This window comes from Rhinolophus sinicus, chromosome 15 (assembly GCF_057876585.1).
Source record: "Rhinolophus sinicus isolate RSI-liver-muscle chromosome 15, RSI-T2T, whole genome shotgun sequence".
Lineage (NCBI taxonomy): Eukaryota > Metazoa > Chordata > Mammalia > Chiroptera > Rhinolophidae > Rhinolophus > Rhinolophus sinicus.
This window is the reverse complement of record NC_142515.1, coordinates 7,365,790-7,437,644: the sequence shown is the minus strand read 5'-3', so window position 1 is coordinate 7,437,644 and position 71,855 is coordinate 7,365,790. Positions and strand designations below refer to the sequence as shown.

At 44.6% G+C, this 71,855-nt stretch overlaps 3 protein-coding genes across 3 annotated transcripts; all 3 read left to right on the top strand.

Moving 5' to 3' along the window:
• The first annotated feature begins 8,173 nt into the window (after nt 1–8,173).
• LOC148755154 (scavenger receptor cysteine-rich domain-containing protein DMBT1-like) lies at nt 8,174–23,404 on the top strand. Its single transcript, XM_088791979.1, has 5 exons — nt 8,174–8,178; nt 8,368–8,588; nt 15,707–15,769; nt 16,541–16,858; nt 23,310–23,404. The coding sequence occupies exons 1-5, from the start codon at nt 8,174–8,176 to the stop codon at nt 23,402–23,404; spliced, it is 702 nt and encodes a 233-aa protein (XP_088648105.1).
• A 6,367-nt stretch (nt 23,405–29,771) lies between these two features.
• LOC141572783 (scavenger receptor cysteine-rich domain-containing protein DMBT1-like) lies at nt 29,772–50,372 on the top strand. The gene is made up of 7 exons (XM_074338665.2): nt 29,772–30,114; nt 36,223–36,318; nt 37,051–37,383; nt 38,275–38,321; nt 41,418–41,427; nt 43,987–44,322; nt 50,062–50,372. Exons 1-7 carry the CDS (start codon nt 29,772–29,774, stop codon nt 50,370–50,372), a joined length of 1,476 nt encoding a protein of 491 aa, XP_074194766.2.
• A 1,758-nt stretch (nt 50,373–52,130) lies between these two features.
• LOC141572782 (scavenger receptor cysteine-rich domain-containing protein DMBT1) lies at nt 52,131–66,984 on the top strand. Its single transcript, XM_088791978.1, has 5 exons — nt 52,131–52,425; nt 57,965–58,276; nt 60,401–60,576; nt 63,371–63,753; nt 66,368–66,984. The coding sequence occupies exons 1-5, from the start codon at nt 52,131–52,133 to the stop codon at nt 66,657–66,659; spliced, it is 1,458 nt and encodes a 485-aa protein (XP_088648104.1). The 3' UTR covers nt 66,660–66,984.
• The last annotated feature ends 4,871 nt before the right edge of the window (nt 66,985–71,855 follow it).

The window sequence follows — 71,855 nt, the reverse complement described above, 5'->3', positions numbered from 1 at the left end:
GTGTCAATGGGAAATAAAGGAAATCATTCAGTGGGTCTAGAGCAGTGAACTTGGTCACTTGCTAAAAATTCCAATTGCATCCAACCGAAAAGATTCTATCCATATGACACCAATGTCATTAATACGTTTTTAAAGTCAATGCAAACAGTTCAAATACAAGAGGTGGGGGGATGGGGGGGAGGGTCCGGAAGGGGAGAGCTGGGTTTGTTTACATGTATTTTTTGTTTCACTATTTTTCCTTTGATTTGGATTCGTTTTGTTTTGTTGTGTTTGGGGTTTAGAATTCCATCAAAGCCGTCTATTCTGTAAAGCCACTGGGTTCCGCCTATGTGACATGTGTGATGAGTGTTTGCCTCTATCTGGAGGTGTCACAGAGTGTGCAGGGTGACACAGCACAGCCAGAATTGGGTAGAACACGCGTTATTAGGCACACTGTACTAATAAGCATTTCTATGTTTGATGGTTAATTGAAGTCATCTGAACTAAGGCAGGAGAGACATTTTTATTTCTCGGAGTCATATTCTTTCATTTTAAAATTGATTTTGAATTGAAGCATTTCTGGGGAGGGGGAAGGCCCTTTTCTGAAGTGATCTTTTCTTTTCCTACGTACTAACAGAGACTGAGTATTTAAAACCTGCATTGGGCAAGTTCATGGCTTTTGTTTTACTAACCTGACATTTTTCATTCTCTGAGCTACCTGGGCAGGTATTAGGTAGCACGTGAAGGAAAACATGGAATCAATAGTGGGAGGGATCAGACTGCCCCATTTCAACAATCATTATTTCCACATTCGTGGGCCATTAAGAGTCATCAAAATGCTCAGTGGTTCTCAAACCAAGTCAATAATTTCCTTCAGGAAGATGCTATTTGTCAGGCACTGAGAATTCCATTACGCACCATGATTTCCATCTCTCTTCAAATTCCAGGAAATTCAGAGCTTCATTGAACCATCAGTTTTAATAATTATTAAGGGTTGTGTTGGTTGGCTGGTTGTTTTTCTTCTTATTTCTCTTATATGGTCATTAATCTTGTATGTCTACATTTATGGTCTTGCTATGATGATATATTCTTTTACTGTCCATCATTTGAAACCTGTAGCAGGGTATATACAGATTAATAGAAATGTTCACAAAGGGTCCAGAAGAAATGTATGCTATGTATGATGCCACTGCGTCCTAAGGGAGGCATAAGCTGAGAAAGCTCAGATGTGGACCTGCTATAGTCACCCTGCTTTGGTCCCCGTTGGGGACCACTGCCCTAGACAGGCAGGTGGCCCTGAGTTCCAACGGTGACTGGCTTGCTCTCATTGTGTGGGCATTCTGAAGAGCTAGTCTCACATATTAAAGCTATTTCTATAGTTTCTTCAAAACAATCAAATCAGCAAATAATTCTGAGAGTCCCTTATGTCCAAGGGACTATGTATCACGGGGAGTTCATTATCGTTTACATTTCATTTTACATTTACATTTCAGTTTCGGTCTGTTACATTAAAGATTTGGTGAAAATCAATAAATAGGGAAAGTGAAGTTTATTTGATTTAATGAAATAAAAAACATTTCTATTTTTCTTGTACCAATAGGTGATGGAAGTGCAACAACCATATTATCAGGTAAGAGAACATTTTTGTGCTGTTTTCCCTGAGACATTTCTGATTACCCATCCAAATACAGAAAAGAAAGAAATAAAATAGTTGCTGTTGAGTTATTTTCCTGACTCATTATCACCTGCCTCTCACAGCTGAGTTTGTGTGGAGCTAATTTTCAGGATGTTGCCCCCAACAGATTCACTAACTTCTAAGAAACATTAGATAACAATGTGTCATTGTTTTTCATAAATAATGAAAACCATTTTGAGCATAGTGGTTTTGTAATTGTCTTTAAGTGTCATTTTGACCACCTGCATTGAGATTATTCAAACTCTTTCAACTTTTATAAATGATATGTTTCAGATTTTCTTTGGAAGAAATGTCATCTGATTGCAGGCAATATTTGCTTATTGTATGAATTTCCTATTGCATTTGTAACAAATTGCCACAAACTTAGTGGCTCAAACAACACAAATTTATTATCTTGCAGTTCTAGACGTCAGGGGTCCAAAATGGATCTCGCTGAGCTAAAATCAAGGTGCCAGCACAGCTATGTTCAGTCTGGAGGCTCTAGAGCAGGATCCATTTCCTTGCCTTCTCCAGTTTCTAGAGGCCACCTGCATTCCTTTGCTCACGGCCTCATTCCTCTATCTACGAAGCTGACAGTGTAGTGTCTTCAAATTTTTTTCAGACTTTCTTCTCCCATTTTCCATTTCTACTTTTAAGAATGTTTGTTGTAATTTTGATGCAGTTTTTTTCCTTCTTTGAAGTGTGTGCGCATTTTTGGGGCATCCTCTGTATTTTTATAATAATAGTAAGAAGATATTTAACTTTTTCACTTTCATTTGCTCACAATGAAAGTGAAAAAGTTACGTGAGGCTACATGACAAATTGAATGCAGAAGCAGATATTAGAATCCAGCTGTTTTTCTTCTATGCCAGTCATTAAAGAGATTTTCTAAAAATGTAAAACAATGTCATTCTTCTCACCAAACTTTTTTTTGTTTTAACAAATATGTTTTTAATTTAAAAATTTTATATTACCATGTTTAAAAAAAAAGGGTGCTTGTGATTACATTGGGCCCATGTGAATAATCCAGGACCACCGCCCTATCTTAAGGCAGCTGAGTAGCAATCTTAATTCCCTCTGTAGGTTTAATTCCCCTCTGCCTCGTAACCTACCATATTCACAGGTTCCAGGGATTAGGGTGCGAGCATCTTTGGGAGGCCAGTATTCTGCCGCCCACACCTATTTATCAAATATAATTCTGTAATTGCTATTGCTCAGTGGCACAGAAACAGACACATTGCTCAGGACATACCTTGAAATATGGTGACTGAAACAGCAAGCAGAGAGAAGAAAGGCCTGATAGGAGAGGGGTAGCAACTGTCCAAGTCAATACAGAGAAAGAAGCAATGGTCGTCCACCCACTGTCAATTCTTCTGTCAGTGTTCCTTGTGGATATTGTAAGTAATTCCCATGGTCAGCTATGGCACAGAGTCAGGTCTGGAGACAGAGAGAACGTGGGACCCTATGGATCCATGGAGAGGTTTCATGCCAGGGTAATACCTACGACACAGAGACATGTGAGCAATAAAGCAGGCTGAGGAATGAAATAAGCAGAACAAGTGAATAAAAGTACCAGGGGCTTGATGGTCCAGACCACCAAGACAACACTTAGGGAGAATATTAACACCCAAAACACATCATTCTTATCACAAAACACCAAATGCCTGCACTTAAACATCGAGTCTGGAAAAGAGAGGACGTGGATGATTCAGTTGAACAGGACTGAGGGTCAGTGGCTAACAGGTGATTTAGTGTTTCTATCCCTTAGTCAGTAGTCACTTCAGAGTTGAAGCAAAACCCCATCTTGTGACATCTCGGGGAGCCCTGGCTGGTACACCCTTCTCAGGTCGTGGAGAGCACTGACTTACTGTTAACCAGTGTTTCTTTACTACAGTTCTACCAGCCGCCATCTCAACCCAACTCGCTCCTGTAACAGTGGTGCGTTCAACATCAGCAGGTAGGACTGTCTCCCTTCCCACCCTCCCACCATTACCAAATGTATTATAGCTCCAAAGTTGCACTGTCCGTGATAGTCAGCGGTTTCGCTACCACTACTAGATACCTCTAATGTTCCATTTGAGGTTGAATGATTTGAAAGGAGACCCTGAGATATCTGGATTTCATCTTGTCTGGCTTCCCTTTATGTCTGAGTATCTAGAATTTTACTGTCAAAGAACATCATAACACAGACTCCTTGTTTCACACATTTTCGCAAATACAAAGAGTGAGAGAAAGAGGAAGGTGTGTGTGTATGTGTTTTACAGTGAGAGATTACGGTAAGGGTCACCTCATATCTTCTGAACTTAAGAAATAAACTAAAGCATCTGGCCTAATATCTGGGAGGTGTCCAACCTTGGAAGACTTCATTATATTCCTATATCAGTGAGTCACACTAAAAAGGGACGCCTCTTCCTAGTCGTGCTGAGCAGTGGTCACCATTATGGGCCATTTCATTTTGTCATCATGCTAGTTGATGCCATCTCCACCCTCCCATCATCTGTAACTGCTGACCTTTCAATGACACCATTACATAATTCATATTCTGACAATACTTATGATTATCTCTATAATCCCTTATCTCTGCACTGTCGGTGTGGCTACTGAGTGTTTGAAATGTGGCTCGGCAGGACTGAGACTTGCTGTGTGTGTCAAATACACACTTTCAAATACTCAGTACGATGAAAAGAATGTAAAATTTCTCTCATTCACATTTATTATGTTGATTATGTATTAAAACGGTAATATTTTGGATATATTGGCTTAAATAAGGTACATTTTTCAAATTAATTTCACATGTCCCTTTTTACTTTTTAAAATGTGGTACCGGAAAATCTAAAATTATATATGAGGCTTGTGCTTTATTTCTATTGGGCAAAATTGCCTTACGTGATGTCCATCTCTGTGTTGACTGCCTTATGTGGATTTTCTTATCTTCCTGGCAGATGGATGAGGGAGCTTCTATAGTCCCCATTTTCTCCATGGGGAAACTCATGCTCAAATAGCTTAAAGATTGTCCCCAAGGTTGATGGAATGATAATACAATCTGACTTCAGGGCCCCAGAACTTACTCTGCAAACTATTTTAACTCTCTAAACCACATTAAAATCCTAAAAACTACTAAAAAGACTGACTCGGCATGTTGCCTATTCAGAACTATGAGGATGCAGTTGAGAAGAGGGAAGCTAAGCATGAAAAGATGGGCTAACCTCTGAGTCAGGCTGGCATTTATGTTCTTACTCTTGCACTTACTTCTCCCAAACCCACATGTCCACTGCCTATAGGGAGCCCACTAACACAGCAGCCTCAGCCCCCAGAATGTCCATCCAACCCTCCCATCCCAAGATGGCAGCAGTGGTTTCCTCTTCTAGATCCTGCAGCTTCTTATCTGTCTTCACTTTTAGTGCTTATTCCTTTCCTGTGCAGCATGCGTGTAGCCACTTGTTTCTTTACTGACATTGTCAGCTTCTTGGAGCAGAATCCATAGCTTTCTCTTTTTTGGCATTGTCCCCAACCACATGCATCCGTGTGCACGCACGCGCGCGCGCGCGCACACACACACAGAGTCTCAAGAACAATGTCTGCTCTCTGGTAGGCATTCAATGCTTGTTAAATGAATAAATAAGTAAATGCTTGAATAAATGAATAGCACTCAAGCGGATCCCAGTTTGCGTACTTGAGTCTGCTTCCAAATATTAACAGAAGAGCGAGAAGCACATTAAATTCTTAGATCACATGTCTAAGTGACTAAGGATTCTTTTGAAACCCTGGTGGCGTATTCCATTTACTTGCCAGCACAGTGCTCAGAGCCAGCTGCTGGGCCACGGGATGTGGAGGCACTCTCTCCTACTGTCCAGCTGTGTGGCCCTCACCAAGTCTCTTTGCCTCTTTGGGCTTGTTTTCTTACCTGAAAAATGGGGATAATAACTACGCACTTCAAGGAGCTGTGGTGAGGAGTCAGTGAGTTATTGTGAAGCGCTGAGTGGAGAGCCAGGAGCACAGTTATGCAGTGGGGGTGGGGGTGGGGTTCTTCTCTGCCTTATGGTGTGTTCTGTGGAACAGTGCTGCTCAGGGAAGAGGGGATTCTGCTCCATGACTGCTGGGCTGGGTGAAGGGGGTACAGCATTTCTGCTCTTTGCCAATAGCCATGACCATTTTGTCACCATTCCTGCCCCCAGCACCTAGCAATCACCAGCTTGCTTTCTGTCTCTATGTATTTACTTGTTCTGGATATTTCATATACTATGCGGCCTTTTATGTGGCCTAATGTTTTTCAAGGCTGCTGGTTCCCTTAAAATTCTCTATGTTGAAGGAGTTTGCATCAAGCTCATTGAATTTTTCACCTAGAAACATGAAGCAGATGAAAAATAAAATCCTTCTCTTTCCATTCAATATTAAATATCAGGGGTCATGTTTCTGGTATTGTTGCTTTTCCAACAGCACCCTCAGCTTCCACCATCCCAGAAGATGTTAACCACCCAACCACATCATCAGGTACGTCGATGAGCTCTGAGTGAAAACAACAAAATACTGGGTGTGATACATCGTACACGCCACTCCCCACATTCTAAGCCCATAGGAAGGGTGAGTGGAGGCTCACACCCATGGAATATTCATGACCAAGGGCTCTCGGGACAATGGTGATGCCCAATGGCACCTTTAGCACCAATTTGAAGCTCCATGAGGACAAGGGTTTTATCTGCCTTGCTCATCGCTGCATCTCTAGCACCTATCACAGTGCTTAGCACATTATAGGCACCTAACAAAAGTTATTGAATCAATGAATTAATGTGCAGGCAGAGCGTGTGCGGACAGGCTGTTTGACGCTCTCTACCATCAACTTTGGTCTTGACTAAGGACAGTCCCTCTAGACAGTGCACAGTGCAGGAAAAATCTCTCTGCTCTAAGAGACATAGGCAGCACTCTGGAAAACGCCAGTAGTCCCTATTTGTACTTATCTCCCTCCTCAGAAAGAAGTATTAGCATCTTACGTAAGAGACAACTAATGAAGCCAGTCCTTCTAACAATGATATTTTTATTTTTCAGCCTCAGCAGATAATGAAAACTTACCAACTGTCTTACCAGGTAGAGCAATCTCCCATCGCTAGCCCTGTAGGTTCACGCCTTACCATCCAGGTGGGAGGTACAAGCAGATGGATCCTGTCATTAGGTTCGATACTGTCCTCCATGGGGTCATCCAAGCTAATCAGCGTCCTTATGATACAATGATTTTTAAAACTTTTGCCCAATTCTTCAATGACTTATTGTACTACTGCTCAGTACCCTGGTGTAGAACCTGGAGTTGATGTAGGGTTTAAAGGAAGCGAGGCATTTGGGGGCAACAGGATGACATTGAGGAGCTTTCTGTCAGCTCCGTGAACTTGACTCCAATCTGATTGGAGAGTGGGTCGTTCTTTACGAGCATGTGGCCAGATGTTGTTGAGGCCTTGGTAAAGTGTAGTAAGGTGTGGCATAGCTGGTGGCTCTTCACTAGTTGAGTCCTTTTCTGATGTGTTCTTGTCTCTGTCTCAAGAAGAGATGTCTTGGTCCTAACCAGTTTCCATGTTGTTTTAGAGCTACCTGTGGTCAGCTTGCCATCTCTGAGTCACAGAGCTGATGCTCCCTGGCCCAGCCCATCAGGTCAGCCACCGTCCTCAAGGACATGCCATTGTGCTCGTGAACCCCAGGGGGGACCATCACAATGGGGGAGGGAGCCTGGGGAGCTGCCCAGTCAGAGGCCTCGGAGGTGCACAGGGAAAGGCCATAGTAAGGGGGGAAGGATCACAGCCCCCAGGACCGGGCTAAGGAGCTGTGCCTCCCACGTGGCTTTACACCTGGTCATCCTGGTTGTGCCATCTTCCTGCTGTTCCAGAGAAATGTTTTCAAGTTCAGACAATACAGAGAATAAGAAAGCAAATAGCAATGTCCCCGTTACCGACACACGACTGGTGTGCACAGTTTGTTATATTGGTTTTCCAGTCTTATCAATAACTAAATATTACAAATACATTTGAAGTACCCCCAATCCCATTCTCTATTCTCTCCTTCCTCAGAGACACTCTCTTGAATTTTGTGTATATCTTTATAGTTCACTTTCAATATTTTTACAAATGTGAATTATGTTATCTATAGATAGGTTAGTTTGTGTTTTCCTTTCACACAAATGGTATTGGCTCCTATACATCATTCAATGCCTTTTGTTCTTTACTCAATGTTACATTTTTGAGATTCATCCATGTTGAGGTAGATATAGATATAGATTATATACATATAATTTCACTGCTTTTAAATGCTATAGTGTTATATTTTTTTGAATCAACCACTTAATTTATGCATTTCCCCACTGACAGAAATATATTTTCTTAATTTTTTCATATTTTCCCTGCTGATATCAAGTCCTAAATCACCAATTCATGAGAAATACATATTCTACAATCTAATCTGCCTTGTTGAGTGACTAGTAAAGGCACATCACAGTGGTATGATTATCAAGCAGATTTTTCCTAGAATACTCATACGCACATGGAGTAATTGAAAGATTCCCCCTAATTTGTAAGCTAGGCAAATAAGACAAGTTCAAGAGGTAAGTCTCAAAAATGTACTATTATATTCATTTCTACAGAATCCTGGCTCAGACTGAGGCTCGTAAATGGCAGCGGAAGTTGCTCTGGATGGGTGGAGGTTTTCTACCACGGCACCTGGGGCTCGGTGTGTAGTGACGGCTGGGGTCTGAAGGAGGCGCACGTCGTGTGCAGGCAGCTTGGGTGTGGCCAGGCAGTGTCTGCCCCACTGGGCGCCCACTTCGGCCCTGGCTCTGGGAAGATTCTCCTGGACAATGTGCACTGCAGCGGGGAGGAGAGCTACCTGGCCCTGTGTGCCCACGACACCTGGTTCACTCACAACTGTGACCAGCAGGACGTCGGAGCCATCTGCTCAGGTGAGGGGCCTTTTTTCACTCTAAATGACTTGTGGACAGAATGGGTTATTACAAAACATGAGAAATGAGCCAGCAGCCTCCTCCTGTGAGAGTTAATGGTTTCCTCTCTCTACACTTAACAGGTTCTCTAGTGGCAGCCTCCTCCTCTCCAGGTAAGACTGATTTGGGCTATTTCTATGTCCCATTCTACTTGCTTCTAGTTCTAATATTTATTCTGTGTGGTAGAAATGGAATGAAAATAACCCTGCTAAATCAAGCTTTAAGCAGTTTGCAGAGGCTGATTTGATTGGTCCAGATCACTTAAAGCCTAAAAGGCTTTCTCAGTCTGTATGTCAACCCACCACAACAGATGGAACTCAGAACACAGATGTCCGGTGCTGACCTTGCTGTCCTGCATTCTTGCTTTCCTGCTCCAGGAAACCTGTTAATCCTGCCCTGAATGGCCCCTCTTCTGGGCAGCTGCTGGAGGGCAGATCCCAGGCACCATTCAGGGTATGGCTTAGCCAAGGGTTCAACACTGAGGAGTAATATCCGCAGAGGGGAGTTTGGGAATTAGCTAGTTCTACACAATCACCTGGGTGCGGGAAACTTCCCAAATCAGAACTAAATAACCAGGCAGCTGCAGGCAGGACAGGATTCTTGTGGGACCATGGTAGGACTGTAATTAGTAGTCACTGACTTTAGGATATAGTTTTCCATGACTATGCCTATCAATCATCACGTATCACTTCTTTGAGACAAAAATTACTTTCCAGAGTGATTAGATCAGAAAGTCATCCTTCTGCAGTCTGTGAGGCCTGATCCTTCTTCCTAGAAGAAATGACATCAGTTGAAAAATTGTAGTTATGTGATTTTAGAGTAAGTCTGCCACTAGGAAAAACCATGGGGCCATGTAAATCCTTCCTCTTTTTTTATCCAAAGAAGTGTTTCTTAAAGTTAACTGTTCATCAGAATTACCCTGAGGGCTTATTTAAACACATACTGCTAGACCCAACCCAGAGTTTCTGTTTCAGTAGTCCTAGAGTGCGGTATGAGAATTTGTATTTCCAGCAAGTCCAGGATGCTTCTACTGTGATCTGATGACCACACTTTCACAATTGCTGTCTTAAAACAAAGAAGTAATATTTCTTATTCTAATAAACAGAAGCAGAATTATCATCACCTTCATCATCCTCATCATCGTCTTCATCATCGCTATCTTTGCTATTGTCAGCATTGCCATCATCGTCATTGTCATCATCATCACCATTGTCGTCATCACCATTGTCATCACCATCATCACCACCATTATCATCATCATCACCATTATCATCATCATCACCTTTGTCATCATCATCACCATTGTCATCATCATCACCACCATTATCATCACCACCATTGTCATCACCATCACCATTATCATCATCATCACCATTATCATCATCACCATTATCATCATCATCACCATTATCATCATCATCACCACTGTCATCATCATCACCATTGTCATTATCACTACCACCATTGTCATCATCATCACCATTATCATCATCATCACCATTGTCATCATCATCACTATTGTCATCATCACCATTGTCATCATCACCATTGTCATCATCATCATTATTGTCATCACCACCATTGTCATCACCATCACCATTATCATCATCATCACCATTGTCATCATCAGCACCATTATCATCCTCACCACCATTATCATCATCACCACCATTGTCATCATCATCACCATTATCATCATCATCACCATTATCATCATCATCACCACTGTCATCATCATCACCATTGTCATTATCACTACCACCATTATCATCATCACCACCATTATCATCATCACCATTGTCATCATCATCACCACCATTGTCATCATCATCACCATTATCATCATCATCACCATCACCATTATCATCATCACCACAATTATCATCACCATCATCACCACCATTATCATCATCATCACCACCATTATCACTACCACCATTATCATCATCACCACCATTGTCATCATCATCACCATTGTCATCATCACCACCATTATCATCACCACCATTGTCATCACCATTGTCATCATCTACACCATTATCATCATCACCACCATTATCATCATCACCACCATTGTCGTCATCATCATCATTGTCATCATCATCACCATTATCATCATCATCACCTTTGTCATCATCATCACCACCATTATCATCACCACCATTGTCATCACCATCACCATTATCATCATCATCACCATTGTCATCATCACCACCATTGTCATCATCATCACCATTATCATCATCATCACCATTGTCATCATCATCACCACCATTATCATCACCACCATTGTCATCACCATCACCATTATCATCATCACCACCATTGTCATCATCACCACCATTGTCATCATCATCACCATTATCATCATCATCACCATTGTCATCATCATCACCACCATTATCATCACCACCATTGTCATCACCATCACCATTATCATCATCATCACCATTGTCATCACCATCACCATTATCATCATCACCACCATTGTCATCATCATCACCATTGTCATCATCACAACCATTATCATCATCACCATTGTCATCATCATCACCATTGTCATCACCATCACCATTATCATCATCACCACCATTATCATCATCACCACCATTATCATCATCACCACCATTGTCATCATCATCACCATTGTCATCCTCACCACCATTATCATCCTCACCACCATTATCATCATCACCACCATTATCATCATCACCACCATTGTCGTCATCATCATCATTGTCATCATCATCACCACCACCACCATTATCATCATTACCATTATCATCATCACCACCATTATCATCATCACCACCATTGTCATCATCACCACCATTGTCATCATCATCACCATTATCATCATCACCACCATTGTCATCATCATCACCATTGTCATCATCATCACAACCATTATCATCATCACCACCACCATTATCATCATTACCATTATCATCATCACCACCATTATCATCATCACCACCATTGTCATCATCATCACCATTGTCATCATCATCACAACCATTATCATCATCACCATTGTCATCATCATCACCATTGTCATCATCACCACCATTATCATCCTCACCACCATTATCATCATCACCACCATTGTCATCATCATCATCATTATCATCCTCACCACCATTATCATCATCACCACCATTGTCATCATCATCACCATTGTCGTCATCACCACCATTATCATCCTCACCACCATTATCATCCTCACCACCATTGTCATCATCATCACCATTGTCATCATCACCACCGTTATCATCCTCACCACCATTGTCATTATCACCACCATTGTCATCATCATCACCATTGTCATCATCATCACCACCATTATCATCATCACCATTGTCATCATCACCATCATCATCATCATTATCATCCTCATCACCATTGTCATCATTACCACTATTATCATCACCACCATTATCATCAATGCCATCAGTATTGTCATCATCATTGTTACCAGCAACAGCATCAGCACCATTATCAGCAGAAACTAGTCCATATAGTAAGTTGAACTTTGTATTTGTGAATCATTTCCTTGGTTATTTTTAGTGTATGTGTTTTTATGGTTCTGTATATATAGAGCTAAACACCCAATCAAGGATATTTAAGTAAGTTTGGGGATGAATTAATTTTCCACTTACAGCTATATGCCTGGGGTTGCATTCGTAGTCTCCTCTTTACCTGACAACCATTGTTTTGACCCAAATACTCATCACCTCTTCCTGCCTGGATGACCACAAATTTCTCCTAACTGGATTCCCTGCCTGCAAGCTCCCAACATTCTAGTCCAATTTACATGCAGTCAGAGTTACCTTTAAAAAAAAAAAAAAGAATCAGGCTTATTGACATAGTTTACCTACAGTAAAAATCACTGTGTAGTTCACGGAATTTTGACAAATGGTTACAGTTGTGTAATCATCACAATATAGGACATTTCCATTATCTTAAAAGTTCTTTGTGCCCCTTTATAGTCAATCCCCTCTCCTGACCACCAGGCAACCATCAATATGATTTCTGTCTCTATAGGTTTGCGTTTTCCAGAACATTATGTAACATAATCAGACACTATGTAGCATTTTGTCTTGAGCTTCTTAGCATAATGCTTTTGAGACTCTTCCATGTAGTTCCATGTATCAAGCATTCTTTTTTCAGCCAAGTGGTATTCCACTGTATGGATGTACCAAAATTTGTTTATCTGTTCCCCACTTGATGGACATCGAGTATATTTCCAATTTTGATTATTATGAATAAAGCTGCTAAAAACATTCACACACAGGTTAAACTATTTTCCAAAGTGGCTGCACCATTTTGCATTCTCACCAGCAACATATGAGAGTTGTAGTTGCTCCACATCCTTCTCCACATTTTGGATTTTCTATTTTTTGTTTAGCCATGATAGCTTCTCTGCTATAATGAGATAGTGACATCTCTTCGTGTTTTTAATTAGCCTTTAATTAGCAAGTAAGCATCTCTTCTTAGGTGAAGTGTGCATTCAAACCTTTCATCCTTTTTTAAAAACTGGGGTGTCTTTTTATTATTGTTATAACAGTTTTTTATATATCTGTGTACTAATATTTTCTTTGATATGTGTTATGCAAATTTTTTCTCTCAGTCTATGTCTTTTCATTTTCTAAGCAGTGTTTTATAAAGAACAAATTTTTAAAATTTGAATGAAGTTATATTTTCCAAGTTTTTTTCCTTTAATGAATTGTGCTTTTGTGTTCTATCTAAACGATATTCACTTAACTAAAGGTCTCTCAGATTTTCTCCTAGAAGTTTTAGGTTTTTCGTTTATCTCTATTATACATTTTAGTTGATTTTTTACGTGGTTTAAAAGATATTTTTTTCCTTTGTATATGTCTAATCATCCCAATACCATTTGTTTAAAAGACTCTCCTATCTCCATTGAAATACCTTGGCACTTTATTAAAAATTAAATAACCATAAATAATACATGGGTCTATTTCTAAATTCCCTCTTTTGTTCCACTGATTTACATGATTATTTTCATGGCCATATGATGTTGCCTTGATTACTGTAACTTTAGAGTAAGTCTTGAAATCAGGTAGTGTGAGCACTCCAACTTTGTTCTTTTAAAATTATTTTTTTTAAATTGTTCTAAGCTAGAATTTTTGCCTTTTATGTAAAATTTTAGAATCAACTTGTCAATTTATATAAAAAAGTGTCTGTTAGGAATTTTAATTTAGATTGTATTGAGTCTATACATAAATTTAAGGAAAATTGACATCTTAACAATATTGACTTTTCTGATCCATCAATACAATATATGTCTTCATTTATTTAGGTCTTTAACTTATCTCATCAATATTTTGCATTTTTCTGCAAACAAATCTTGCAAGTACTTATTAGATTTAGTCATAAGAATTCCATGGATTTTGATGTGATTGTAAAGGTATTTTTTTAATTTTCTATTTCAATATTTATTTTTGTAGCTAGTGAGCTAATTTTCCCCTCCAAAATAATGAAGCATTTATTGAATTGGGCATATCATGATAAGTTTTTTGAACTTATGCACTTCTTAGTTTATAAACCTCGTTCCTATTCATTATTGGATCTGATTCCCAGTCCTGTAGATCAGGAAATTGACGTTCATTTGCATGTGGTAGAATAATAATTAGATCCTAGATTAGAAATATCGCGTCTTTAGTCTAGAAATTCACCAAACCCTTTAGAACTTTCTTATATTTCACAAAAGGACACTAGAAATTGGTTTGGAGTGCCAAATAGCTTTCCCTTTACTCAGCTTTGGTTTTGTCTCTTTGGGGTGCTATTTATTACTAATTGACGTTTTCTTTTTAATGCAGCTGTTGAAATAACTAACAATTGCACCCGTCACCCCTGGAGAAAAGCAAACACCAATAGGTCCATAAAAATGCAGCTTTTTTTGAGTTTACATTGAAATTTTATATCCTATATATTTATTCAAGTTTACAAGTTACTTCAGATTTCTAGAAATAAGAACAAAAAAATGGAAATTTATTAACAAACATTGCGAGGAGTCTCCAGCCTCTACCAGGATCTTTCACATAGTTAAATGAAGATGTTTCTGAGAACATGTTCCCAGAACCCCTAGTTCGCGATGTTAAGATGAATTGTGTACGCGCGTGCACACACACACAGAGTTTCTATGGTCCTATGAATTTAGAAACATTGCATTAAACAAATTAAACAGGTTTCTTTACTATAGTGTGTCTAGGAGCCTTTAACATATAATTCATCCTACAAATGCCCCACTAGAAGCTACAGGATGTCATACTTGGCCCAAATCCCCTTTACTTCATGTCCCAACTCTTAGGAAGTTTCTGTATAATGTGAGTAAGGAAAATGCTGAAAGCCAGGTATTTGGGATTAATACAAATGCTACCACAATAGTCTAATCAAATTAAAATACATGTCACATCCCCTTGAGCATTTAAATTCAAAGTTGCTGTCCCCCAATACCTGTGCTGCCTGAATGAGTTCCCTTCCCTTCTCTTCCACCTTTGAAGTCCTACATGGCTTCATAGCTTCATTTCTCCAGGTAGCGTCCCCTGGTCTCCACAGCGAGACATAGCCTCTATCCTTGTACTTTTTTTGTTGACATCTCTCACAGTCCACCTCATATTACAGTTATTCTAGCTTCTGACTGAGATAGAAGCCTTTTAAATGCACGTACCCTGCCTCACTTTCTTTGCATTCAATAAACATTTTTAAGGAATGATAGCACACAGTATTATTAATTTATAGAGGCTGCTTTTATTTCCTTTAGGTTTTCTTACATATGATGTTCTTAAATTTGTCTTCTATTCTGTAAAGATTTATTTTTACTGAGCCAAGGATTCAAGGATAAGTTTACCATGAACGTATAATAGATGAGTAAAAAGTTAAACAGTCTTGATGGTTTAAACAAATAGGATTGATGGTGATGATGGTGACTTACTCACATGAATCAAAAGAAAGCAAAACGCTTCAGAGGCTCTTAAAACGAGTCCTTCCAGCAGGATGTTTACTTTATTCCTTCCACCCTACTGACAGTGACCTCACTTTGTTGTTCCTTCTAGCTGACAGCTTCTCAGAGGCTTCACTGACCATGGCTCCTGAGGCCTGGACACCTCCACCTGCAGGTATGGGAAGCAGTCCCCGAGAAAGGAAGGGCTGATGGATGGATAGCATGGGGACAGGCGTTTCTCCAAGATGGAGGGAAACCACAGGCACAGTTAAAATGGGACGTAGCCCACTTACAAGTTCGGGGATTTAGAGCAATTCTCTTCACCTTCAGAGTCTCCGTTTCTTCATCTGTAAAATGGGAACCCATCCCCTACCACATGGGGTTGTTGTAAAGATTAAGAGAGAAACATTTACGTTAGTGATTCTCTGAGGCTCTAGCACTTAACTCACAAACAACAAGTGTTAGTTCCTGCCCTCAGTCTCTTTTACATAGTAAAGACATGAAGAAAGATCTATGGGGCCAAAGGGACCGAGTTGCTCTAAGATTAATGTAGTTTGGTGTGACAAGGTGTCTTTTAAGCTATGATCTGCCTGTGGATAGTCTAGTTTCCTGTTTCATTAGACATCTCCTATTTCTATCCCTGTCCATGGTAGGGGAATAACAGAATAACATATGGATAAAATGGTCTTGTTAGGAATACTTAGAAATTCTGGAAATTTCTTAAAGCAAGTTCCATATTTTGGAAGGGGGGCTATGATAAAGTCTCATGGAAGAGACTTGAAATTGAAGATTATTTTGGCTCTTTCTAAAGTGTGGGTGCATGAGCACTATGTGATCTTGCATGTTTGTAAGCGGGGATATGATCGCTTAGGGGTTCAAAGGATGAAGGAACCTTCCAGAGACAGGAAGGCCAGTGCACTGTGTACCCCTCCTTGTGCCTCCCCAGGAGCCCAGATGGCTGTGAGGCTGATGAATGGCACGGGGGCGTGCTCAGGCCGTGTGGAGGTTCTCATCCAGGGCTCATGGGGGACCGTGTGTGACGACCTCTGGGACCTGGCGGGGGCCAACGTCGTGTGCCAGCAGCTGCAGTGTGGTCAGGCTGTGGCAGCCCCCACGGGGGCCCACTTCGGGGCAGGCTCGGGGAAGATCTTGCTGGACGATGTGCAGTGCACAGGGAGTGAGAGCCACCTGGGGCAGTGCTTGCACAAGGACGAGGCCGGGCAGAACTGCGGGCACCTGGAAGACGCTGGTGTTGTCTGCACAGGTGAGGGGCTGACCGTCAGCGCCTATTTGGGACCCCTATTCCTTCACTGCTCACCCGTCCACACACCACAGCCCAGTCTAGGAATGTCAGTGGGTCGGGCAGGCAGCCAGTGTTGCCGACCTCCTTTCAAAGGTGTGCATCAGTCTGACTGTGCCCTTGACCGCAAAGATTGCTACGTGTGGTTCATAGGCTGGATCCAGGCTCAGAAGTGACCTGTTTGGTTTAAAAATTCAGGCTGAGCTTGAATTCAGCCAAATCAGAGTCTTTGGCATAAAAATTCAAATTCTTACATTTTGTGATAAAATAAAAGCAGAAGTTCAGGCTCAAATCAACAAATTCTTTTATTACGTTAACTGGCTGGATCTGAAAAAGAGCCGCCCCTTTGGACGCAGCTGTCCAGTTCACACAGACCCCACCACTCAAGTCACTTGTTTATCTCACCTGCATGGCCCTCGGAAAATGTTGAGTCTGTGACCTCTGGGTGACGGGCCAAATTTGTCAGCTGGTGTTCCGGGCCTTCCCTGTGTGGGCCTGGTGACCTTCCCAAACATGTGTCCTTCTGGTTGATTTGCCCCACTATACTTCCCAGTCTTTCCTGATTCTGTCCCACTGAGAGCTGGAATAACATCTCTGTGAGTGACGAGCTCTGCCAGGCTGTGCCCGGCCCCTCTGAACCACACCTCCTCAACGCCTAAGGTCCCTGGGGGGGCACTGACTTCTGAAGTTCTCCCGGGGCACTCGGGATTGGCTGCCTGGTCTCGTGTCTCAAATCCCCAGGAAACGCCATGATCCTCAAGGGCAGGGTCTCTGCTTCTCTGTCTACTTCCAACAGCTCCCTAAAGGTAGCACATTCCCAGTAAACATTCACCAACTAAGACATGGTAACAGGCACAATCTCTCTTCCCTTTGATAGGTGCCGAGCCCACAGATGCTTCGCTTACAGGTAGGACCGAGTTATGTTGGGCACCATCTATTAGACTCAGCATAATGTAAAGAAGATCGTGAGGTTTAGAGTCACATCCTGGTTGGCCTCCTAGCTTCATTCCTTCACTCATGCATTCATTCAATGGATATGGACTGAGTGTCCACCACGTGCCAAACTCTGTGCCAACAAGCACTGGGGCCTCAGCAGTGACCAAAGCCCCCTGGGTCTCTCCTTTCATGTGATTTGCACCCTAACAGGAGAGACAGACATGACCTATGATGAGCCTTAATTACGTGACCTCAGCCAAATTACATCATCTCTCAATCCAATTTCATCTCAATTCCTCTTCATTAAAGTAGGAATACTATAGAGAATTAGATAAGAACATGAATTTGACAATGCCTAAAGATACCTGACACCTTGCAGGCACTCTCACAGCAATGATTCCTCCCTTTGGTCACATGCCCTCCTAAGGGAGGCAGTGTGGGGGTGGAAAGGGCACTGAGCTGTAGGAATCTGATCCTGGCTGGTCTCTCTCCAGCTGAAGGACCTTGGCTCCGGTCTCCACATCATTAGAACATTGGATTTCATGCACCTTAAGATTCTATGCCGTTGACATTCTGTGACTAACAAGAATAGGCAGCCACAAGGACTGGGGGGTTAAGTGTGTGCCACTACACAAAGCAAGAGGTTGTCATGGAAAAACAGAGGCATGGGTCTTGTAGTAGAAACTGAGGGACACTTTTCCCCCCAACATTTTATTATGAAAATATTCAAACATACAGCCAAATTTGAAGAATTTAGCGATGAAATCCACCTAGATTCTATAATAACTTTATTAATCATCCATCTATCATGCCTCTATTCATCCATCAACTCATCTTATTTTTTATTAAGTTTTGGTTTATGTTCCATAAAATTCACCCATTTTAAGGTCCAGTCTGGTGAACTTTGGTAATTGTATATAACGGTGTAATCACCACCATAGTCAAGACACACAGCAGGTCCCTCGCCCTCATGCATTTCAGAGTTGATGCCCCCTCCTTGCCCACCCCTCTACCAAGGACCTGCTGTGTCACTCACCTCGCTTTGTTCAGGTGAAGTCACAACACACCTGGGGAGAGGGCAGCAAAGAGAGAGATGATAGCCAACTCATGGCCTCTCGTACAGCAGGCCACTTAGGGATGATTGCCCATGGGCTTTTCTTTTGCTAATGGCCACATGGCACATGCTAGTTTATCCACCGTCAGTAATGCCATGTTCTGTCCTCAATGGGGACGTGAGGTCACTAGCCTTTGTATGCGGTGTCACCATTATTCCTGTTCAATCCTGGGAGGAGGCAGGCGCCCCCCGGAAGCAGCTGTGTACCCCCATCTAATGTTATGACTGTTCCCTGGTGACAGTCTTTCCTTTTCACCCACCAACAGCCTATGAGAACTCACTTCCCACATCATCAGTGATGTCAGCGGCTCAGTACCCAACTTCTTCAATCCCTCCAGGTAAGGCTGTTTCTTTTTGTATTTTCTTCTGAAGAACTTTGTTCACTCGACAATGAATGAATGAGTGAATATGTGTCACTAAGAATATTTAGTATCACTGATGATTTATATAATGATACACAAAGCAGACCCCCATGGAGGCTGAGTTCACTGAAGGGAGGTGTGTTACATCAGAGTGTGGAGAATACTGTGATGGTTGAGCACAGGGTGCCAGGGGTGCCCAAATAGGGTCTCCGTCCAGATCTGGGGGTCAGGGCGGAGGAAACAATATCTAAGCCAAGAACTGAGGGGTGAGGGAAGAATGGCACTGTGCCAGGCAAGGGAGGAACCAGGTATTTAGACTCCCTGTGGGCTGCAGGATGGGAGACATTAATATGCTTTCTGAACTAGAATCCAGGTCTGGCCAGTAACCATATAGAATTAGCGAAGTGTGTGAGGTGGCTCTCTAAGACGGTTTTGCTGTGATCAGGGATGAGTAATATTTCAGGAGATTCATCCTTGAGTTAGGTTTTCGTGTTTCACAAGTTAGGTCCAATCTGAAGTCAGATAAGGCAGAAGTGAAACCCTGGACCTCACATTCCTTTAATCTAGCTGTACAACCAAAAGATTCAGGGAAGATGGAGAGGAGCCATTGTCACTGCCCCAGGATCTGAGAGTAGCCCTGGTGAAACGGCTCCTGGCCATTGGCCAGGGTCTTTGGTGGTCACCAAAGATGCCATTGTTGGCTGTGCGAGTTTCAACTGCCTGCACATGTCCATGGTCCACATCTTTCTTTTTCATGTTACTTTTTATGTTAACATTTTTTAGTATAACTTTCCAAGCTCTCTTCTTTGGATTCACTTTTTAAAACTCTTTTAATTGAGATACAACACTATATGCATTTCAGATGTAAACATAATGATTCACTATGTGTATATATTGTGAAATGACCACCACAATAAGGCCAGTTAACATCCATCGCCATACATAGTTACAGAATTTTTTTTCTTGTGATGAGAACTTTTAAACCTACTCTCTCCACATCTCTCTTTCCTTCATTTGCTTAATAACTTTTTATCTTGCGTACCTACCGTGTGCCCCATCTGCTGCTCACTGAACCAGGCTATGTGATGGGTACATAGGTCCCACCTCTCAGGGAGTTTGCAGTTTAGCATGGAGACCAGTGTTGCACACAGAAAGCCATAACGTAAGAAAAAAGTGATCTGTGCCGTAAAAGAGGCCCCACCGTGCTCTTGCTGCACCCCCAGACCATGGGAAGTGCTCAGTCAAGGGAGTACAAACAAGAAGGGAATCGAGCTGCTGTAGAGCCGTTCTCTCTCCCCCTGGCTCTCCTGTCTTCCTCTTGCTTTCCTTTCATGAGCCATTATTCTGAGTAGCTTCTCTAGTCGCTACCCACTCACTCACGACTCATCATGGCTGCCCCACATAGAAGCATCAAGCCCTGAGTCCAAATGATTTTCCAGTTCTCTTCCCAATTCCAAACAGTCAGCAGAGAAGTTGGCCCAGTTCAGTACATGGATTGGTTCCTCTGGAGTCAGATGTACACTCGAGTCCAGTCCAGCTGATCAGGCAGACTCAACCACGGGGGCATGGCACTGCCCCAAGCCCCCTCCTAGGTCAGGTTGTCTAAGAAGGGGGTACGGATAAAGTGTATGAGTTACCTACTACCATGCAAAAACACCCCAGAGCACAATAGCTGAAAACAACAACCCTTTACAGTTGCTCATGCGTCTGTGGGTCCTCCTGGTAGCTCTGCTGTTATGGGGTGGGCTTGGCTGGTCTCAGCTCATCTTGGCTGGGCTCGCTCCTGCATTTGTGATGAGAACTGTTAGCTGGCAGGTACACTGAAGACTGTGTGGCCTAGGACGCCTCCCTCACATGTTTTACAGTTCCACAGCTCTCTTCTGAGGCGACAGAAGTGACAAGGTTATGTGTTTTTCATTACCCAGTCCCAGAGTTTCCATGCAGCAAATTGAAACCTGTCACACCTCTTGAGGCCTCAGCTCTGCTTAGGTGCACCATTGATTCCTGCCACATTCTACTGGCCAAAGCAAGTCACAGGCCACCAGCCCAGAATCAAAGAGCAGGAAAATAAGCCCAGCCTCTGGACAGAAAGAGCTGCAACGTCACATTGTAGAGAGCGAGACTATGAGGAGAAGAACTGGGGCGATTTGTGTAAACAATCTACCACAGGCAAGCCATCTTAAAACTGGCTGTGGATAAGAAAGACGTTACAGGCTTCTCAGAGCAGGCACATCAGGGAGATCGTATGGGAATTGCTCACAGCAACGTGAAGGGTGTGAGTAGCAAAGTCGTGGAAAACAAGGAAAGCTATGTTGGGTAGAAGACAGCACAGCCATCAACAGGCAGAGGGAGCTGCTATCACCCTTGACCCCTATCCTTCCCCAGGAGTCTGGGCCCCCGTGACGCTGGTAGGAGTCATGTGAGGTGTGCAGGCCGTGTATAACTTTTCTACCAGGGAGTCTGGGGGACTGTGTGCAATGACCTCTGGGATCTGCCAGAAGCAAACATTGTCTGCAGGCAGCTGGGGTGCAGCTGGGCCGTGTCAGCCCTGACTGAGGCCCACTCGGGGAAGGCTCTGGGAAGACCCTTCTGGACTGTGCCCACTGTGGGGAGATGAGCACCTGTGCTCCCAGGTCATCTGCTTTTCCCACAACTGGGGGCACGGGGATGATGCCAGCGTAATCTGCTCCGGGAAACCCCAGCTCCCTGCCCAGGCAGAGCTCGGCCGTGGCTCTACCCGAGAGAGTACTTTTCAAAAGACAGTGTAAAAATAACTATTGAAAATGAAGCAGGGCATTAGTCACTCGCAGCAGGTGTTTTAACCTCTCACACTTACAGATGCTGAATACTCAACAGTCACACCACCAGGTAGGGAAGGTGACATGACAGGTACATTTTTTCAAAACCTTGGGGAAGAAGTTCTGCTGGAAATTAGATGCGTCTTGTTCTCCAAGCTGGTGGACTGACTGAGATGGGGAATCGTGTGATTGTCCAACGGAGAGATGGCTAGTACTTTAGATTTCATCTAGTCCAGACTCACTTCCTGCCTCCCCTCCTACTGCACTGTGTATTACACACACAGGAAGCAGGTTCTAAATTTCTCAAACTTTTGTATAGCATTTTGATTCGTCAGTTCTGATGGCTGTGAGTGGATGGCAGTGAGATATGGGTCGGGGTTGCTTAAGATATGAGAGGCAGTTAGAGACACTTCCTGCCCAGGGGCTGATGACTGGTGGGCCAGACCTGGCCGAAGTCAAGGTGACTCAATTCCATTCCCACCCTCTCCTTGCCTGTGCCTTGCTGTTGCTTTTCCCACATGCTCCCAACACCAACACCTGGCGTTTTCCATGTCAGGACCCTCTCTCCTTCATCAAAACCCCAGGTCCCTCAATGCCCCTGCCTTTAGCCAGCTCTTGGTCAGAGAGTGAGTCGTGAATAAAGCTGAGTAGACAGGTCTAGTAGAGCTCCAGTCTCATCCCCTCCTGGGTTGTCAACTCTAGCAGGTGGGAATGGCTTCGACCTGGCAGAGAATGTCCAGGGGAGGTTCTGGGCCAAGTGTCAGCGGTAGGAGAGATGTCGGAGACATGAAGGAGGATCCGTAGCTTCCTTAGGTCCTGACTCGACGTCTCTGAGCAGCACCAGGTCAGAGGAATCAGTGACTTGGTGCTTCTTTCTATTCTTACACCAAATCCTTGGAACCCCTGACCCTTGGGTCATTGGAACCATGTCTTTCATTTTCTAAAACCCCTCAATTTTAAAATATCTCATTTGTGTGTATGACAAGAGAATAATGCATCCATGTCTGGGACGGGTCTACATCAGTGCTTCTTCTCTCCCTCACATACACATCCCGACATGCTCTGGCCTCAGCCCCAGAGAATGGCTCAGTAGTTCTGGGAGGGGCCAGACAGTGGATCTGTTAAGCCCCTCAGAGTCTCATGTGAAAACGGGTGCGGTCCTCGGTGTCAGCTGACAATTCACATGTCCTTTGTGTGTTTGACAGGTCGCCCACTGGCTGTCATGGCAGGGACGATCGCTGAAGGTGAGACTTTGGTGTCCTTGGCTGTCCTGAGCATCATCTTGAAGCTCAAGCCCTGAAGTGATTCTTCCAGGAAATTGAGCAAAATAGCACTGCCCTGTCTGGGTCACCCTTCCGGACCTGTGTTCTGAGTGAAGAGTTCAATAATGAAAGCCAATGAATTTATGGTTCCAATTCCATTTCTGTTTAGTCAAAGAAGGAAGTCCAAATAATCAAGTGATGCCAGCCTTCTCGGTTTCCCAGCAGGGACACCACGTGTGAAGGACAGGGGGCCGTTACACAGCTCTGCTGCCAGGGCGCTACCAAAGGGCATCATTTCAGAAAAAGGGCTTCCACCGTGATGGACTTGTTACCCTTCTCTGCCTTCTCCCCTTCTCTGACATGCTCTGACTCCTTCTCCGGCCTTTCTTTTTCATCTTCTGTTTTTTCCCCTCTGCTCTTGCCTATATCTTGGGTTTCTAGAAGCTCCACTGAACTTTTCTTAGCAGCACTGGAGGTAAAGGGCTAAAGTAATACCGATGCCTGGAAAACCTGGCTGGTCCTTCTAGGGAATAGCCACACTGTCAGCATTAATTTTGGACTGAATATTGGACACATGGACAGACAGACAATCAGATGGAAAAACAAATGGACAGGCGGACACAGAACGATACCAGTGTTGGAAGGGGTGGATGACTCTAGCCAACTTCTATCCACTTCATAGTGGATTTTTAATAGTTAATTTTAATAAATTAAAACTGATGAGGTTTGAACACTGCCATATTCATATACGTGGAGGGTCCACATAGGCTCGATCTTAATTGGGAAAATGAAGGAGTTTGCTCATTACTACTGGTGACCTGACAAAAATCAAAGGGACAAAACCCATCACTAGGGAGTAACCAGAGAAAGAGAGAGAGAGATGTTGGCTGATGTGGGATGGCTGCTCTGCTCAACAAGCCTATGTCAAGGGTAGAATTCTCAAAAGAAGTGAGAGATATTTCAAAATTCAGACACTTTTATGACCTATTTCCTAAGTTTGCAAGAGTTTTTAGATTAGTTTATACCTCTGATACATCCTAAGATATACCCTCAAAGTAATGACCAATGACTCCTTTCAGGGGGAAAAGAAATGCAAGGTAAAAATGTGTGAATTATAAAATTAGTGAACTGAATAATGAAAACACTGAAATTCTAAAATATCTTTCTGCTTTTAGAAAAATCTCCCTGTGGCAGCATTATTACTAACTCATCTGGAGCGATTAGGAACCCCTCACAGAATGAAATGCGTGACAACATCACCTGCGTGTGGGAAATCAGGGCAAACGCGTCTGATCGTATACAGCTGGCATTTCCATATCTTAAGTAAGTCATCAATCAGTATTTAAGTACACGGTAGCTTAAAATTCCAAGCACTTATTTCCTCCGTTGATTCTTATAACTAAAAGAGTCCTTCATGTCTTTAAGTTTTTACTTTGAAATAATTATAGACACACAGGAAGTTACAAAAATAATACCTAGAGTTCCATGTACCCTTCCCCCAGCTCCCCCCATTAGTGGCATCTTAATATAATTGTAGAACAATATTAAAAGTACAAATTTGACATGAGTACAATACTGTTAGCTAGGCCACAGACTTTATTCAGTTTTCACCATTTTTTATATGTGCATATGTGTGCATGTGTGTGCACGTGTGTGTATGTGTATAGTTCTGTGCATTTCCCATGACAGACTCATATAATCACCACCACAATCTAGAAACAGAACTGTTCCAGTGTCACTGAGAAACCACTCCTTACTCTTTATATTCACAAACTATACCCCACCCTGTCCCCTGGCAGCCACTAACCTGTTCCCCATCTCTATAGTTTTGTCATTTTGAGAGTGTTACATCTTTCGAAGCATAGAGTATGTATGTATCCTTTTAAGATTGACTTTTTTCATTCGGCATGATGGCCTTGAGGTCCATCCAGCTGTTGTGTTACCAATAGTTTGTTCCTTTTTGTTGCTGAATAGTATTTCATTCTATGGACAGCAGAGTTTGTTAAATATCCCCCACTGAAGGACATTTGAGCTGTTTCCAGTCTTTTGCTCTTATAAGTAAAGCTTCTATGAATATTTGCATACAGGCTTTTGTGTGAACATAAGTTATCGTTTCTCTGGGTTAAATTATCAAGGGTGCAATTGCTAGATTGTACGGTAAGTATATATTTCGTTTTTTAAGAATATGCCACTCTATTTTCCAAAGTGACTATCATTTTACATTCCCACCAGCAAAATATGAGCGATCCAGTTTCTTCATATCCTAACATTTGATAGTATTTTTTGTAATAGTTGTTTGTAATTTTTAGCATACAAATATTGTACATGCAAATATTGTTAGATTTATGTGTAGGTATTTCTTTTTTGTTGGAGTAATTATAAATGATACTGTGCTATTTAATTTTTGGTTTCCAGTTATAGTCCCATCGCTGTTCTGGGACCTTGGGCAATATATAGAAATATGATTGATTTTTGTGTGCCTCCATGAATTTTTAATTAAAATGAAATTCTCTTTATATGCTTTGCATAGGTATGTGTGAGTGTGTGAGGGGTATGACAGAGAGAGAGAGAGAGAGAGAGAGAGAGAGAGAGAGAGAGAGAGAGAGAGAGAGATTGAGACTGACTCAGAGAATTTATGTATATTTCAGCCTGCTGTTTAAAAATGCAGACCCATAGAACCCCAGACCTAGTAAATCAGGAAATTTTAGGTTGTAATGTCATAAACTGTCAAGGTTAATGTCATTCACAGATGAATGTCATACGGAAATCAACCCCCAGGAACAACTTAAATTATGTATTACTCTTGAATTTTACTTAGTCAAAACATGGCTTAGAACAGATGGTTCTTTGGGCTGAGGCATGGAAGTGGGTTTCTGATTCTAGCACTAGTGGCTTCTGGACAAAACTTCACAATGGAGAACAACAGCTAGCAAAAGCAGATGACTTCCTCAAAGCCAGCTGGGCAGATTTGGTACTGCACTTCCTATAGGCAGGTTGACTGTCCAAAGCTTATAAATGGGTTGTTTGGAACCTGGAGCCATGTCCTATTGACAGACCAAGCAGCCTCAGCCCAGAAGATCCATTGCCTTGCTTTGCCTGGTCCGGCCCTTGGCCCTAGGTTTCAAGGTACCCTGCGGTCTCAGACCTCAGCAGGGGTGCACCTAGTGCCTCAGCTTCCTCTTTTCTCTTCCAGTTAAAATCCTATTTCCTCAAGGCAATGACTCTTGGAGAGAAAACTGTGAGATAAAAGGAATCCATACTTCATTTGAATGACTGACAAGCTTTTAATCCATCCCCATCCTCCTTAGAGTAACGAAATAAAGGGTCTGCCTCCCAGCATACCTCTAAGAGTTGCTGGTGAGGAGAGGCACCCATCCGTGTTTCCTTCCCCAGCCTGGATTGCACCAATGAATATTTTGAAATTCTGGATGGCCCTCCATCCTCGGCAAAGTCCCTGGGGAAGACCTGCTCTGGTTTCTACCTTACCTACGTGTCGTCCTCCAGCTCAATGACCCTCAAGTACTTCCGAAACTTCAACAACACAGGAAAAAACTTCATTGCTTATTATTATTCCTCAAGCAAAGGTAAGAGTGGTGGTTAAAAATGAGAGCCTGGAGCTGCACTGTCTGCCAGGGGACCAGTTATAGTCCCATCACCACTCTGGGACCTTGGGCAAGAGACTTGACCTTTCTGTGCCTCAATCCCTTCCCTGTACAATGGGGATAATAAGAGAACCTTACTTCCTAGGTTTGTTGTGTGGGTGACCTGAAATGACGCAAGTAAAGCACTTAGCATAATGATGGCGCGTCATAAATGCTCACCAATTGCCACCTCATCATGGGCTGTTTGGTTTTACATAAACATCTCATTACAGACAGCTCATTAGGAAGCCATTTCTGAAGTTACTCTGAATCTAGTCTTAGATGGGTGTTTTGGGACCATCAGAAGGATGTGAGGTCCCAGCCTAAGAGAGGCTCACGCACAACACGGAGAGAGTTGAGACAAACATGTGATGCAATTAGAGGACACATAGAATATAGTAAATTAAGACAAATAGAATATACTAAATTAATGCACGCATGTATGTCAGCAAAAGACATTACGAAAGAGGGAGAGACTAATGTGGGCTACCACAAATTCTTTAAACCTGGCTAGGCTGTGAGTAGAGAAATCGGGAGAGGACACAGCAGCTTAGAGAATGGTGTGGGCACAGAGATGGGATGTAGAAGGTGTGTGGCCGAAAGGCAGACAGGAGCTAAGCCAAGGGTTTCTGGTGAAGCACAATATACTCAAGGCAATAACGATAGCGATCAAAATAACAGCTGACGTTTCTGGAATGCCTACTTCATGCCAGGCAACATTTGAAGCGTGTGTTATCTCCTTTAATCCTCACACAATCCCGTGGTTCTTTCCCCTTTACAGAGGAGGAAACTAAGGCTTGAGAGGTTCAGTAATTGTCCCAAGGGCACCCAGTGATGGATTCTGCACTATTTGCCACTAAGAGAAAAGCGGCTGAACTCATGGACAGTTCTAGTGTCCACCTTGGCTGAGATGCTGTTCAGAACAGTCATTCTCATTTTCAGCAAGCACCAGGGTAATTCATTGAGCAAGCGTGGGAAACATGCTATAAAACGCAGCTGAGATGCTCCATGTCACAGAGTAGGTCACAGAAAGTCACCATGATTGACATTAAACAGTTATTGACAACAGTTTTCCTTGTATTTGCAGAGCTGGTTTCACAGACCCCACATCTAATCAGTGAGTCATGTGTATTGTTGTTACTTAATCTTCATTCCTGGTTCAGGTTCTTCCTCTGTCCCCATTCCTGATGTATTTCCTGTCATAGTTTGATTTCTCTCATGTACTTTTCCTAATTGACTGGACAAATCTGTAGCTGAGAGATTCTGTCGGCACACTTTTCACACAAGTATAATGCCCGTTCACAGTGGAACCAAGTTACACATACTAACAACTGGGTCACACTGTATGTGGACAATTGTTGATTTGATTTCCTAATTTCTTGTTTTTATCAACATCAATGAAACACACCAAATCAGACACTCCAAATTTAGGGGAAGTTGACAACAACAACAAAAAGAAGTACAAGCATGCCAAAGAAATGCGTGTTTTCACCAGAAGGACACTGATAGTGAATGCATTTTAGCACAGAATGGCACAATTGTCATATTTCCAGTGACTGGGCAGAGAAAGGGAATATTATTTTTGTTGGATCCCACACACCTGAGAAACATGAAGACCCACATGTAAAGAGAGTTTGATTTCAGAGGTCACTTCTTATAAAGATGTTAGGGAGAATGAATCTGCCAGAATCTTGGTGTTTAATGGACAGTTATCTCAGAATGCTGCCTTCTTGACTTGTTCAAGTTCACCCTTTTATCTAAGGATGTCTTCTTGTGTCCACAGCAATCCCGACTGCAACACCCACGATGGTAACTGCAAAACCAGGTAAGTGCTGGAATGCTTCCATTCATTACCAAGTGTCCTTCCTTCTGGGTACCTGCTTCATGGGCAGAAACTGGACCACCTGCAAGTGGTTCATCTGTTTGCAAATGCGCCAGTTGACTCCATCCAGACTTTTTAGGGCTATTCAAAACGATTGGGAACTTTGGCTGTAGCATCCCAGGGTGAGCAAAGTTTATTTTTTTCAGAGCCTTTCAGAATCCTCAAACCCTGGGCAGCTTACAGGTGCCTTCTAGTGTATTCTGTCTTTTCTTTCTATGGCCAGTCCTGATCATAGTAAACGCCACACCCATATCACTAATAGACTTTTTAAAAAGTGAGTAGAGTGTTAGAGCCATTCTAGAGACAGTGAGATAGAATAGCAGAGAAAAAAAGAAAAATAGTGAACTTTGGAATCAGGAGACCTGAGTTTAGATCTGCTTCTTACCCGATGTGGGATTTGGGGTGAATCTCTGCTTCTCCAACTATCAGTTTCCTCCTAGATAAACTTGGTGTACCAATACTCTTCTGCTCACCTTCCTGGGTTATTATAAAGGTAAACACACACACACACACACTCACACACACACACACACACACAAGCACATTACAAAAATCACAAATCACTGTGTAAATTACTTATAATGTTTTTCTGCATTTAGCCAAAACAGATTGGCATATCCCTCTGGCCCGATAGCTACTCAGTTAATGGACATTTTAGAATAAAAGTTATTTTGACAATTCTAGTGGCTTAGCAAACCTCCAGCTAGGAGTTTGACCTTTCACCAAGTTCTCCGTCTGTAAAATTAAGTTGGTGCAAATGTGATCATGGTTTAAAAGTTTAAAAATTGCAAAAACTGCAATTACTTTCCCACCAACCTAATAGTAGTGCAGGGGTGGGGACTCAACCATCTCATGGGAAATGTGCCGTGTCCCCAGAGGGCAATGGACACCAAATCTCTGTCTGCAGGGGATTGGCCAGAGCTGCGGCTGGTGGGCGGCTCAGGTCGGTGCTCAGGACGCGTGGAGGTCCTCCACCAGGGGGCCTGGGGCACTGTGTGCGACGACCTATGGGACCTGAATGAAGCCGAGGTCGTGTGCCGACAGCTGGGGTGCGGTCAGGCCATGTCTGCCCTTGGCAAGGCCCACTTTGGCCCAGGCTCTGGAGGCATCCTCCTGGACAACCTGCAGTGCGCTGGGGTGGAGCGCTACCTGGGCCAGTGTGCCCACTCAGGCTGGGCGGAGCACAACTGCGGCCACCACGAGGACGCCGGCGTCACCTGCTCAGGTATCCTCTCCCCTCTCAGGCAGTAATTTCAGATGCTGCAGATGAAGACATTTTGAAACTATACACCCCAGACGGAATTTCCATCCATCCATCCATCCATCCATACATCCATCCATCCATCCATCCATGCATGCATCCATCCACAGGCTCATTCTTTCATCAAACAGTCCTCGAGCTTCTATTCTGTAGCAGGCCCTGGACTCACACACATGTCCTGCCATGGGCAGCTCCAGGTTGTACACGAGAAGTCTCGAGTGTTCATGTGCACCAGTGCCACCTGGGGCGTTGCAGCAAGAAGTTAGGGCCCCATCCCAGAGATTACACTAACTGGGTTTGGGAGGGGTTCTGGAGTCTGCAGTTTAACAAGTATCCTAGGTGATTCAGCATTAGAGGGCCACGGGTAATCCAGCCCTGGTTACCAGGAAGCAGCATCAACCCAGCTGCTGCGCCAAGAACCTTGCCAAAGGAGGCCTGGGTTGACCCAGGGGACAGTTCTGGTGTTCTGCTCTCATACCCAGAAAGACCATGGTCCTCTCCACTTGATCCCCCACCCACACCTCTGTTACCCCACTTCCTCCACGCTTTGGATTCACCAAAGAGAGTGACCTATTGCCTTTCTTTATGCATCCAGATACAGAAGACCTGCCTTCTCCCACACCTCCAGGTATGTTCATATTTTTTTCTAGTCCAAGCAAAGTAATAATAATAATAATAATAATAATAATATCAAACACTTATAAATGCTGACAATCAGACACTGTTCTGAGCTCTTTTTTGCATATGTAAGTCATTTAATCCCATAACCCTTGAGGTAAATACTTTGATTATTCCCATTTCCCAGGTAGGTAAATTGAGACACAGAAAGTTAGTAATGTACTCAGGACTAGCCAGTGGATTTGAACCCAAGCAGTTGGTGCTTTTGGCCAACAATCTCATTTACTACACCTGTTCTTTGGCCCCAGCTACACAAAGACCAGGCAAAGCTAGTGCAAACAGGGGGGACATTTTGCTCAGATTTTTGGTAATCCTCAGGACAATCCTGCAAAAAGGTATTTTATATTATATTTTACAGAAGAGGAATTTGAGATGCAGAAAGGTTAAGTAACTTTCCTGAGATTGCTTTGGAAGTTCATGGTAGAGCCAAGTTTTCACACTGATCAATCTGACCCCTAAGTACATGCTCTCGAGGATCTTATAACTTTTGCCTGTTTTTGAAGATCTTATAACCTAATGATTGAATGATATTCATCAGTAACAAAAACCAAAGATTAGAAGAATCAGGCCAACACATGTGATGTAAATTCTGAAATGATGCTGGAGGTGAATGGAAAGGCATTTCGTGTCATTGCAACAGACGTCTCTGAGTGCCTGCGCGGCCGCAGGCGTGATGCTAGCGGTGTAGAATGTTCGTTCACATAGTCCTCACAGCTGAGGACTGGGGAGCTCAGGAAGCCTGCTCAGGATAACCCAATTAGAAAGTGGCAGGTCTGGGTTTTCAGGCCCCATCTCTTGCTCTTTGAATGCACCTGGCTGTCCTCACAGAGCCTCAGAGCACGCCCACGTCATGTCATTGGCAGAATCATCTCTCTCAGACACTTGTTTAGAGAAAACTTTGCTGTGTTCTAGGCATTGCTGGGGGACAGCCATCTTTATGTGTTGGGGTCATGAGTGAGAGGGGAGGGCTGTCTAAAGTTAAAGGGCCATGGTTAGGGTCAAGGGCAGTGGCTATTCAAATGAGCATTTATCTGTAGTTTTCTCATTTTATATAACTCACCTACCATGTTTCCCCAAGAATAAGACCCAGCTGGACCATTAGCTACAATGCATCTTTTAGAGCAAAAATTAATATAAGACCAGGTCTTATTTTAATATAAGACCGGGTCTTATTTTAATATAAGACCCGGTCTTATATAATATAAGACCAGGAATATAATATAACATAATATAATACCAGCTATAATATAATATAATACCAGGTCTTACATTAATTTTTGCTCCAAAAGACACATTAGAGCTGATGGTCCGGCTAGGACTTATTTTCGGGGAAACATGGTAATTTGAAAATTATATGGATGACTGGGAAATGAAGAAGGCCATGTCAAGTGAAAGGAGCCATTCTGGTTATCTATTGCTACTCCAAGACATAGTGGTTTAAAACAACAGCCATTCAGTTAAATGTCATGCTTTGTGTGTCAGGAATTTGGGAAGGGCTCAGCTGGAGCTACTTCTGCTCCACATGGCACTGAGCAGAGTCACTTGGTGGTGGTGTTCACCTGGTGACTGGTCTGGAGAGACTAGCTTCACTCACATGCCTGGTGCCGTGGTGGAGACAGCTGCACAGTTGGGCTTAGCCAGGGCGCTCTTCCTCTCCATGTGGTCTCAGGACCTCTTCACATGGTTTCTCCAACAGGGCAGTCTGATGTTTTATAAGGTGGTCAGGACGCCATGAGAAGCCAGTGTTCCCGGAGACAGGAGTGGAAGATGCCAGTCTTTTAAGGCATAGTGCCACTTCCACCATATTTTTTTGGTCAAAGCAGTCACGGAGCCCACCCAGGTTCAAGAAAGGGGACCTAGACCCCACCTCATGACAAGACACATGACCAAGAATTTTTGGCCGCCTTCATTCTGCCACAAGACTATAGAGAATATTTGCTCAGCACCTTCGGACTTTTCTCGGTTTGCATTAAGTACATTGACATTTCTAAGGAAACCCATACAATTTTACTAACATGTAGATGAGACTAAATATTTTTCCTCTGGATGGCATCATTATCTCCCTGTTTTTTCCTTGTAGGTCTTTCCACAGTTTCTCAGGATCACATACCAGCTAATCACTAGTTTTAAGATGAAATGGTAACTCCACGCCAAGGGAGCCATCATAGTAGATGCTAGGCAGTGTGCCCAGGACATGGCACGGAGGGACTGGCACGATGCAGTGAGAGGCTGCTTCTGCTCTGTCCATGCCAGTCCTGTCATGGCTCCTTCAGTGAGAGGCCAGACAGTCGGGACCTCAGCCAGAGGAGCCCTTCAGTTCTCACCACAGCTTTGCTGAGGGACACAGCATTAGGACTTCTAATACCTATAAATGTTGACATTTTTAACCAGTAGAACAGGCTGGGAAGAGGGTGTGTGGATCTGCCCAGGTCAGGTAGGCAGGAGGGTGACAAAAAGCCATCTGGCCACACTCAGCCTGCCTTCTTTGGGTACAGTCCTGTAGAGGGCACCCACAATGGACACCAGTCCATCATCCCTGGCCATGTGTAGAGGTTTCGGAAAGTTCATGTCCCAGGGGTTTCAATGTCAGTCTGACCTTGCCCCAGTTATTGTAACCTACAAATACACTCAACAATAGGCCTGGGAGCTTCACCACCTCCCGTCATTCATCACAGGGAAGACCAGGAATCTGTGGGATCCTGGGAGGATTACAAGTTGGTCAGGGGGGAACAGAGAGAAAAAAATTAACTGAATAATTTAGGGAAAAGGTCAATGAAGCATGTTGTGTTTTCAAATTTCCTCTAAAATAATTTGATGATTCTAAGCTTTCTGCTTTTTTTGTGTGCATACTGTTTTAAGTGTGTGTGTGTGTGTGTGTTTGTGTGTGTGTGTGTGTGTCTATATTAATAGAACAACTAGTATGGAAGAATTAGATCTCACTGTTATCTTGTTTAACCCTTATAAATTATAAATCCAAAAATCTGTAAGTCCCAGTCTCACTCGGTAGGCATTGAATTAAAAGAAACACAATCTACCCAGAAAAAAATGATGAAAATTACTTAAAAGGAGGTCCCAGTCATAACATCCCCAAACAGCCCACAGCGTTCCCTTTCCCCGTGTCTCCAGTTCATCATACCATGGAATTGTTCTAGAGCCACTTGTTCCCCAAACCCCCCAAACTCTCCCCTTACCAAGGCACGTTACAGCCTCTGTCTCTTCATCAATCCTTCCCAGTCGTTCATGTTGATCTACTCTGCCCTCCATTCTCCCAGCAAGCAAGAGTCCTCCCACCTCAGAAAGAGAGAAGAGACAGTAAACAGACAGGACAAATATAACATTTTCTTTATCAGATAGTAGGGGTAGAGGGTAAACCAGGGAACGCTCCCACATTAATATAATACTTATTGATTCATCAGAATTAGATTGAGTGGACTGTCCTTCCCAGGAGATGGTTAGGCTAAAGAGCTATCCAGAGAGTCTTGTGTGTCTACCCAGGCAGACACTGCCTGACTGCAGCAGGCCACTGGGTGGAAGCTGGTCATTACTGGGATCACGCAAATGATGCCATGTGGACACATCTTAACATCCTTTTTCCTGTTGTTTCAGGAGGAAGTAACTCTTGTGGAGGGGTCATCTCTAGTCTCCCTGGCTCATTTTCCAGTCCGCGGTATCCAGAAAACTACCCAACAGACATCCAGTGTGTGTGGGAGATCCATGTGAATAAAAAGTTCCGCATAAAACTCATGATTCCGAGTCTGAAGTAAGAAAACAACTTCTTAGGAGAAGTTGTATCTAAATAAGAATATTCATTTGTGAAATCATAATAAAGATATTTCTTTTAATGGGAAACCTTTAGGAGTGAAACCAGAAAAACACGAAATTCTTTCTCAGTTGAAGCTCAGGTAAATTTTGTAGTGCTGTCCAATGAGTCACTTCTAGCTTGAAAAATTCAATAAGTGATTTATTAACGTATTTGTCTTAATCATATTTTGATAGTTTTTCTTTTGATTTTTTTTTTCTAAAAGTACTACAAAAGTCCTCCTTGCCAGCTTTGCCATGGTTCTATATTGGGTACCAATATTTATCCTCTGAGACTTTCTTTTTCCTTTATTTAAATGTTTAAAAAACAGTAAGAGGCTTTCAACATACACATGTTAACCTACTACTCAAGCCATGGACCCTGCATCTTTTAAACGTTGCTGCAAAGTAAAAGAAGATAATAGAGTCATTGCCTCATCTCTGACATGAACAGAATAAATTTTCCAAAGTTACTGCCATTTTTCATCTCCATGACATAAGATACGAGCTGACATATTTTCAGAGTTGGCTGTGTGCCCAGGCTCTATATTATGTGCTTTGTCATCTTGGTCATAGTCCAGTATCACTATAGCCCTAAGATAGATGTCCTTGTTGTCCCCATTAGAGATGAGGGAACTGAGACTCGGAGAGGTTAACTAACTTGTCCAAGACTAACCCTCCAGGTCTGTCTGACATCAAAGCCCCAGCTTTCACCATTTCATGATTCTGTTAGCAGAGTGTGCACAAAGCTTTTCTTGTATGTGACACACATCATGCTACAAACACAGCAATACTATGAAATGCTGTGATAGTCCACATTTAGCACAGAATTGTTGCTCAGTCTACGGAGTCAGACATATCCTATGCCAAAGAATATCCTAGAAACATGTTATCTTTGTTGACTAAAGCCCTAAGGACATAGATAGCCTACAAGGAAGTGAAGACCTTGAACCCACAACTCCAAAGGCTATCATGCTATCAGTTGTCTATTCCTTTAAAAATCACCCCCCATCCACATTCCTTGTAAATAATCACCAAAGTACAAATACTCTTTGAGATGCTGACATTACTTTTATTTTAAAATCATATCTTTTCTCCCCAAGAATTTTGGTATGGAGAGTGTTGTGAAATATAAAGTAAGAAAATTTGGCTGTGATGTCAAGTACATGCTAATCATTTGGTAAGAATTTGTAGTGTACATTTGCATTTCCCAATGTTCCATGTAGGTTGTGATTGGCTGAAATTATGATTTTAAAAATTCTGTTAGTAAGTTGTAGCCATCAGTCTCACACATTCCTCAGACGAAGAAAAGTTCCTATAATATGGCATCTGAAAATGTTAATTGATATTTTACATATTAACATGCAATTTCAAACACAATCCAAATATTTAATCTCACGATCGTCATATTTTTTAAACTTTAAGCTCTACAAAGTTCTAACATGCTGCTAACTCTCCACTTTGATTCCCTCAGACTGGAAGATATCCTTGGGTGTCCCTATGACTCAGTTGAAATCTTCGATGGCCCCAGAATTCCCTCACTCTCTATTGGGAAGCTTTGTGCCCCAGAAGCTGTGATGTTTTTCTCCTCCTCAGACATCATGACAGTTGTGTTCCGAAGTGATGCTATGATCACCAACACTGGCTTTTATGCTCTGTTCAATGTGATTCCACAGAGTGAAGGAAAGTCAGGTATGAAGCTTAAAGTAGGTTTATGGTCTTTGAAAGACAGAACAGTTTTCTAATTTGAGGGACTCCCCTCTTAGCAGATGCCTGGGATTAAGTTTTAAAAGTTTTCAAAAACCCCTTCCCCCCTCCTGAGCATCTGTGGCCCCACAATCGGCAGGTAGCATGCTTGCTGGGTGCAAATTGGACTTGGCTCTGGAATAACAGCCTATAGGGCCATGGCTGAAAGAGTCCCAAGCCTCTCATTTGGATGAGTCTAAGGTCCCATGAATGCAGGGTATGAGGCGGGGCAGCTGGTGGAGGGAAGAGGATTCTTCAGGAAATTTGGCTTCTAGATTTCAGCACTCTGGACAGTTCCCACATGGCCGATGGACGCAGGCACAGGACACTTATGCCCTGTGCTTTCGCCTGTAGAGATGAGCAGAATACCCATTTACATATAGACTGCACACCACCGCCTTACTTCAATTGCTCATGTGGCACTCTTAGTGGGAAAATTTAGCAGCTATGAGACAGATGAAGTAACTTGTCAAAGGTTACACAACTAGGGAGAAGTAGAGCTGGTGTTTTACCCCCTCCTCAGTCTCACTTAAGTCCTTAAGCCCAATTTAGTACGGAATCAAGACAGCCTTAAGGCTTTGCTCTTGCATTTATTTGCCTTAGATATGAAGGTGAATGCTGAAAATCCTTCTTACTTAAAACTTCCCAAACTCAAAAATAAAATTCTGTTCTGTTTAGAAGATGGACCAGAGCTACGGCTGGTCGGTGGCTCAGGCCGATGCTCAGGACGCGTGGAGGTCCTTCACCAGGGGGCCTGGGGCACTGTGTGCGATGACCTGTGGGACCTGAACGAAGCCAAGGTCGTGTGCCGACAGCTGGGGTGCGGTTGGGCCATTGCTGCCCCTGGAAAGGCCCACTTTGGCCCGGGCTCTGGAGACATTCTCCTGGACAACCTGCAGTGCTCAGGAACTGAGAACCACCTTGGCCAGTGCCATAACTCCAGCTGGTCAGACCACAATTGTGGCCACCATGAGGATGCCGGCGTCATCTGCTCAGGTAGCCTCTCCTCCCATGGCAAGATCTTTCAACCAGTGGCTTCTTAGTGATGGATGGAGGGTGTACACAGAGCAGGGCCAGGGACTCTAAGGACAGTGGCCTGACAGGTGAATGTCACTCAGAGAATGCTGAAAGTGTGACTCTATTCTAAAGACACACACACCAGGGCCACACAACTGGCAGGCTGTGTTCTCTTCAACCTCACCCAGGTCTGGCACTGCTTTTGTGGAGTCAAAATATTCCCTTGTTTCTGCTTAAGACCTGCTCACACTAGAAAACCCCCACTTCTTTGTGTTCATAGATTTAGATTTCTTAAATGTACCTTTTTTCATACATGCAGATGCTGACAACTGGGTTCCAGATGTGACTCCTACACCCTCAGGTAGGTTGGACACTGTAATTTTCAATATCTCTACAAAGTAAATAAGAAGTCTAACCTCTCTCCTGATCTAGACACTGGTGGACAGTGATCTAGACACTAGAATCACCCAGGGAGCTTTTAAAATTTCTAATTCCCAGACATACCCCAGACCAGTCACATGAGAATCTCCAGGGTCATACCCAGTCAGAGGTTATATTTAAAACTTCCCATGTGATTCCAGCATGCAGCCAGGTTGAAAACCAATGGCTTAGACCATGAGCTAAGAGCTACATTTCCCAAATGAAATGACATCCAAAACTCTCCTCTCTGGACGTCAGAGCAAGGAAGGGCAGAAGGGGATGGAGGAAGAAGTTTCCATCATGGTGTCTGCAAAAAAGATCAATAGGGAGAAGAGAGAAGGTGCAAAGGTTTTCCTCTCAGGGACATGGGTTAGAAAACAAAAGCATGCAGGAAAACAAAGATGCACTGAAAGCCAAATTCTCTCCCCGATGGGTCAAGAGCAGACTGGTTGTGAGAAGTGAAACCATCTGGGGCTCCCCTGTGGCCTCCTGGCTTAGCCTACACAGCAGGAGTAAAGAAAGGATTGACCTTCTTCTGGTAACCTACTCAAAGTCAACGTGCAGCGGTGACCTCCCAGCCTCAAGATTCCAGCTCTATCAGAGCACGTGTGGTCCTGTCTCCTGCAGCCTCCTGCTGAGAAACAGGACAGGTTCTCAGCTGCCCACTACCCTACCCGATGGTGCTCCTGGCTTCCAAACCCAGCCTTCTCCCCAACCCTGCCCAATGACTGCTGCCACCCTCTGCTCTCAATGGAGGCGTGGATGTGGGGAAGGTCAAGGTCAGAGGTGCACCTTGCAGTTTTCTGCGGTTGAGCAACGTGGGTAGCACTGCCCCTTTCATGGGTTGGCACCACCATGATGCACTTGGAATGACACTTGGTGGGGGCTCTTACCTACCCCAATCCAGGTCTCAAAGGCAGTGGAGGTCACCATCCCTTGCCGGCTTACCTTTTGGCAAGGGTTGCAGAGATGGACCCATGGAAAGGGAAAATTAAAGTCTATACCTCTGCCTGAGGCCCCACATTTTCGTTTTGCACTGGGACCCACAAATTAGGCAGCAGCCCTAGAAGGGAGGCACGGCCCACAGAACCCTTTCTCAGGGACTGACAAGCAGCTAAGCTCCTTTTGATTCCCTCTGGTCTTTTCTCTTCATCGTCAGTGAGGAATCTCCCCTAGCCTGGGGCTGGGGCGGGGGAGGAAGGGACCCCAAGAGGGTGGCCATGGCTTTCAGGTCATCAGATAGCTCTGTGCCTAAGTCTTCTTGCAGTCTAGGGTTTCAAACTCAGAAGGCTTTTCTCTCTCTCTCTCTCTCTCTCTCTCTCTCTCTCTCTCTCTCTCTCTCTCTCTCTCTCTCTGCTATAACATCCAATTTCTGAGGCAGAGATGCATAGCTGACTAGAAAAGAGAATGGGTCATGAATAAAAAAAGTCATGGGGGAAATTGAACCATTTATGTCTGAATACTATTCAACTGGAAGCAAACCTCTTCTTGATGAAAGATTATATACCTGCCTCAACAGACACGCAAAATAAGGCTTTTGCCACTTAGTTCTCCGAGAGAAATATTGGATATCAAGCATTTTAGCAAAAGAAAAATGCTTCTGAGACACTTTAGGTTAAAAAAATGTGTTCTGCTGATATCCAACATTCTCCCCAGCTCAGGGCTAAGAAGGACTGGTCTTCAGCTGGCAGCCATGCTGCCTGAGGAGAAAGACAGCAGAGATAAAGAAATTCTCCAATGCGTCTCACCCACTCAAACTCCTTACCATAAAACCCTTAGTGAAAAATTCCAACAAGTACCAGCTTTCCAATGGTCAGGCTTTCAGAACTTGCTCAGCCCTTGGCCTGCCATGCAGTGGGGGTTAAGGATACATACAAAACATAGAAATATATGCCACACAAAAATAAAAGCCAAAAGGTCCCATAAAAGAAGCAAGAAAGGATAATGCCTGTTGGAGCTGAGGCATGTTGGAGACAGACTGGGGCCTGTCTCACTTCAGTGGAACCCTTGTCCAACCTACTTTTCCCATCATGCTCTCAGCTTCCTGGGTTTTGTCCTTCTGTATTTCGGCACTTGATAAATTTCAGCAGACACAGTGGCATGCTCATAAGCCTAGTGACACTACCGTGAGTGACTGGCCAATCTCAGGACAGTGTTTGTGTGGTGAACCCTAGGATGCAGAAAACACATGCCGTGTACCTGTGCGTTGTCTGTGATCTCCTGGCGAATCGACTGAAAGAAGGGAGAGGCTGCATCCAAGATCAGGGAGAATAGAGAAATAAGTGTATCCATACCACGTATGAAGACTCAAGAGTAGTAACAAGTTTGTTCATTTGTACTTAAATATAGGATGATTTTACAATGCTAAGCTCTTTCCTGGTTTTCTTTCATTTTGATTTTTGCAGTTGCTATCCCTCAAGCTCCTATACCGCAAGGTAAGTCTCTTTCAATGAAAGTACAACCTGTAAAGGATGGAATCACTTTGATAATTCATAAAAACAGAAGAGATGTGTCTGTCCAGGCTGCCATGAGGGGAAGGAATTGGCAGGATGAAGCCCTCACGAAGATGTGGGTTGTCTACATTTGGGCTGAGCTGGCTTGTATGACAGGCAGCTGGGGAAAGCATTAATGAAGTGTGGCCTGGACACCCCACACCTGCCACATACATGTCCAATCCCATTTCCCGTCTTACCTACAATCAACTTTAGGGTCCGGCCTACAGGTCATACATCTTTCCTCCTCCCTCATTCCCTCTCAGGGGTACAATCACGCCCCAGGCAAGCTACAACTATATCTACACCAGCATGCTCCCTTCCCATTTTGTGATTCACTGGTGAGCTTGGTGGAATTCTGGATTCTACACCTGGAAAAGGTGTGGGCCCAAAGAAGCCACCCATGGGTCCCTTGTCTGCTTTTACAGGAGGAAGTAACTCTTGTGGGGGAGTGATTTCAAGTCTCTCCGGCTCCTTTTCCAGTCCTTGGTATCCTACAAACTACCCCACCAACATGGAATGTGTCTGGGTGATACACCTGGCTGAGAAGTTCCACGTCGAACTGACGATCCCCAGCCTGAAGTAAGCAGTTTTACCTTTCTCAATTCAAATGCCAGATTCAGTTTGAATCCATGCTTTCCTGAAAGAGGTAGCCTTTCTGTGTGTCTGTTCAGCCTACTATAACAAAAAGGTCCTAAATTGGAAAGCTTCACAAACAATAGAAATTTCTTTCTCACAGTTCTGGAGGCTGGAAAGGCTGCAATCATTACACTAAAAGATTTGGTGTCTGGTGAGGGACTGTTTCCTCATAGATGGTTGTCCTTTCACTACAATCTCACTTAGAAAGGCTTTCTCAGGCCTTTCTATAAGGACGCTAATCCCATTCATGAGGGCTCTGCTCTCTTGACTTAATCAGCTCCCAAAGACCCCGCCACCTAATACCATCACATTAGGGGTTAGGTTTCAACATATGAATTGTGTGGGGATGCAGAGTACCATTTTATCACTTCTGGAAAACACATTGAGTCCATTCCTCACTCCACTGCCCACCCAGTTTATATGTGAAGGCAGCATTTTCCTATTCAAACCTTTGACTGCTGTGGCCAATGATCCCAGACGGAAAGCAGTGGCAGGGGTCTTCTGATGGGTGGAGGCCGGGGTGCTGCTACGTCCCCTACAACTCACAAGGCAGCCCCACAGCAAAGAATTGCCCAACCCCAAATGTCAATGGTGCTGAGACAGAAACCCTAACTTGCACTGAAGCTTGCTTCATTTTTTTCAATTTCAGCTTCTATGGAGGTTTGCTTCACCCTAGATTTGTAAAAATTATATCCATACTTAAAGCATGCCATTTCATTCTTGCTAAGTGAAGTATGCTCTATTTCCTAATGAAATAATTTCTCAGGTTGCAATGTCACCTATTACTGCCACACTGTTGTCACCTTACATACAAACACTATCACTTTTTCTTAAGAAATTAAAAATTGGTTATTTTGATGTACTTGGTTACATTGGAACAGATGTGTTCTGCAATGAGCAGGTTTTCAAATTCAGTAGTTTGTGTACAAGTGTAATTGTGTCCATTATGTATACATTATGCAGTGAGCACTTATCTGCATCAAAGCCTATTGTTATTTAAATGCAAATATTCAAATCTCACATTTTTATCATGTTAGTAAATGTTGATGTTCTTTAAATGGCTATGTATTGAGCCCACTCCCTGGGTAGGCCCTGGTCTAGGAATGGGCTGTCAGTACTGAACAAGACAGACAAGATCTCTACCCTCATGGAGTTTATATTCTAGACGGGGAGACAAATAGTACTCGAATGAACCAATATCTCAATGGACAATTTCAGTTAGTGATAAGTTGGTAAGTGCTATAAAGAAAAAAAAAGGTACATATATGGTAATAGGATAGAGAGTGACAGGGCGAAGATGGCATTAGGAGATCGGTCAGGGACAGCTTCTCTGATCTCCAGGTTAGATGAAACATGCCGTGAAAACCCTGGGCTTGAACCAGGCAGTTTGGGGCAGTAGAGGGAAGAGTCCTACCCAACAGACCCTTGGAGCTTTTACAGCCATCACCATTTTTTCCTGCTCTAGACGTTGTTAGGATTTTACTCAGTGAGACCTTAGTAGACACTTGTCACCTCCCTAGGGAGTAGCAGAGTTTGAATAGTCAGGGGACATTTGGGAGATACTCAGGGTAGAGAGGAAGATGGTGGGGAAGACTGAAAGCCAAGATTCCAGTTGGGGGGCGGGGCTCTGAATTAGACCAAGTGAGACACGATGAAAGGCTGATTGCCCTGGGCCAGTCCCAGTAGAGAAGGTCGGGGGGTGCAGATTCAGTCAATATTTGAGGGGTCGAGTCTACTAGTGGGGTGTGTAGTTGGAAGGAGATGGCAGCAGTGATTGCAGTTTCTGGCTGGATGCAATGCAAACAATGATTTTATTTAAGACATTTTTGCAGATTTCCTTGGGGAGATTAACGCTGCGTTACCTCCTCAGATTAGAGGACATCTATGGGTGCCCTTACGACTTCATCGAAGTGTTTGATGGACAGCAAGTTGCCTCACTCTCCATGGGCAGATTTTGTGCTGGAACAGAGCTCACGTTTCTCTCTTCTTCGAACATCATGACCATAGTGTTCAGAAGTGATGCCATGATCACCAACACAGGGTTTTATACTCTGTACAATGCCATTCAGCAAGATGGAAGGGAGACTGGTAGGTATCCTAATACATACTTGGAGGGAGTTTCGACTGAATTTGTGTCCTCCCCCTTTAAGAGAGGACATGCTTTCTAAATCTGACCTGCGGAAACCACCTTCATTAATGACATCCTGAGTGACATCCATTCTGACTCTAACAGCCCCCAGCCCACCCCTCACCCTGCTCTGTCACTCACTGTCATTTTCCTCCACCATAATATCCTGGCTGAAGAAATAGGCAGCTGAATCTCATATCTTCCCTTGGCTGTGTGTGTAGATGGAGGACACAAATGAGAGCCTCCCTCTTCTCCAAAGAAAGGGAAAGTGCAGTAGGCAAATCCTTCTAGAACAAAACTACCTCAAACTGCAACTACCAGCCCACCTGTTCCCAGCTGAATTCAATACAAAAACCACCCACAACACATATACAGCAGGATATGGGGACATTTCAGAGCTCTCAGTGGATTACGCTTAGATAAGGGCTTCCATGCTCCTTAGTTAACCCCCAAGATCTGCCTGGAGAAAGTAGTTGAACACCCAATACTGCCAGGGAACAACGCACTCAGCTACATCTTCTGATCCCAGAGCACATCACACTGGCTGATGCTGTCTTTGCACCTGTCGCATTCAGAACGCGTGTGGTTTCTTTCACCTGCCCAAAGAGCACTGTTCCTCACTCGGGGCAGTAACAACCAGTGTCTGTGTCCAGGGTGCTTCCCACTTCACAAGGGCTTCCAGGGGCCTCCTTTGGCCTCTGTCAAGTACACAATCTTGTCTGGGGCAAAAGCTTTAGAAAACATCACTCCAAAACTCATGGCCATGAGTGACCACACCAAAGTGCCTTTGCAGCCACTGTAACCCGCAGTAATTCCCTCCCCCGGTATGAGAGTGGTGTCCTCGAAATCTGGTCAGCTCAAAGGCAGTGGCAAAGGGGTAGTGCCCACAGCAGGGACCAGATGTGTCTGCATTTCCAGATGTGGTCCTAAGGCTGACCAACGGCAGCCACCGATGTGAGGGCCGCGTGGAGCTGCACTACAACGGCAGCTGGGGGACAGTGTGTGATGACAGCTGGGACCTGCGTGATGCCCAGGTGGTGTGCAGGCAGCTGGCCTGTGGCATGGCTGTGTCGGCCCCCCAGAGGGCGCATTTTGACCAAGGCCAGGGCCCCATTGCTTTGGACGATGTGGAGTGTGTGGGGACCGAAGGAAGATTGTGGCAATGCCTGCACAGCGGCTGGTTCTCCCACAACTGCGGTCATCATGAAGATGCCGGTGTCATCTGCTCAGGTGGGCCTGATTCTGAGGCCGGGGGTGGGCGACAGGACAGCCTCCACTGTACTTAGAGCAGTAGGGACATCCTGGGCGGTCCCTCGTCCCTTGGCCACTGCTTCCCAAGTTTCAGCTGTTCAGATGTCCCAGCACAATCCCTGCCACACCCACCTACCACCCACACTATAATTTTCTTAATACTTTCCTCTACATAAACTCTTCGTTTTTCAGTTAAATGAATTCATTTCCCAAGGAAACTTTATATCACCGCCATAAATAAATAGCCAGGGTCACTTGCCAGAAACAAATAATACGTAAAAATAAATGCAGCAGCAATAAAATAATGTTAACATGTTTAAAAATTAAAATATAGTGAACTATCTTATCTCATCAATTTATGCCAGGTATAGCTGAAAATATCCTTAACTAGGATGGAACGGAATGTAAATTTTTAAATTTTGATGAAATAAGTATGTAACTCTTAAAATAGAAGATGAGCCAGCTCAGATTATCTCGTGTCCCACAGTGAGGGCTCAGCCTCCGGGAACCATCTGTTTTGTTCAACCCCTTTATCCCAGTTGAGTTTCTGCAAATAAATTCAGTCGTTGGCATCAAAAGTCCCATTTATCTCTGCATCCTTCCGGGTTTGGCCGGTAAGAGGCAAACTGGCTTGTCCGCCAGACCGGGCCACAATGACCAGGACGAAAGGGCAAGCAGGGGGTGGGGGTACTGGAAGGTTCTGAGGGGAGAGGAAAGCGGTAAAGGGAAAGGCAGAGTCAATGTTCCGAGCAAAGTGAGAGCTGAAGCCACATGCTGAGTGTGACATCAGAGGACAGGGCTCGGGGCTCAGAGAGCAGGGAGTTTGGGGACCAGGGCCCTGGGCAGAGTGATGGGGGGTTTGTCAGGCATGACGGGAAAGGTCACAAGCAGCAGCTCTGAGTTCTTTCAGCCCTGCCCTGGAGCTCCTGGCCCAGCGTCACACTTGCTCTGGGACCCATCAGCTCTCTCCCAGTGCTGATGGGTAACCAGTATATGTCCTTGAGATAATGTGTTTCTGCCCTTTGCAAACTGACATTTACTCTGGAAGATACAACCCACACACTCAAGAAGAATTAAAAAACCAAAGCAGCTGGCAAGATAAGCGTACCACACTAGGCAACCATCACTGTGGCCACAGATTGAAAAAAAAAATCACAAAATGCCATTGCAATGGCCGGCAGCAGGACAGAAATGAAACCAAAGACCCATGGTGGTTGTAACCATGGTAACTCTAGGTCCTTCTCAGGTGTCCAGATGGGGTGCAATTTCTCCCCAGAACAAGACATGTACCTTGCTGATTCAAGTAAGCAGGTTGACCTGTTGGGCTTAAGAAGACGGAAGGGGCATGACCTGCCGTACCTTTTCATTTCTGTTTCTCATAGCCTCGCTGACTTACTCAACACCATCAGCCACTGTGAGTCGCCTCACTTCAGGTAATTTCAGTTGTTCTTATCTGAGTAACTATAACTTGCTTCGACAAAGTCACCTGGGATGGTAGGGCATGGTTTGGGGGGAAAAAGCCCTGGATTTGTCGTCCTGGTGTCATCACTTACTAGCTGTGGGACTTTGAGCGAATCTCTGAACCACTTTATGCCTTGGTTTCCTCCTCTGGCTAAGGAGGAGGAGGAGCATGGCTTTTGCCTCCTGAGGCTGGGTTTCGATACAGTGGGTCTCTCTGGGTAGAGTAGCTGGTGTGCTGGCCACATGGAGAACACTATTTAGATGTCAGCCGTTACCTTCTCACCCCACGTCTTCCAAGCACAGCAGGCATTGACCTCTGTGGCCTGCTGTCTACTCAACAGCATTGTAAAGGATAAAGGAGCTGAAAGCACCACTTTTTAGTTTCCCTGACTCTGAGATAGGCCCAAAAGTTGTCACCTTTCAAATTAGGTCCAGTTTTTAAGAGTAAAATACAACATGCAGAAAAGAGCTGAGGAAAAAGAGAAATGATCCCAAACCTTCAAAGGAAGCACCAGAGTAGCTTATGCTAAATAGCAGCGATCCCCAGAGAAGGCTTTCTTGGCTTTAAAATATATGTGTGTTCAAAAAATACTCATCAACCGCCATGCTTTCATTTTCTGAAGCTTGTTATCACTTGGCTGTGGACGTACCAGCTGGATGCTGGGAGGAGTACTCCCCACAGAGGAAGGAATTGGGAAGGAAATCAATGTAAACCCAGAAACTGTAGATGATCCACGAGGGAGAGAGCCCTCTGACAGTTGATTGAGAATTAAATGTATTTGGCACCGAAGATGTTGTCTAACTTTTTTCTTTCACTCTTCTATCTGTCCTTAGCATCTTTTCCAAAGGCGACGGAGGTGCCCACATCCACAGGTAATCTTTTCTTCTCTCTTCAACTGCCTTCCCTTTGTCGAGTTTCAGCTCCGGAAAAAGTCCAGCATTCCCGTGGGAAAAGTGTCCTTGCTGAAACTGCCCTTCTCCACAGTCTCGGCCATACAAAAGGGGGAAGGCTGAAACTATCTAGGTTTGCCAAAAAAAAAACCTGTGACTGAAAAGTGAGAGGAAATAAGAAACTGTGTGATGCAAGAATGGTTTTGGGGGCTGGGTAGGAAGCTCGCACCTAGGAAGGTGAATGGGGGTACGCTGCTTACCCCAAATCTCTACCCATTTCTTCCATGAGCTCACCTTGTCCTGAGTATACCCAGTCTCTACCCTTTTCTGTCACTGCCCTTTGAACATGGGGTCAGCCTATAGTGACTGTCCTTTATATGCCCAGGAAGTTGTCACATACATAGTTGTACCTGATCCTAGGAACAGCATAGACGAGAGCTTCTGCTATTGTCATTTGATCAACGTGTGCAAGAGCACACAGAATCTTACTTATACCCAATTAGCGTGTGCAGGTTAGCTTCTCCTGCAAAATCCAACAAACCCTGTGAGCGTCAGAAACCAAGATACACAGCACACAGTGAAAGAGAAGGGAGTAGCTATGCAGAGATGCAGGTCGCTGCTGGGCCAGCGGGCTAAGGAGCAAAACTGTTTCTTAAGCAGTCGCGTCCTCAAAAACCACACTGAGTAACACCCAAGGCAACAATCTATGGATGAAATGAAGCAGGGAGTAGATTTGTTACTATCGATTGTCAGTGCACAGTTTCCAGGAAATCCTGGATTTCTCCTCTGTGGCTTTTCTGGATGAGCGTTGTTTGGAATGTCCACAAAGTCTGGGCCTGCGGCTGGCGAATGGGTCAAGCCGGTGTGAGGGCCGAGTGGAAGTCGACCACACCAACGCCTGGGGCGCGGTGTGTGATGACAGCTGCCCCATAGAGGACGCCCACATGGTCTGCAGACAGCTGGGCTGCGGCCTGGTTGTGTCTGCCCTCCCAGGGGCCAGCTTCAGCCCCGGGCCAGGCAGCATCCTCCTGGATGATGTCAATTGCCCAGGAAAACAGTCCTCTCTAGGGCAGTGCCCTCGTGGCGGCTGGTTCACCCACAACTGGGGTCACCATGAGGACGCTGGTGTCATCTGCTCAGAAGAGCACAGATCCCTTCTGGGCCACTTGTGAAGCTGCTCAGGCCAAGCCTGGAATTTGTACGTAGAGTCTGGAAATGCCTCCATACCTGGGACAGCACATTTTTGTTCTAACTGAAAAATATGCCTGCTGTTTAATATGTGGGAGGGCATTCAACTTGAGAGTCTATAAACATTAATCACTTGTAAACTAAAGAAAATAATGGTACCTTTCTCATGAAGTTGTTGGGAGGATTAAATGAAACATTCCACAGAGGACATTTAATCAAGCAAAGGGCATACGATAAATGCACAGGAATGTTAACTATTTTGTTGTGGGTGATGGTGGTGGTGGTGGTATTTTAGTTACTAAGCCAAATCCTTTCGGAATCACTGCCTCAGAGTTTTTTGCCACGTGATACAATCCACACCTGGCTGTAAAGACCCAGCGGGGACAGCCCCAGATGCTTAAGGACAATTGTTTACTCCAGCTTGTCCAGTCCCATTTAAACTGAGACAATGACCTTTGAGCCACTCCACCATCCTGGTTTCTATTATTAAACCACTGTCATATTTCCTTTGTCTCTGTGGAGTCTGCAGCAGCTGGGCACCCAGGTATCCATGAGTTCGCATTGATTTTATTTGCTCATTGGTGACTAGCCATCTAGTCCAGGGTCTCCCTCACCAGCCTTAACTTTCCTTGACCATGCTCTGAGCTCCAGACCCTTCCTCCCTTCCAGAAGGTGAAGACCCAGGGCTGTGTCATAGCCTCACAAGGCCCTGCTTTTCTCCTCCGGTCCCGGAGGAAAAGCTGTTCTGTGTGATAACAGATTGATACGTGATCCCTCCCACGTACAAGAGCTGCATTTCAGCCAGACTCTGAAATGGTGTCTCTTGACCCAAAGTGATGGCTCCTGCCACTGAAACTGGCAGGCCAGAGGGCAGAAGGGCCTGGAGGCAGGTGGGCCTTGTGGCAGGAGCTGCTCCTCCCCCTGCAGCCCCACCTGGGAGCCAGGATGTTGAACTCTGCCCTGACAAGGTGTCCCGGGCCTATGGCTCACATCTTCACAATCCCAACATCAATTTTATTTCACTTTCTTATTCTTTTTTTTTAATGGTTTCAGGTTTTCAAAACAATGTAATAGACATTTATATGAGCTACCGTCACATACATTTTAAATGATAACAATTTGATTAGAAGTTGGATAGGGTTGTTTAAAAGCACACTCATGCGTGTGATTTCAGTTGTACTGGAAAAGCGTATGTAATTTTGTTGAGTTTGTTTGGAATGTACTTAAGATGACTGTTTTACTTTTTACAGATACAGTTGCTTCAACTCCTGGGGAAGAGCCAGGTGTTTTCCATCTAATAGGTACTTTTTCCATTCTTACATTGTGTAACTTTTCCTTAGGTTGAGGTCAACAGAAATGTAGCCAACATTATTTTCATAGCCCTGGTGCTGCATGGAATAGAAGCGAGCTCATTAGAGGCAACCTGGTAATATGGTGGATTCTTCATGTGTAAGAATCTTTTCAAGGAGAGCCAAATCACCACACCCAACCCTCAGAGCATCAGCGAAAGCCCTGTATCATGGCCTTGAACTGCATAGGCTGTTATGGGCTCTTCTCAGAGGGGACTCTTGAGCCAGCCCCAGTCTCTGGGGCTCAGAATCTAAGAATCAACTTCATCTGCTTTTGGATCAAGGCTCAGTGTCACAAGGTTAATTCCTTACCTTCCTGCCGTAGTGATACCATCTCTTCCTTTGCTTGCTATTCCAACCCCCAAGTTCCTCCAGGAGCCTCCCATAAAATAATTTTTAAATTCAAGTAAAGTAAATTAATTATGTTCTGAGAACTTCATAAGATTCTTTGAGAGACTTGGGTTAGAAATCCAACTCTGAACCCCAGATATTCAGCCGGCTTCTTTTGAATTTCTACAGCAACAACATAAAACAGGATACCCAAAAGGGGATGAAAGCAAAAGGTGATTTTTAAGCGTATAGACCTTTTACAAAACCAATAGATGGCCTGGACTCCCATAAAGAAACTGCCCAGTGAGAAAAACTTTGTAGTTTGTGCTAAATTCCAGGTATCTAAAGCAGTCATACAAGTATCATTTCCTCTGTGTGTATAATTTCCTGAGGATACATGCTGTCTGGACAGCAAACCACAGCCTGGGGTAGGATTCTCTAACTAGAAATACTGGCTTGTCTGAGAATCTAAAGAACCTTCTTGTGCTGACTTGGCTCTTGGCTCCTACAGATCTGCCCGTAGTGAGACTGGCCAATGGAAAGAGCAGGTGTGAGGGCCGCGTAGAGATCCAACACAACGGCACCTGGGGGACCGTGTGTGATGACCTCTGGGGCCTGTCCGCCGCCCAGGTGGTGTGCCAGCAGCTGGGCTGTGGGGTGGCCCTGGCGGCCCCAAGAAACAGTCTGTTTGGTGACGGCTTTGGCCCCATCTTCCTGGATGACGTATGGTGCACGGGTAATGAGACCAGCCTGGGGCAATGCCACCACCGTGGCCTGTCTGTCCACAACTGTGGGCACCATGAGGATGCCGGAGCCATCTGCTCAGGTACTTGAACCCTCTCAAATTTGGGTGTCCCTCCCAAGCAGCAGAGCTACGCCTTCCAAGCTTGCCAGCCCTGAAAGTCTTGGGGTCCCAGGCCAGGTAAACACCTTGTCCCAGCTTGCCCAGAATTTTCCCTGTTTTGGTACTGAAAGTCCCATGTCCTGGGAAACCCCGCAGACTCAGAAAATCCAGGACCTTGGTGATACTAGTCTCCTGTGTGCCCAGTATCACAACAGCCTGTTCCCCTGGCCCGGAGAAGAGAAGAGATCCTGTGAACAAAATCATACTAGGGAACCAGGAAGTTGTGTCTCTGCTCTGGGAAGGTTTATCATTTCCAGAATGATTTTTCTATGTGTGTCAATCTCATAAATTTCTCATGAAGACATTTCTCAGAGAGAGCTATATATGAATACTCTCCTGATTTATTGATTGACAAAGTTAGGTTTTTCTTGCCACTAGGGAAATTATATGCAACCATTTTAAAAAGCTGAATGAATATTTAAAAACCCTGTTGTTACCTTTTGTTACTAAATAATGTCTGCAACAAACATCCGTGACTCCCCACCCCATGGCTGGGTGTCTTCACCCCACTGTCAGGTCCCTCCACAGCCCAGGGCCACCCCCTCCATCCTCAGAGGGCTAGGTGGTGACAGGGTTCCAACGGAGTGAAGGTGAAGACAGGGGCGAGGATATTTCTATCCCACTCTATTGTTCCCTGGTTTTTTTAATTTGAAGAGTGAGTGTTTGATGTTTCAAACAAGTCATGGTGTCTCCCAATGAAAACTCTGAATTAAAATGGCATCAAATGCTCATCTGTCTTTGCTGTAGCCTCAGCTCTCCTGAGGGGCTGTTATGGATGCCCCCCCGGAAAAACTCAGATAGACGCCCCCAATTAGTGTCCAAAAGCTAGGGTCTCACCCAGGTGAGAGAAAGGTGGTTCAGAGACACTACCTGGTTTGGACTGAATCTTTCGAAACGCTGACCTGCTTGTGACAGTGTTGCATTTGTCAGAATGTCCTGACCTGCCACTTTGGCACAAATGTGGATTTATGTGCCCACGCTGCTTGTAACCCATGAGCGTTTTGTAAATCCACTAACACGAATGCCCCGGGTTTTCTCTTTCAGCTGCTGAAGTTGCCCCAGAATCAGCAGAAACAGCTCCTACAATTGGTAATCTGTTTATTGTTTGTTTCAGTTATGTATCATCTAAGGCTTCCTGGTTATCCAATCTTTCTAGCAGACTCCCTGAGGTTATGTCAGTGACCTCCTAGATTCATGTCTCCCGCAGGACTGGAAAATACAGGGCTGATATGATGGGAGAGGTTACTGGCAGAGGTGGCCGCATGTCTAGTTGCATCTAGTTGGCTCTCAGATTTAACTTTGAGTCTAGGCCAGTGGACAAATTTGGCCTAAAGAAATAATGAAAAGTTGAGTTTGACCTATTCCAATGTTGTTGCTTAGTGATTTGATGACTCAGCTGTAAACCAGATATTTATCTGACCTTTGCATTTACCATATTTCAAATCCAAAATGGGAGTGATGGAGTAAAATACATGAAATAAGAAATAGGCTGGAAAAGCCTGTCGCTGTGTTTGTGATCACTAATTTGACTTATTCCTGTGGGAGCTAGAAAAAGGAAATAAGAGTTTCTAGAGTTCGGGGTTTATCATATGAAGAACTGAAGCCCCACTAGACATTACTTGCCAGAGAGCTGCTCACATTCCAATAATAACCCTGAGTCTCCCGCAGATTTGCCGGTCATCAGGCTGATGGACGGGAGGAGCCGCTGTGAAGGGCGAGTTGAAATATACCACAATGGCACGTGGGGAACAGTGTGTGACGACCTCTGGGGCATCAACGCCGCCCACGTGGTGTGCCGGCAGCTGGACTGCGGGGAGGGCATTGGAGCCCTGGGGAGCAGCCACTTTGGGGAGGGTGTGGGGGACATCTTCCTGGATGACGTGCAGTGCCAGGGCGACGAGGCCACCCTGGGCCAGTGCTGGCATCTGGGCTTGTCCATCCACAACTGTGGCCACCTTGAGGATGCCGGGGTCGTTTGCTCAGGTACTCGTGCTTGTTTTCTCCTGAGGCTGCCGGGGAGATCATATTGTTCTCACAAACAGTGAGCGTTTCTCACTTCCAGAATCCCCATCTCCATTTTGGTCTCATCCAAGGAAACTTGCTTATTTTTAATTTCCCATTTCAGAAGTCATTTTATCTCATTTGAGTATATAGGAGGTACACATTTTTGAAATAAAAAAGTATCTTCTAAATTTCCTCTTTGTGGGCGGGATTTTTGTTTGGATTTTTATCTTATTTTAGTTTCTCTTTCACAATTTCAGCATCAGCCACGGGAATGGCCACTTCACCTGGTAATTCTATTTTCTTTCTTGCTTTTATAGATCACATATGCATAGCTTGCCTTGGAGTTTATCCTTCATGTGAAGCTAAATACCAGGCTCGTATCAAACTAATATAAGGTGCTCATATAGTCACTGAGTGAAATAGTAAATTGAGCTGCTAGGAATTTGCACCTCCCGTAGATAGGACAGCCAGTGTGTCCAGTTTGCTCCCTCCTTCCTCGGAGCAGCAGCAGGTCTCTGAGATCCAGTGATAGTGACGAGAGCTTCATTCATGTTCTCAATGCTGTTCACACGTTTGGGTATTCAGTGAGTTGGCGTTTCTTAACCATCACAGAACTTCAGCTGCCTCAGGCAAAACTATCCCTCTAGTCCGCATTTTCAGAAAATAGTGAGTACTATATCTCCTACATATGTGTTTCATAGTACAGTCCACCAGCCCAATGAGATGCAAACTTTTAAAAAATTGCATGGCTAAATAAGTTGAGGAAATACCATAACCCCCACTCAAGATCCATAATCTATTAGCAAATTAAAGTCTCTGACAAGTCCTGCAGTAGACCTTTTTTTTTTAACTCTGCGTAACCCAATGTTTCTCAAACTTCTTTGACCACTGAAACCTTTTGAGTGGAAATGTGGGTGGCACCACAGGATTTGGAGCCAGAGAACCTGGGATTATGTTTGGGCTCCGTCCTTAACCACTAGGGTGAGAGTGCGGACAGCCCCTTAGCTGTCAGGCCTCGGTTTCTTCATCCAGAGAACAGGAGGATGACAGTTGTCCTGAGGATTGAGTGCACGCACTTGTGCAAGCACACAGGGATGGCAGCTCGGTAGTCACGGTCCTCAGGGATGTGTGTGCCACTGCCTGCCGAGACCTGCCTGGCTCTAATGTGTCCTGTTGTGAACTTCCCTCTTCTGGGAACTCTGGGGATCATCGTACGGCTTGAGTTGATCAATATATGGTTAAGTACGTTGGAGAAATGCCTTCACCACTTAAGTTTTCTCTGAACTGTAAACAGTTATGAAAGTATTCTGTGGTTCATATTTCTAAAATTTCAGAGCCTTCTGCAAGGCTTGGTAGAACCTGACCTCTAAGGAATATCAGACAAGGAAACAAATTGCGCTTTGTGGTTGGATCTGTGAGAAGTGACCTCCAGGTCTCTTAGGCAAAGACAAGTTTGATATGGCGCCATCACGGTATAACAGTTTTCTAAGAGTTGGAGGAAATGTTAGAGGTTGTTCAAACCAGAACTCACAAACAGGCAGTCAATGGGCCAATTCTGACCCATGAATGGGTTTGATTCAGATAATAGTTTTGTATATGCAATGTTTGACTTTTTTTAATACCACATGTTTTAAAAGGCAGTTTCACATAAAAGTATAGATTTCAAGCTTTGATGGAAAAACCAGAGGATGGAAAATACTAGCATGAATTTTAGCAGAGCACCAATTGTCTGGCATTGAGCAGGGAAGGACTTCCCCTCCCCCCTTTATATGAGCATGTTCCCACCCCACCCCTTTTATTATGGGCATGTTCTGTCTCTCTAGTTTCCTACTGGCCAATGCCAATTATTTCTGGGTCTGGAGGCATCTCCTTCCTTTTGGGTACTTAGTGCTTCTCAAACTTTATTGTGCATATAAGTCACCCGGAGACCTTGTTAAAATGCAGATTCTGATTCAGTAGCGGTGGACCTAAGAGTCTGCATTTCTAACAAGGTGGTACAGATGCTGCTAGTTCATGGACTCCCCCCTCAGATGCAACAGCTTGGAGATTCAGAAAAGAAGGGACTTGCCCAAGGTCAAATGCTCGGTTACACAAAGAGCAGAGGCTAGAACCCAGGTCTCTTGGGTCCCAGATCCACGTACCATTTTCTCCATTCTTTATTTCCCTTAGCTTAATAAAACAGAATATAAAACCAAATAGGAACAGACATAATCAAATATGAACACAACTGGGGCATAATTTGTAAATAGAGTGGACTTGTAAAAAACAATTATTTACCAGTGAACTTGATTGAAAAGGATGGTATTTAATTATAATTTAATTTAGGCTTGTTTTGACAGTTTTGACAGTTTCTACCTCAATTTCAGCCACAGATTTGGTTCTTACAACTAGTAACAAGTTTTCTGTTGATGTGTCCTCTTACTACCTGTCGAAGGGATATTACTGTGTTGAAATTCTACCTAGATGGTACAATTATACTATACAAATTGTCCAGGCGTTGCTTGGCTGAATTAATCCCTTGAAAAATAGACTAGAACCCTGAAATAGACGAAGAGGCATCTATGCAGCCAAGTTGAGGTCCCAACATTCCAGCTCAAGTAAAGCACTTGAATACGCTCAGGTGTGTTCCACAGAGCCTGTTGTTCTTGTTTTCTCACACACGTGACAACTGGCTATCTGCTCTCCCTACTGGCCGTGTATTATGTAAGACAACAAATTGGGAGGGGGAGCAGGGACCAGGAGGGGGGCACCTCATAGCACAGCCACATTGGCAATGGCTGTAAATGCTAACAGATGCTGGTTGCAATTATCCGAGGAGTTCTTGGTGTGCCTTTGGGTTTAAGAATTTTACAAATACAGTGTTAGAGGATTATTTGGGGGAAGACGGTAAAAAGGGTGCTCTCCCCTACTCTAGGTGCTACAGCAATTAATAAATAAAACACCAGAGTCAACACAAAATATGGCCTTTATTATTGATGAAGTTGGACACTTAGGACAGGAGACAAATGGACCTGCCACCCCCTCCTCACCCTCAGTAGAGATCGTGGGACAGCCCACCTAGGGAAAGTTCCCGTCTGCAGTGCTAACCCTTTCCTGGGTCACTGCCTCCCACCCATTTGAAGGGAGGAGAGAGAACCAGGGAAAGCAAGTCCCCCATTTACAGAATCTTTGTTAGGTTAGCCTCATACAGTGGAGGAACAGCTGTTGCCCCCTGAATAGGTGATCCCCACCTCCAAGGGGAGAAGTGAAGGCTGGGCAAGAGGAATGGAGACCCAAGGAGTGGAGGCAATGGGGGACCTGGATGTGCCCTGCAGTAGCTCCCGTCTGAAACGCAGAAAAACAAACTGGGCCAGTCGCACTGATCTGTGGCAGCCATCTTTACAGCTCCTGCGTCTTACAGAAATGTGTGCCTGTTATGGCTGTCTCATTCTGCCTTATTTTTGTTCATCTACAGCTTCGATCTCAACTGCTGTGACCTCCACTCCAGGTAAAGTACTGTCTACTGTCCCATTAAGTGCCTCTTCTTGGAGTTCCGTTTTTCAGGCTAGGCTGTTCCATGGAAATTTTGTCCCCAAAACAGACTCAGTAAAACAGAAACCCAGCTGTCCTCTCCACTGGTATTTGTTTTTGCTTCTTTTTCTAGCTATCTCTTCAACTTCAGCAGAAGTGACCTCTCCAGCTTGTAAAGGCTCTCTCACTGTACTATTTAAATGAAGGAGACCCACTTCTTCCTTGTCATGTTCTATGTAGAAAATAGCCCGTTTCACGGCCGTTTTAACCACAAAGTAAACCTCAGTAAAAAGACACACAGAAATGTTCTTTCTCACATTTTTAAGTGTCCTATTTTCTTTGTTCTTGCACAGATGTATCTTTAACCTCTGCAGAAGTGGACATCCCCTATGGTAATGTTACCAGCCTCTCACATTTCTTAAGTTAAACGTAATCAACTCTCTCTCTTTCTATTTAACAAATGAACATATATACTGAATTATTTGTCTGCAGTTCAAGCCGCAATGTAAACAGAAGTCCCAGCATCCTTTTCCCAGAAGTTAAGCTTCATGTTCTCTTTATTCATCCAGACACAGGAGTGGTCCCTCCACTAGGAAACGCCTTCTGCGGGTTGTACTGGTCCTCATCATATGTGCCCACGGGAGGCGGGGCCTGGGGGTCCACACCTCCACCTGCTTGGTGGTGTGTGTTATGTTTCAGGTGATGCTTTGACCCGTCCAGCACACTGAAACACACACACACTAGGGAACCGAGTTGTGATAGCATTGGTTCTACCCATTCACTGTTCTGTTTTCTACCACAGTGCTGTTCAAAAAAAAAAAAAAAAAAAATCCTTTTAAAATTTTTTCACTGATATTTGAGTTTGATTCTTCTTTATTTGCAGATACAACTCCCACTTCAGGCAAAGAACCTTCTTTACCAGGTATGCTCCCTCCTCCTTGCCATAGCCCTGGTGAGTGACTTTCTGAGAAACCCCAGCCCAGCAAGTTTACACACCAGAGTAGACACTTCCTGTTTCCCCAGAAGAGGTCAGCAGAGAGGAGAGGAGAGGTCAGGCAGGTTCCAGGCCACTCCCCCATCACTGGTTCTAATTCTGAACAATGAAGGCAGATGTGGAGATAAGATGAATGAGATAAACTAACACCAATGTCAACCCTGGAGGAGACCTTAGAGATGACCTACACCAGCGATTCTCAAATATTAGTGTGCAAGCGAACACCTGGAAAAATGCAATTCTGATTCAGTGGTGGAGCCTGAATTCTGCATTTCTCATAGGCTGCCAGGTAATACCCATTCAAGGAGTTAAGATGCTAAACGACCACAGTTGTCTTGGAGGAAAAATGTGGCCCAAAGAAGGAAGAGACTTGCCTAAGTTCCCTGTCTTAGCTAGAGTTGCCATAACTAAATACCAGACTGCATGGCTTGCACTACAGAAATTTATTTTCTCACAGTTCTGGAGAAAAGAAGTCCAAGGTCAAGGTGACAGCTGGGTTGATGTCTGGTGAGGGCTCTTCCCTTGGGTTGGAGATGGCCACCTTCTGGCTGTGTGGTTCCTCAGTGTGTGCTGGTGGGGAAGGGGAGAGGGCGCTAGTTCTGGTGCCTCTTCTTATGGAACACCAACCCTATCAGATCAGGGCCCCAACCTTAAACGTTGTTTAAGCTTAATTATTTACTTAGAGGCTAAGGATTTTAGTATTTTTGTTTAAAGATTAGATTCTTAGGTATCTGGGAAATTAGGCTGTCCATAATCGCCAATCCCTTGAGGGTTTCAGTTAATTAAGCTTTTACTTTTTGTGAACGAGTGAATGCGACAGAGAAAGGTGGGGGGGGGGGAGGGAGAGAGAAAGAGGGAGAGAGAGAGAGAAAGGGAACTACTCAATCAGACAAAGAACTCATCCCAGTGTTAATTTTTTTATTGTTAATGACAAGGGACACCTGAGATGCGGTCTGGCGGTAGGAACCTACCCAGCCGTCCTTCCCACCTGACTTGCTCTCTTGCCTCCCGCAGACCCTGCCCTGCGTCTGGTGGGCGGACGCAGCCTCTGCGAGGGCCGCGTTGAGGTCTGGCACCAGGGAGTGTGGGGCACGGTGTGTGACGACTACTGGAACATCAGGAACGCCCGTGTCGTGTGCCGCCTTCTGGGCTGCGGCCGCGCGCTCAGGGCCCTCGGGCGCTGCCACTTCGGCCCAGGCTCCGGACCCATCCTGCTGGACAATGTGCGCTGTGAGGGCACCGAGGGCGCGCTGGAGAGCTGCGCTCACTCTGGCTGGGCTCAACATGACTGCCAGCACCAAGAGGACGCGGGCGTGGTCTGTGCAGGTACCGAGCGCCACGCCCCTGCCCCGCCCCATCGCCAAGCCACCCCAGGCCCTGGGTCTTCCGGAGGCTCTGTCTCTTCTCTTCAAGCATTCCTAAGGTCAAAATTCACCCCCACCCCCCCACCCCCCACCCCAAGGAATACCAGGTCAGCCAAGGAGCCAGATTCTAGGATAACAAGAGCATATTTGTAACACGACCATTGCGGTCAATGTTTTAATCATACAGGCTTGGGTACTAATCCGTTTTGTCTAATTGCAATATATTTGTTCCGAACTATAGCTGAAAAGATTATGAGGCCAAAGGAAAAACTGACGGTGTGATAAAAATGATTAAGGACATAGCACTTGCTGCTCTCATTCAGACTCCAATTTGTCCAAGTCCTTTTTTCAATCTCTGACAAAGTCATCAAGGGCACAGTCCTGAGTGGATACCATTCTTCACCTTGACCTAGCCCTCAGAAGTCAGACCCCTACAATGTCCTGAGTTCCCCTGTGTTCCTTTCATCCAAGGTTTGGCCTGTACCTTTCCTGGAATACTTTTATTATCACCCAATAGCTGTCTGGTCATTCTGACCTCCGGAAGTTGACCCCCTTCTGTGTGGAGAGGTACTTCCTTAATTCACCCACATAAATCTCAAAGAGTGATGGAATTCTAAGATCTAGTGAACAAGTCTGCGCTCACCTCATCTGTTCCATTATGAATTTTTTGTAGGTAAACAAGGTAAAGAAATCATGGCCATTGCTTTTGCCTTGATGTAGGAATTACTCTTGTTTTGCATAGAAATGGGGCCCAAATAGAAGAGTGATCACAGTGCCCTTGAGAAAAACACTAATCCTGCAGAGGCCATGTAGCACCAGTCTGTCCGGGGTTGTGGGCTGTTTAATTTCCAGATCCACACTTTTATTGTGTCTGTCCAGCCATTCCTCCTGCTGTCGGGGTGGGAAAGGGGTGCACTATAAATGGTAATTCACTTTCTATTCTTGGATTATACACCAAGGGGTTTCCTTTTCACCATTATAGCAACTAAAGGACCAGTGGTCTGGGGCTGAGGTTGAGTGAGTCTGGTCAGCCACGCTTCCTGGCCTGAGCCCTTCTCCTAGGTCACCATCCTGCCCAGTTTCTGGGCTGGGGAGGCCTTTGATTGCCGCACATTCATATTTCCCAGTCTCAGTTTCCAAATGTGCCTTGTGCATGGGAAGGGACGCCAGCCAGACTCATACGTGTGATGGTGTTTACAACCCGCAAAGCCCTGTATTTATTATCCTCTTGCTCCAGCAAATCTTCATGTTGACGACACCCGTATTCTCAAGACTACTTCACAGATGCCACAATCCCATCCTCCAGCTCCATCAGGAGGCCCTGGGTTCTCCTTTCTTTTGCATTGCCCTGGACTATTTTCATGTCATTGTACCCAGCTTTAATAGCTAAGTCAGCTGAGCCCATTCCCCTACATTTCACGTCAACTGCTGGCTGTATCATCTTCTTACAGTGTTTCTGCACAGTTAACATTTGCTTTTCATTGTTTTTCCTTTACCAGGTGGAACTGACTCTATTATACCCAAGGACAATGGTAAATTTTTCTCCTTTCCTAGAGTCTGAGGCTGTGGAAAGGGGGAGCTAAGAGAGCAATTATCTGGGGAAGAAAGAACAGTCTATGAGGGGGGCCAGTTCTGTGTCTCCACTGAGATTTTGTATCTCCATCCACTCCCTGGGCTTTAGAAGGTTGAGGAAGAAGCCCCTTTGCACCCATCCTCCCTCCCCGTTGGCTTCCACTCTCTTTTTCCAACCTACCTCTCATGCAAAGGCCCAGATAGATGCATGTTCAGGCTCAGGGGTTCTCAACATGTGAAATGAGCTGTCCTTTAAATCCTTAGAAGACATTCTGACTCAGGGCCCATAGGATGGATTTTGTAGGTACAACTCCCTATGGATATGGTGTGACTTTTGGAAAAGGGAGATAGAAATAAAATCAATACAAGTCAAGTCAAAGGTAGGGGGTGATGAGAGCTGAGCCAACCTCAGGCACTGTCCATGGTACTTTTAGAAAGTTACCGTACACCCACACCCCACGTCCTTGACCTACACATTCTCTGTGAGTTTCTCCCCATCGGCCTTCTCCTGCAGCCCAGCTCTCCTGCTTGCCTCACCTCTTCCAAATCACAATTGACCGAGGCTATCTCCGGAGGCTGGGCTACTCCTCCTGGGATGTCCACTTAAATGATGAGCTGTGTCGTCCCCAAGTCACAGGACGCTACCTGATCTTCAACATTCCCTATGGTCACTGTGGCACCGTCCAACAGGTAAGAAACTGACAAGGTGGTGGTACCCTTCTGTGGATGGAAGCCAAAAAGAGTGGTTTGAAAAATTCAATCACCTGTTAAAAAACCTGGGTAGAGACAAGCCGTGACTTTATTTCTGAGTTTGGTGAGAACTGGAGGAGCTCACTAATGTGTCTGAAGCTTTCATTCCTTTTGGGAATTTGGAATATATACTGAATTTTGAACACACAGTAACAAGTGCTGGGTGCTGATGGACTGATGCGATGGATGAGTGGATGGATAGATGAAGGGATAGATGCTATTCCCTTAGCTCCAAAGAATTTTTGGAGCAAAAACCAAAGAATTGTTCACAACATGCTTCTTTATTCAGCATTAGTGCACACCTACCATGTGCAAGCCATGGGGCTGGGTCTGGGGAGGACAGAGGATCTGTCTGTCTGACTGCTATGTTTCATTTCCCTGTCTAGCCACTAAATATCTACCATGTTTCCCCCAAAATAAGACCTAGCCGGACAATCAGCTTGAACGCATCGTTTGGAGCAAAAATTAATATAAGACCTGGTCTTATTTTACTATAATATAAGACCAGGTATAATATAACATAATATACTATAAAATAAAATAATATAATATATAATACCTGGTGTAATATAATATAATACTGGGTATAATATAATACTGGGTATAATATAATATAATATAATATAATATAATATAATATAATATAATATAATATAACAATACCGGGTCTTATATTAATTTTTGCTCCAAAAGACGCATTAGAGATGATTGTCCGGCTAGGTCTTATTTTCGGGGAAACAGGGTAGTACATTTATGTTTAATGACATGCATTATGTTTATTTCATTTTTCTTAACCACCTGCTTATTTCACAAAACAATATCATTGAAATTAAGGAAACAAGTATACCAAAGATATCGAAAGAGTGTATAACCACAAAATCATTTTTCTCAGGACATTTAACAATATAACATATTCCAGAGCAAGATCCCCACACTATTCCTCCAATTTTTTCATCCATGTGCCTAAACACACACACACACATACACACTCACACACACACACACACACACACACACACACTCACACACAAACACTTGACATTGTTGGAAGTTGAATTCATTCAAACAGTATGCATGACGCCAAATAAACACTTTAATTCCATTCTTGACATTTTGTATATTTGGTCGTGTAGACCATGGTCATGCTTATCTTTTTTGCTCTGGAAATTCTAGTTTTCACCTCAGAAGTTTCTGCCCCAGGAATCATGCATGAAGCCTGCCAGTGTCTGGGAGGAGGGCAGCCCTGGCAGCTTCTGGGCCATCAGGGAGGATCCTCAGCTGTCCTCTCTTAGCTATTGGCCTAGCTTCCCCAGAAGCCTCCTGTGCTGAGCACAGTGCTGGGCCAGTGGGCACAGCAGGTCAGGAACCACTAATCCCAGGCCACCCACAGGGAAAACACCACCACAAAAAGCTCCCGTGTCTGATTTCAGAGTCAGTGAATGAGCAACATTCCAGGTGCTGAGGACACAGCAGCCAACAAGCCTGACAGGGGCCTTTTCCATGACCCTTACAGTCAAGAAAAGGGAGGCAGGCACTGAACAAACACTCAAGTGAGAGTGCTTTATAGTGAAAAGGGCTAAGAAGACAACAAAGCAAAGACAGGAACAGAAAATGATTTGAGGAGGAACAAAGGCCACTTTGAATAGGGGGCCAAGGCCCGAGGCCCAGGAGGAGATGGAGCCCCCTACAGATGAACAGGAGGAACGCTGGCCAGGTGTCAGCAGGTGTCCAGGCCTCGAGGCAGCAGCAAGCTTGGAGGGCTCCGGGAAGAGATTGGGGGCGTGAACACCAGGGAGCCCGAGGTCAGGTTGGAAGGGAGCAGATCCCTGTGAACATGAGTTTAGCTTGTCTTCTAAACTGTGCATTCTCCACGAGGGGGACGTCACCCTCAAGGGGGAGGAGAGACATTGGTTCTTAGGGTCAAAAAAGGAACAAAAATCTTTCTTTATGGATCTTAAAAATCTTTATGTTGTTGTACTAAAATTTTATAACAGGGGCTGGAGAGGAAGTGGAATGAGTAGGAAAGAAAATGTCCAAAAAGGCAGACCAGTGAGAAGCAGTGGTATAAGCCGTCCTTGGAGAGTTCCAAGACAGAATGTCCCAGGATCTGGGTCACACAAACCGAGGCTTCCTTGAACAAATGTCCCTGAACAAGCTGACTTTCTGGGTGCCACACAAGGCTGTGGGAAGGAGGCTGCCAGAGGCAGTGGCCCCCTTCTCATCAGCCTTAGCACCCCCTTAGCCCCTCTAAGTCATGATGGATTTGAAGGAGCAAGGCTGAAAGCAAAGGTCACCAGGGGCAGGCCTACAGCTCACATGGTGCCAGGACTGGTCTGGGGTCAAGAGCAGGGAGGAACCAGAAGAAAGGAGGGGAGTTCCAGTGGGGGATGGTGTGTTCTTGTCTGAGAACATCATGGGCTAAGGAAATAGGATGTGTGGACAAATTCAGCAGCCACCCCACCTCCTACCACCACAGCTTGGCCCTCACAGAAGGGAAGAAGGGAGTCAAGGCTTACCCACTGGGGGCTCCCTGCGTGTACCCTGAACTCCAAGGACCAAGGACATAAAGTCACCCCATCATGGCATCAGGTACCACAAAGGCCAGGCCCAAAGCCTCCTGGCCTCCAGCTTCTCAGCAAGCTGGCGCCAAGCAGCAGAGGTCTCTGCTCATGAAGGAAGGTGCTTGTCAGGGAGCCAGGACCACTGGCCACCAACTCTGCTCTCTTCCTTCCAGGAAGGCCTTGGCTCCCTCAGCTACTCCAACTCCATCAGAGGCCGCATACGGGGCCACCCTGGCCAGATCATTGTGCGGCACAGGGTGCCCCAGCTGAAGTTCACCTGCAGGGTGGATGGCCCATCAGCCATTGAAATTGTTCCTGGGACTGACAACCCAAGGCAGGGTGCCGGCTATGAAGTGTCCATATCATTCCTCAAGTTGCCCATGTCACAGCACGTGGGGAACACGGGGCCGTACTACACCAGCCAGAGGAACGAGGTCTTCCTTCAGGCCACACTCCACAGCCCCAATCCCGACCTGAGGCTCTTTGTGGATACCTGTGTGGTTTCTCCTGATCCCCATGATTTTACGACTGTCAAGTACGATTTGATCCAGCAAGGGTAAGGAAAGTGGAAGGTCCTCTAGGGTTGACTATTAGATTCACGGGCTGGTTTATTGGGGGACCTTTGGCTCCTCAACTGGTAGTCTTAAATCATAACAGTGTGCAAAAGAGTCCTCATCGTGCCCCAGAGGCAGAGTTGAGGCCCTCAATTCTGATCCCATTTGGGGACAAATAGTTATAGGAGGTATGGAACTTCCTTTGAATCTCCTGAGTCCTGGGCAGAACCCTTGCTGTCTTGACTCTACTGTCCCATCCCACCCTTTAATACTCATTTCTTTCTCTTTAAGTTTTACGATTTGTATTACATTCCCCAGTCCTCAGCACATTTGGCCTACATTGGTGGGCTGGTGGGTTATCCCAGGCTAAGCGCTCACAGTGGTGAGATTTCTTCTGGCTCCTTTGGTTAAACAAAAGATTTGTCAGGTTAGCACTCTGGCAAGTTGTTTGCCTTTATAGCTCCCTGGTCTGCTAATAAGGGCAAAGTGCTTATGGATGGGCAATTGCAACCAGTGCAAAACCCACAAAAACTTATCAGCTACTGATAGCAGCTTTAGAGTGGTGAGCCCACAGTATCCTAAAGCCCCAGGAAGCATGGTAGTGACTGTTTCCCAAAGCCAAGCGTGGAGCAAGAGGCGGCGGCACCTTCCCCAGGTAGTGTCAGCAATGGTGTGGGCAGTGCACAGATGTGGCACAAACTTGCACTAAGTCAGAGAGAGAAAGCTCTTCCCTTTAATTCTCCTTACAAATACATCAAACAGAGAGGCACAGTTTAATGCCAAAATTTAACAAGTGGCACTTTTTTCTTCTGCTTGCTTTAGGTTTAATTCGTTCTTCTTTCTCTAATTTCCTAAGGTGGGAGCTTAGATTATTAATTTTAGATCTTTCTTCTTTTCCAATATATGCATTTAATGCTATAAATTTCCCTCTAAGCACCACTTTAGCTGTTTCCCACAAATGTTGGTAAATTGTATATTCATTTTCTGTGGTTTGAAATATTTTTTTAAATTTCTTTTGAGACTTTTTCTTTGATCTGTGCATTACTTGGAAGTATGTTGTTTAATTTCCAAATACTTAGGAATTTTCCAGCAACTTTTCTGTTATTGATGTCTAGTTTAATTCCATGGTGATCTAAGGATATATTTTCTATGGTTTCTGTTCTTTTAAATTTGTTAAGGTGTGTTTTATGGCCCAGAATGTGGTCTATCTTTATGAATGTTCCATGTGGACCTGAGAAGAATGCTGTTGTTGGATGGAATGTTCTATAGATGTCAATTAGGTCTAGCTGATTCACAGTGCTGTTTAGATCAGCTATATCTTTCCTGATTTTCTGCCTGCTGGATCCGTCAATTAATGATAGAGGGTGCTGAAATCTCCAACTATAATAGTGGATTTAGCAGTTTTTCTTTGCAGTTCTATCAGTTTTTGCCTCATTATTTTGACACCCTATTATTAGGTGCATATATATTAGGGATTGTTATGTCTTCTTGGAGAATTTACCTCTTTATTGTTATGTAATGCCCCTCTTCATCCCTGATAATTATCCTGGCTCTGAAGGCCATTTTGTTTGAAATTAATATAGCTGCTCCAGATTTCTTTTCATTAGTATCAGCATAGTGATTCTCTCTCCTTTACTTTTAATTTATCTATCTCTTTATATTTAAAGTGGATTTCTTATAGGCAACATATAGTTAGGTCTTTGGTTTTTTGAAATCTACTCTGGCAGTCTCTGTCTTTAAATTGGTATAGTTAGACCATTCACATTTAAAGAAATTATTGATACAGTTGGACTAATATGTATCATCTTGATAACTGTTTTCTATATGTTGCATTTGTTCTTTGCTTCTCCCCCACCCCCAACTCTCCTTTTGCTGCCTTGTTTGGTTTTAATAAAGCATTGTATATGCTTACTTTAATTGAACATTTTATATTATTCCATTTTATCTGCTCTCTTTTTTTTTTTTAATTTTTATTTATTTATTTTTTTTTTTAATTAGTTTCAGGTGCACAAGACAAAGCAAAACTTAGACGTTTATCATTTATATCCCTCACACTGTGTGAACCCCCCTCCCCCCATCCACTATCCCTCTGTACGTTCCCAAAACCTCTCACCTTCCCTTATCCCCACCCCCCCGCCCCTCTAGCAACCCTCTGTTTTTCCTCCATGTTATCTGCTCTCTTGATGTATCATTTATAATTATTTTCTTAACTTTTCAGTGGTTGCAGTGGGTTTTACAAAATACATTTTAAAATAGTCTAAGTTCACCTTTAAATAATACAACCCCCACCTTCCACTTCCCTTTTGACATAATCAAGTAGGCCTTTTGAAGGCAACGGCTCTAGCTAGAATTTAATTACCTTGTTTTGGTTTTATTATATTTGTTTTATACTTCCATTCTATTTCTGATCAGTAATAGTGGTTTTTTGACTCATGGTAGTATTAGAAAGCTTTTTTTTTTTTTTTTTTTTTTAATGAAAGAAAGAAAGAGTGGGTAGGGGGAAGAACCCTATTTGGAATTCAGAGGTCTGGGTCCAAGTCTGATCATTTGAGTCAGAGTGAATTCATACCATGCTTTAAGTTGATCTTTTTGACTTGAGGTTCTTCTTCCCATCAGGTGCATCAAAGATGATACCTACGTCACCCTCCACTCTCGCCAGAAGAACGTGGCCCAGTTCAAGTTCAACGCCTTGAACTTTCTCAACAGCTACGACGTGATCTACCTGCAGTGTAAGGTCGCCGTGTGCAAAGTGGGGGACCACTCCTCCCACTGCTCCCAGGGCTGTGCAAGGCGGAGTAAGAGAGGTGCAGGCCCCAGGGAAGCCACGGAAGAGCAGGCTGAGCATTTCCAAATGGTGGGGCCACTAGAAATCCACCGAGGAACTGAGCAGAGCAAGAACTTTGTGTGATTCCTCCAATTTTCACATGAATCTGTTAGAAATTAGAAGCAAAGTCTATTTCTCTTCAATAAAACAATGAGTTGGACAAATCAGAGGTTGTCCACATAGAGACAGGTAAAGAAACAGCTACAGAGGTTCTCTCTGAGGTTTGTTGCTAAATACATCTTCTCTGATTACTAAACTTCTAAGGCAAATGCTCTCTTGCGGGCTAGAAATGTTGCATTTTCTAATTCTTCACTGTCAAGAACTGTATCATTGTCTTAAACTGTACAAAATGCTATAAAGAACAAAGTTATCTCTCTACAACACATTGCCACCTTAAAGATTGTTTTAATTGACCCCTTAATGTTCAGATCCTAGTAGGTTGATCTTTTCGTTTCTGTTCCTCTGGTGGTGTGAAAATTTATTTTCAGATCTTGCCAAGAGTCTTATGAAAAATAAACTACTCATAAGTGTCTGTCAGGAAGCCACTGCTCTTTTTTTTTAACTCTATTAACTGATTAGTTGAATCAAACACATCATTTACTCATTTACTCATTGTCACCTATTCAAAACAAGCTTTGTTTATTTCTAAGGGAACAAATTGGACCCCAGCTTTGTTGGTTTGGGGTTACAGCTTGCAAATGAGAGTCTAAAACAATCACAGGAACCACTCATGGCTGCTTTCTGAGACACTGCACACTCAGTCTGTTTCCCAGATCCTCGCAGCATGATCGGAAACCTGAAAAGTAGATAGGAAATCTGAAAAGCACACAAAGAAAGATTCGCATATTCCCACATCTTCTCAGAAAGAGGGCGGCACCCACTTTATCCACTCTGTCTTTTTATCTTAATAGAAAGAGTCCTGCGCTAGGCTCAATACCTTTAAAGTTGTCTTTAAAGAAACAGACTTGGACATAGTCAGGTATTTCGTTTGTCAAGAAATATTCAGTGGTAATATTTAAAATATGAGTCCTCAACTCCAAGAAATTGTTCCCGTCTTTGTTAAATAGCATGCACGAGATGAGAATACAGTATGGTCAAGTCCCCCAGAGAGTAGGGAGGGAACCCCAAAGTCCTCAGAGATGGAAATCTGACACGTGACCCGTGGACAGGTATGGCCTCTAAAGGAGGACATCTCAGTGTCATTACAAACGTTCCTTTCATCGACAAGTGTCTTGGTACAAATATGACGTTGACATTTGTTTTGATGCGGTTCCCTGCTCATACGTAGTAGGAGCTGATGGAATGTAATTACTGGTCAGTTTGGTGAAGATGGCGTCTTTAAACCAAAAGTTAATTATTTGTCACCGAGTCACTTCATCTTCAATCACATGAAACAATGATTTTAACACCTGCCATCTATTTTATGCAAGTGCTTCAAATGGGTAAAGCAGTTTTTCCAAGTAACTGTGAGTTGCCAGCGTTTCTACTTCCCAAAGTTCATCTGCCCCTTCACAGTAGCTGTCCATACCGTGCTGAGAAAGGGGGAGGCTGCCAGCCTCCAAAATGGATTTTAACAAATAATGTGAAAAGTGTTGAAGAGAAAGAACTGAATTTTCAAGAGTAAATACATAAAGGTCCAACGAACTTCCAGGCAGGTTCTCTGGGTGTTGTGCAGTGGATGGGTGCCAGGAAACCACCCTTTCCAAAAGCAGTCCAGGTGAGTCTTAGGAGTGCTGAAGTTTGAAAGCCATGGCCACTGTCCAGCATTCTGTGCCCCATGGATCAAAATGCACTTAGCACGGAGAAGCCTGCAACCCAGAAACACCCATGGGTGCAGACAAAAAGCCCCAAGAGACACCTGCTCTCTCTAGCCAAAGGACCAGCAGCTAGGCAGCACAGAAAACTTTTTTTCTTTTTTCTTTTTTATTGGGGTGACAATTGTTAGTAAAGTTACATAGGTTTCAGGTGTGCAATTCTGTAATACATCATCTATATATCACATTGTGTGTTCACCACCCAGAGTCAGTTCTTCCATCACCATATATTTGATTCTTTTTACCCTCATCTACCACCCCTCTCCCTCCTTACAGGAAACTTTTAGACAATACCTGCCCTTCTCCAAACACCACAGGTAAAACTGTGCCCCTCCCCCACCAGGCAGCAAAAGTGAACTGGGGAGCCTAGACTTTTGCCTGCCCCCAGCACCCCTCACCTTTCCCCTCCCCCGGAGGGTGTCAGAGGAGGCAGAGTGGGGAGCTGCGACTTTTGTCACCCCCAGGCAGTAACCAGGGCCTCCCCGGTAACCCCCATGTCAGGGGAGACCAACTGGGAAGCCCGGACTTCCAGTCCCACCTGGCAGGTGTCCCTCTGAGTCTGCTCTGGGGTGGGGTCACCAGAGGCCTAAGGGTGAACCAGGACCTCCACCCCCACCCAGAAATAACAAGGTGACTCCACCTTCTTGGGAGGGGGGCAGCAGACCCTGGTGAGTAGATTGATTCCACCCTGCTCGGTGGTAATGAGGTGAGCCTCCCCGGTTGGTTTGCATACGCTGGTCTTCTATTGCCCATCCTTTGTTTCAGCCTTCCTAAAACACTTGGTTAAGCAAGTCTCTCGAGTACAGTGCAGAGTCAGGCGTTACTTTCTGAGACATTCTGAAAATCTGCTATTTTAAGAAGTGAGTGTAATGACTGCTCTGGTGTGACACCCAGGTCTCCCTCAGATGAAGTCGCTTGTTCTTCAAGCTGCTGGCAGTGTTGATGGCTGACAACCCTCAGCCCCACTGCTCTGCAGGAATTTCCCTCAGCTCAAGGCAGCTGCCTTGTCTGAGTTCCCAGCCTTCAATCAATGACGGGTCAATACAGGCATATGAAGGTCTGTGCCTGGGGGCAGGAAGATATCTCTGAAGGGCCAGCCCAGCCCAGGACTCCCCAGGAATTGGCTAGACCTTTAACCGCAGCTGCCTCACACTCCACGACTCCCCTGCCCAGTCCTGCCTCCCTCACCCCTCACACAGGTTTATCCTGCGCGCACTCCCCAGGAATCCTTCTGTACACAAACCTCTGTGTCAGAGGTGGTTTCCCAGGAAACCAACCCATGTCAGTCAGTACACGCTGTGGTTGGAGGAAGCAGATTCTAAAATGGGACTTGGGCGCTGGCCACGAGGACTCGTCATTGGTGGTAAGTGGAACACAGATGTGGGGACAGAGCCAGGAGTGCAGTTTCCAGGCTCTCGGCCTCATGTGGAAAGGTGCTGGCTCGGGTAGTAAATGGCCATCACCTGTGATCGGATGGCCATCAACTGTGGCTACCTGGCCGTCAGCTGTAACCAGTGAGCCATTGAGCACTTATATAACTGCTGTGGCTATGCTAGCAGCGGATGGTGGCTGAGTTAACAAGAGGGGATTGCAGTTAGCACAGCGGATTTCAGTTAACAACTGGGGTTGGTTGGTTGGCAGAGAAGTGGACGGCGGATTGCGAATCATGTGGCTCCTGCTCCCTGTGTCTCCAACCCAGCCACCAGCGAGAATATGGTGGTGTGACTCCCCTATCTGTGACTCCGTGGGTGTTCCTTTTTGGCCTCACCATGTCCTGTGTCCTTATGTGGGGAGCAGGAGCTGAGACCCCGCATGACACCCTGCATGACAACAGATAGCTCCTGACTGCAACTCTCTCTCATTTAATCCTTGCAACACTCCCAGGGAGTGGGCAGCTGTTACCATCCCTATTTTAAATGGTGGAGGTCAAGACTGAAGGTGATCTGGCCCAGGTAACCCACCAGGTAAGCGGAAGAACTAAAACCCAGGCCACCAACTCCAGATCCAGGATCTTTCATCACTTCACTGTAGTTTTTCCTTAAGAAATAAAATTCAATATTATGTATTACTGATAATGCATTGGTATAGCTCAATGGCGCCACTACAAAGGACTTTCTGTGTCGTGATGCTACAATCCTACGCACCCTCTAGGAAGCCACAGTGCTTGACAATTTTCTTGGAATTACACTGCTGCACCTGGTGCACCTCTGACTACCCCAGGCCAGGCCACCAGCAGATGTCCGGTCAGTTCCTGATGAACGGATGGCTGATGGAGCCGTGACCGGATAGTTTTTAAGTGCTCTTTTGAAGCACTTAGTTTGACTTGCCCATTCTAATTAAGTTATTAAGTATTTTCACATTTGGTTAGAAAAGAACTTGACAGTAGTTACATTTAGGTTACATGGATGAAGGCAGAGGAGACACAACCATATGGCCTACGTGGAAGCTGTTATGGAAATATTAAAAAGAAAATGGGGGAGATCTGTACTGATTTGGAGCTGGAAGTCAGCGGGTCCCCTAAGGACCTATTCTGTGGGGGTTGAGATGCAAAAGTATCCACTGTGTACCCCCAGCATACTGTACACGTGTATGGTAGGCATTCGGGAATGTGGTTGTCTGTTTGGACACATTAGTGTGTTGAAATGTGTGTTGTGGGGACAGAGTCTCAGAGCGCAGTTTCCAGGCTCTCGGCCTCACGTGCAGAGATGTTGGCTCAGTTAATAGATGGCCATCAGCTCTGACTAGTTGGCCATCAGCTGTTACTGGTTAGCCGTTAGCCACTAATATAACTGCCGTGGCTGCGCTGGCAATGGGGTAGGTTGGTTGGTTGGTTAGCAGAGAAGCGGACGGCAGATTGCAGTTAGCAAGGGGTTGGTTGGTTAGCAGAGAAGCGGACGGCAGATTGCAGTTAGCAAGGGGTTGGTTGGTTGGCAGAGAAGCGGACGGCAGATTGCAGTTAGCAAGGGGTTGGTTGGTTAGCAGAGAAGTAGACGGCAGATTGCAGTTAGCAAGGGGTTGGTTTGTTGGCAGAGAAGCGGACGGCAGATTGCGGATTATGTGGCTCCTGCTTCCTGTGTCTCCAACCAGCCGCCAGCGAGAATATAGCGGTATGACTCCCCTATCTATGGCTCCGTGGGTGTTCCTTTTTGGCCTCACCATGTCCTGCGTTCTCATGTGGGGAGCGGGAGCTGAGTCCCTGCGTGATAGCGTGTTGTTAGGTGAGAAGGCAGAGCTGTGATGTTCGTCTAAGATAAAGAATTAGATGTGATGTGAGGCTCGGGTACAGTTAGTTCACACTGCGGTCTTTAGTTATATTGTTCAGCCACAGCAGACGGGAAAGTGTAAACCAGACAACTCCTTGTTAGGACTATTTTGGCTTTAGGGTTTAATGGTAAATGGGAGAATTGTCGCTTTATCTCATTATCTAGAAGCTACACAGAAGTTTCTCCTTTTATAGTCAGGTTCT

Coding starts and splice junctions, on each gene's coding strand:
- LOC141572783 (XM_074338665.2), top strand. CDS start 29,772: ATGGACACCAAATCTCTGTCTGCAGGGGATTGGCCAGAGCTGCGGCTG. Junction 36,319..37,050: donor ACAGAGTGAAGGAAAGTCAG/GTATGAAGCTTA, acceptor TGTTCTGTTTAG/AAGATGGACCAGAGCTACGG. Junction 44,323..50,061: donor GCCTGATTCTGAGGCCGGGG/GTGGGCGACAGG, acceptor ATCTGCCCGTAG/TGAGACTGGCCAATGGAAAG.
- LOC148755154 (XM_088791979.1), top strand. Junction 8,589..15,706: donor CGTCGGAGCCATCTGCTCAG/GTGAGGGGCCTT, acceptor TGTTCCTTCTAG/CTGACAGCTTCTCAGAGGCT. Junction 15,770..16,540: donor CTGGACACCTCCACCTGCAG/GTATGGGAAGCA, acceptor GTGCCTCCCCAG/GAGCCCAGATGGCTGTGAGG.
- LOC141572782 (XM_088791978.1), top strand. CDS start 52,131: ATGGACGGGAGGAGCCGCTGTGAAGGGCGAGTTGAAATATACCACAAT. Junction 52,426..57,964: donor TGCCGGGGTCGTTTGCTCAG/GTACTCGTGCTT, acceptor TGCCTCCCGCAG/ACCCTGCCCTGCGTCTGGTG. Junction 60,577..63,370: donor ACTGTGGCACCGTCCAACAG/GTAAGAAACTGA, acceptor TCTTCCTTCCAG/GAAGGCCTTGGCTCCCTCAG.